General features: G+C 41.1%; 9 protein-coding genes across 12 annotated transcripts; 5 read left to right on the forward strand and 4 right to left on the reverse strand.

Moving 5' to 3' along the window:
- Window positions 1–20,677: 20,677 nt before the first annotated feature.
- Window positions 20,678–26,899, forward strand: LOC106652316 (serine/threonine-protein phosphatase 2A 56 kDa regulatory subunit delta isoform-like). Its single transcript, XM_014371201.2, has 6 exons — window positions 20,678–20,781; window positions 22,383–22,582; window positions 23,354–24,082; window positions 24,230–24,448; window positions 24,521–24,745; window positions 25,139–26,899. The coding sequence occupies exons 2-6, from the start codon at window positions 22,514–22,516 to the stop codon at window positions 25,286–25,288; spliced, it is 1,392 nt and encodes a 463-aa protein (XP_014226687.1). The 5' UTR covers window positions 20,678–20,781; window positions 22,383–22,513; the 3' UTR covers window positions 25,289–26,899.
- Window positions 26,900–27,966: 1,067 nt separating this feature from the next.
- LOC106652245 (40S ribosomal protein S15-like) lies at window positions 27,967–28,979 on the reverse strand. Its single transcript, XM_014371079.1, has 3 exons — window positions 28,888–28,979; window positions 28,592–28,677; window positions 27,967–28,348 (listed from the first exon to the last, which is right to left on the reverse strand). The coding sequence occupies exons 1-3, from the start codon at window positions 28,894–28,896 to the stop codon at window positions 28,000–28,002; spliced, it is 444 nt and encodes a 147-aa protein (XP_014226565.1). The 5' UTR covers window positions 28,897–28,979; the 3' UTR covers window positions 27,967–27,999.
- Window positions 28,980–28,983: 4 nt separating this feature from the next.
- On the forward strand, window positions 28,984–30,185 carry LOC106652176 (dynein light chain 1, axonemal-like). Its single transcript, XM_014370971.1, has 4 exons — window positions 28,984–29,019; window positions 29,448–29,599; window positions 29,670–30,062; window positions 30,128–30,185. The coding sequence occupies exons 1-4, from the start codon at window positions 28,984–28,986 to the stop codon at window positions 30,183–30,185; spliced, it is 639 nt and encodes a 212-aa protein (XP_014226457.1).
- A 58-nt stretch (window positions 30,186–30,243) lies between these two features.
- On the reverse strand, window positions 30,244–31,836 carry LOC106652357 (zinc finger protein ZPR1). The gene is made up of 4 exons (XM_014371284.2): window positions 31,674–31,836; window positions 31,340–31,592; window positions 30,848–31,267; window positions 30,244–30,779 (listed from the first exon to the last, which is right to left on the reverse strand). Exons 1-4 carry the CDS (start codon window positions 31,779–31,781, stop codon window positions 30,244–30,246), a joined length of 1,317 nt encoding a protein of 438 aa, XP_014226770.1. The 5' UTR covers window positions 31,782–31,836.
- A 135-nt stretch (window positions 31,837–31,971) lies between these two features.
- Window positions 31,972–34,441, forward strand: LOC106652356 (ankyrin-1-like). The gene is made up of 4 exons (XM_014371283.2): window positions 31,972–32,170; window positions 32,321–33,483; window positions 33,562–34,102; window positions 34,174–34,441. Exons 2-4 carry the CDS (start codon window positions 32,331–32,333, stop codon window positions 34,187–34,189), a joined length of 1,710 nt encoding a protein of 569 aa, XP_014226769.1. The 5' UTR covers window positions 31,972–32,170; window positions 32,321–32,330; the 3' UTR covers window positions 34,190–34,441.
- On the reverse strand, window positions 34,302–36,058 carry LOC106652358 (eukaryotic translation initiation factor 3 subunit I-like). The gene is made up of 5 exons (XM_014371285.2): window positions 35,970–36,058; window positions 35,458–35,704; window positions 35,102–35,382; window positions 34,775–35,002; window positions 34,302–34,705 (listed from the first exon to the last, which is right to left on the reverse strand). Exons 1-5 carry the CDS (start codon window positions 35,970–35,972, stop codon window positions 34,457–34,459), a joined length of 1,008 nt encoding a protein of 335 aa, XP_014226771.1. The 5' UTR covers window positions 35,973–36,058; the 3' UTR covers window positions 34,302–34,456.
- Window positions 36,059–36,190: 132 nt separating this feature from the next.
- LOC106652326 (ral GTPase-activating protein subunit alpha-1) lies at window positions 36,191–48,901 on the reverse strand. 4 transcript variants are annotated; one of them, XM_023460996.1, is made up of 21 exons: window positions 47,909–48,901; window positions 47,224–47,334; window positions 46,967–46,984; window positions 46,685–46,856; window positions 45,954–46,616; window positions 45,612–45,882; window positions 44,924–45,535; window positions 44,625–44,832; window positions 44,327–44,476; window positions 43,237–43,527; window positions 42,584–42,873; window positions 42,084–42,368; window positions 41,698–41,991; window positions 41,335–41,415; window positions 40,157–40,979; window positions 39,933–40,078; window positions 38,932–39,854; window positions 38,716–38,852; window positions 38,520–38,645; window positions 38,272–38,292; window positions 36,191–38,076 (listed from the first exon to the last, which is right to left on the reverse strand). In XM_023460996.1, exons 1-21 carry the CDS (start codon window positions 48,012–48,014, stop codon window positions 37,916–37,918), a joined length of 5,889 nt encoding a protein of 1,962 aa, XP_023316764.1. In that variant the 5' UTR covers window positions 48,015–48,901; the 3' UTR covers window positions 36,191–37,915. The 4 variants fall into 4 exon arrangements, with proteins under 4 accessions (XP_023316764.1, XP_023316765.1, XP_014226707.1 ...); XM_023460997.1 differs by lacking the exon at window positions 46,967–46,984; XM_014371221.2 differs by lacking the exon at window positions 41,335–41,415 and having other exon boundaries at window positions 47,909–48,900.
- Window positions 48,902–55,196: 6,295 nt separating this feature from the next.
- LOC111694141 (ankyrin-1-like) lies at window positions 55,197–56,912 on the forward strand. Its single transcript, XM_023461044.1, has one exon. It carries the CDS (start codon window positions 55,197–55,199, stop codon window positions 56,910–56,912), a length of 1,716 nt encoding a protein of 571 aa, XP_023316812.1.
- Window positions 56,913–57,359: 447 nt separating this feature from the next.
- On the forward strand, window positions 57,360–59,154 carry LOC106652177 (serine/threonine-protein phosphatase 6 regulatory ankyrin repeat subunit B-like). Its single transcript, XM_023461045.1, has 2 exons — window positions 57,360–57,416; window positions 57,829–59,154. Exons 1-2 carry the CDS (start codon window positions 57,360–57,362, stop codon window positions 59,152–59,154), a joined length of 1,383 nt encoding a protein of 460 aa, XP_023316813.1.
- Window positions 59,155–60,948: the final 1,794 nt, after the last annotated feature.

The raw sequence follows: 60,948 nt of genomic DNA on the forward strand, positions 1-60,948 counted from the left end.
AAAGCTGATATTATGACGAAACCTCTCCCCACTCAAACTCATGAATATCTTAGAGATAAGATTTTGAATAAAGTAGCAACATAAATTTGTTATGCAAAATAGAATATACATAAAATTTATTTTGATTAACGCAATCTTGCATTGCTTGTGTTTGTTTGTTTCTATGTTTCAGGTGCAGCTAAGTAATTGAGTTCTGCGGAAAAGGGGAGGGAGTGTTAGAGAGCCTTTTCGCAGGCACAATCAGTGGCATCACCCGTCTCCCTCGCACGCACGTGTGCCGTGCGCCCGTGTGCTGAGAGGATCCACCACAACGCTGAGGCAACGAGAGAGGGAAGGTCGCGCGCGCGTATAAATACGGGCCGCGCAGAAGCCGAGACTCATTATTATTCAGTCCAAGCCTCTGAGCAGTAACCTGAAACGAGGTCTCTACCTGAGACACTCGAGGTAAATTTTAACCTTTTTTTCTTATGGGATTATAACCCGCAGCAGTTTGCCACACGCAGCCACTACAGAGCCTCGACTCGTCCCTGACGGTAAGAGCAGACTAGTAGCTGAGCTCAGTAAATAATTTCATTGACTCGTTGGCTGCGGTGATCAAACTCGTCATAGATCAGGCAAGTCCCAACGATCGTACTGCACGACGTTGGGTACGCACACCGGTCTTCCGAGACCCGGTGCAAGGCCGACGATCAAATTGACCGGGAATTCCCAAGTCCGCGTGTGCCGATCGTAATCACGACCGGCCACGGTAATCCACGTGCGCCGATCGTGATTACGATCGACCGTGGGAGTGTGGTGCTAGCGCGAGCCGGCGAGTCTCATACGTAACCTAATCTCGCCCTAATCGCCAGCCCTTATAGCACCAGATTCGGGAACCAGTGGAAATTCTTCGAGAGCGAGCCCGCGTCACCAAAAGGGACATCTGGAGAACGGAGAGGAATACCACGGAGCGACAAGCACAAAAATGCAAGTGTCTTTGTTTTAATGTTTTACTCCGTCCGTTTTTCTCGCCGCGTGTGAAAAGTGCCACCTACGAAAAATTCAAAGAGCCCCGTGCGTGGGACATAGCATAGACGCGGTATTAACCTCCCCTCTGCCAGCCTGTGGCAATCATAAACGAGCACACAACCGCGTTTTTCATTTATCTACGGGCCCAGCAGCGCGGATACCTGCGTAAACATCGTGAAGTGTATTACGCACCGACGATAGTGCGTAGGTAGCCGCTAGATACTCGAGCCATTCCAAGGGTGCGCGACTCCGGATCGCGACGGCTAGCAAAATTGACTATTTCCATATAATAAATCAGAATAATTAATAAATTATAGTAAAATTTAAAGCAAAATCAGTGTATCAATGTACACGTACCCATCCCCAAATTCATAGAATATACCTCGCCGCGGTACGCGCAGAAACAATTTCATAAACTAGATACAATAGTAGGTAAAACCTACTACGCGACTCGCTGCGAGGTAAAGCAAAAAAGAGAGTAAACTTGCAATGCATATAGATTTATCGACGATTATAACCAAATGTTCGGAAACATCTTATTATTAATATACGGTAATTTTTACACTAGTCACACGCAAGAACTTTCTATAAATTAATAAGCGCATGTCTTTAAAAAGATTTTCTTGTAAAAGAAATTGATATGATAATTGAAAATGTGGTCTTCATTTTCATAAATTTCTGGCATCCTCTTATAAAATATATGATTGAAAAATTTATTTTAAATGTCGAAAAAAGACCATTTACCATTTGAAACACTTGCATAAACTTTTTTCTGTATGAATAGAAAATTTTCATCACATGGCAAGTGCAAATGTGTCATTTTCGATCAAGACGGCCGGGCAGGTAGAGTCATAAGTAAAATAGTTACAGACGAGGTATTGAGCAGATCTACTCCATTGTAATTTAATCATCCAGAAAACAACAAAAGTTGATTACATTTCAGATCGATTAAGACGAATTTCAAACAACTCTGGCAAGTCTGTGCGGCACTCTTAGAAATCAAAAGTTCAAACATGAGTTTACTCTCAAAAAAAGATGCGTTACAAAATGAAAGGGAAAATATATGAAAAATTAAAATATCTACTAAATTTTTTACTTCTGTCTATCAATTTAACCTTCAAATGACCTTTAAAATGAACCAACCTTGAAAAACCGACCCCAGATTTGGATTCAGCCACCTCAAAAACATAAAGTCCACTAGGTCCGGTCAGTTCACTCAAACATTTTTTTGTGTGTAATCAACCCATTAATAAAATGTATGTACCCCGAAATAAAATGTATAAATAATTTTTAAGATGTTAACAAAAAATATTTTTTATCTAGAAGAATATTGATTTAAGAAAAAAAATTATAAAACAAGAATGTCTAAGAATTTATCTAGGAACATGCCAGAATTTTTTCGGAATTTTCAGAAGCAATTTTGGGAAACCTGATTTCTTGTATTTTTCAGAAATCAGAAATTTGTCTTGAGAAATTCTGAAAAATCGGAGGGGGTTTCTTGAACAATTCTAAGACTTTTTTGTCCAATAAACTTTTTTCCTAAGCTCAATAGTTCATGAGTTAAAAAATAAAGGAATTTGAAAGTCGATTTTTTTATTCAAGCTGCCATTTCGTTTAGAAAAAAATATTGTTTGACAAAAGTCACCATGGTTTTTCAAAGTAGAGACCGCAAGGTTACATTTTACATTTATTTTACCCCCATATAATAATGATAAGGGGTTGAAAATTGAAATGAAAACAAAATTTTTCCTCAAAAGCACGTTTTTCTATAAATTTGCAAATTTTTTTATGAATTGTAAATTTACGCAATTTTAAACACCATCATTGTAAGGAACACCCTCAAAATAAAATCGTTACGCCTTGTTTGGTAAATGTCGATAAGAATAAAACGATGATAAAGGCGGTGCCAAAGTCAAGTTTCATTAAAAAAGTAGGCGGTGGGCGAGAGTGTACAATCACACACTTCTCGTCACCTAGTCGACGTTTTGCCGACCACTTTGTTGTCGGCCTCTTCAGAACTGATGTGTTCGTAACTACCGATATTACATATAGGCAGTTACCGTGATGTCAATAACAATAATAAGCAACTGATGGTAAACAATATAAAACTGAGGCGTCGAGTGTGTATAAAATAGTTAGAAATCACTTAATATATTTTAAAATGTCTTATGTTCGTTCATGCGAATTTTTAGCTTCCTTCTTGTTTGACCCACGTAGCTTTTGGTGCAGCTCGTACATTTCAAATGGTATACCACTCCTGTTTTTTCATTTTTGTCAATCTTGTCTTTTCCTAGTGTAATGAGCGAAGTGAATGATTCGCTTTTGGTCGGAATGACCTTGATGTTGTATTTCCTAAGCATGTTGGCACATTTGTCGTAGAAGTGGTCAATGTGTGGTAGTCTTAAAATTGCTTTGCATATCGGATTGGGTCTCGTTGTGTGTGAGTGTAGTTTGAAATGCTTGAGGGTCCACATTCTTTTGAATACGTGTCGATTGATGAAGGCTGATGGATAATGGTTGTCTCTCAAGAGATTTCGTACTTTTTCAATGTTTTTGGCGGGGAACTGCTGATCTGATAACTTTGTTGCTCTGTCAACTAAGTTGTAAATGATGTCGATTTTTTGTTGAGCAGAGTGTCGTGAGTGGTACGAGAGTAATGACGTGGTATTAAATGATTTTTGTTACCAATCCAAAAGCAGCCTGAAATTGTCGTTTATCAAGGACATGTCAAGGAAGTTGAGCTTTTTGTCTTGTTCGACTTTGTGTGTAAACTTCAATTTTCCGTTATATGAGTTGAACACGTCCACCGTCAGCTCGATGTCTTTTTTGTTGATGCATAAGATGGTGTCATCAACTTATCTGTAGTAAAACAGTGGTATGCATCCGCGCTGTTTTAGTACGCTTCAACAGTGAGAAACGAGCGGGACTCGTCCTGCTACAGACGTGTTGAATATACCTGTAGTCAATTAAATTCATTCGTGCCGCAAAACAGACCAAAGCAGAGCGAGTGTTGATTCAAAGTGTGCGCGGTGTTGCGCTGTAACGATTAGTGTGTGTGTGACCCCCGCTGCAGTGCAGGCACAGCCGCGGTGGTAACTTTTTTGTCGGTCAGTGACAGTTTTCCGTTCCCACGCTCGCTTCAATCGGTGTGTGCTGCGAGATTGTGTGAGTGTGCCGCGCTTCAGCACTCGGCGCCGAAAATATCATCGCTCATGCTCGAAAACTCACCGCTACCAGTCGCGGCCCAGGTAGCAGCCATGTCAGACGGGCTGCTGAACCTGCAGGCGCTCAGCTAAAATAAGGGGCCACTTGAAAAGACCCTCATGTCCACCTGGCTCAGCTCCGGAAATATGACGTCGGTGCCAACCGAGGAGGAAATTGCCGACGAAATAACCCGGAAGATCTTGGCGGTGCCGCTTTTTCAAGGAAAGGCCAAAGAGGCGAAGGAAATCAAGTTTCCACCAGTGGCTAATTTTCACAGTGGTTCTTACGAGTTCAAACTGGAGAGAATAGAGAAGCTCATCCACGGCCTCTCCGAATGCCTAAAAATTAGAGGAAACGTCCACTACTAGGTGCACCTCTATACGGGCTGTCTGGAGCGTGCCATTGTGGCCCTCCTAGGAGCGTCGGAGCACCTAAGACCGCCTTCTGCTTCCTACAGCCGCATGTCGGTCCCTGAGTCCCAGGTCCCACACACTGAAGCGCAGCAGGAAACCACCAGGAATCTCCGGGATCCTCAAGCGTAGCGCAGGATCGATTCCTCCCGCGCAGGCCGAGGTCGAAAAAAACAACAACAATAACGATCAAAGCGGACGGAACGTGGAGAGCGACTTCATTGAAGTGAAGAGTCGTGGCATTCTTCGTCGCGAGAAGAAAACCCACGGGCAACCAACAACGCGACCCGGCCAAAACCAACAGGCAACAAAACCTCGATGACACAAGACACGCCCGGACGCGCGCCGCTCCGCAGCTGCAGATGGAACTCTCGTTCATTAAACGAGGCGAACTTCACCACCATGATGGCCGACGCAGAGGTCACCCAGGGACCGACGGAGGAAATGGCGGCAGAGCTCATGTCGGCCATCACTGGCGCTTGCGATGCATCCATGGCCAGAGCGGCCGATCGCGGTCGACATAAGCCGGTGTACTAGTGGATGGACGGGATCTTCAACCTCCGGCGGGCTTGCCTGCGGGCACGCAGACTTGCGCAGCGGGCCCGTGGACGGTCAAACGAGGACGTTCGTCGGGCTGAGTTCGCCGTCGCGAGACACCAACTGCGTACGTCCTGGCTCGTATACCATCTCTGACCCTCCTAGCAGACGAGCGCTCGCGGATCTACCAACGCCGCCCAGAGGACGCCAAAAAAGAAGAACGCCTCGAGATGTTGAGGAAATGGCAGGATCAATGGGACCGGTCGACAAAAGGCCGCTGGACCCACAGGCTCATTCCGAACATCAAAGAGTGGGTCGAGAGGAAACATGAAGAAGTGAATTACCATCTCACACAACTCCTGTCCGGGCATGGCTATTTCAGGCGCCATAGCCAGCGCTACGACAACACCACCAAAGCACAGTGCCCGACCTGTCCCCACATGGTGGAAGACGCAGAGCATGTGTTCTTCCACTGCCAGCGGTTCGACGAGGAAAGGAGAAGACGAAATGTCCTCTGCCAAGAAGAAATGAAGCCCGAGAACATCATCGGATTCATGCTCACGAGCGAACCCAACTGGCACGTCGTGGCATCCTTCGCCCACGCAGTCGTGACAAGACTGAAACACGAGGAAATGGCCAGCAGAAAATGACCAGACGATGCGGTAGGAAGCAGACGGTGCGCTAACCAGCCCTCAGAAAGAGCAAACTTTTAAATCTTCCCTCCCCGCGAAGTAATGCCTAACGGCGGTCCCGCGGGGAAAAAACCATAACAAGGGAACAAGAAAGGAGAAGATAGATCGTACATAAATTATGTAGAAAGCAAGAAAAACTATTACATTGTCAAAAATAATGTAAAAACTTTTTTATTGTAACTATTTAAAATTTTTCTAATAAAACCGATCCATCTTAGAAAAAAAAACGCTTAAACAGTGCTTTTCTAGAACTTCCATCACTAAGTCTGCTGCTAATGAGGAAATGCAGCTTCCCATCGGGGTCCCGTAGGTTTGTCGGTAAAAGGTGTTGTTGAATAGGAAGGTCATCACTTCACGGATCTTGTTAAACGATAAGCAAGACTTAGAGAGGTCAGAGTAGCGTCTGTCTAGACTTTCGAGTACAAGTTCTAGTGGCACGTTCGTGAATAGCGATACGATGTCTAATCAGACGAGCACATAATTCGTTGGTATTAAGATGTTGGCGATTTTACTCTTGAAGTCAAAGCTGCTGTCGACGTGGGAAGCTGGTGGTTCGACAACAGGTTACAGTTCTTCGTAAAAAATCTTAGCGAGCACATACGTTAGGCTACCCACCAAAGGTATAATAGGACGTAGCGAGACGTCCTTCTTATAAATCTTCGGTAGGCCATATGCCCTCGCTAAAGATGTGTCTCTTAGTGATAGCTGGAAAATACTAAGGTTTCTGTCATACTCTTCAGTGACTTCTTTTAAGAGTAATTTCATCCTCGTTTGTAAGCTCTCAAATGCGTCGAGGTCGATTTTTTCGTAGTTCTCATCATCGCTCAACAGTGTCGTCATTTTTTCTATATAATCATCCACCTTCATGCAGACTGTAGCGTTACCTTTGTCAGCTTTCGTAAAAGATAAATGTTGGTTGTTCTTGAGAAGAAATGTTGCCTGTTGCATTTTTATGTGTCTCATAGTCGAATTTGCTACAACGGTTGTTAACCGTGCGTTTGAAGTTTTCCAGGACTGTGCAGCGTATGTCGTTCGCCACATTTTTTTCATTTTCTTTTAACTTCAAAGCGCTAATACACGGCTCGAGGTTTTTGATGGTTTCAACGGTGTTTCTCGTACGTCACTGTGTTGGTACGTTGAATTTCGGGCCACGTGACAAAATATCTGTTACCTCTTCTGGGATCTCCGTTTTTGTTAGATTAATCAACCAGTTAGTTTTGTCTGTATTGGATTGCATAGTCGTAGGTTTAGAACGCCTACTTTTTTAATAAAACTTGACTTTGGTACCACCTTTATCACCGTTTTATTCTTATCGACATTTACCAAAAAAGGCGAAACGATTTTATTATGAGTTCCACGGGCCCTCGGCTGAAATCGGGCAGAACTTTAAGTGACAGTTCTAACAATATAACTTTATTCAAACGCATAAAAGCAACATATAGTATTAAGACACTGAGATGTCTCAAAAATTGGCAAAAGTGGAGATCTGACTTGGCCAAGACCAATGCGAAAAAGTGGTTTTTGAGTGCGTGTAGACTTCACCGTCTGGTACCACCACATTTAAATAACAGCAGTGAAAGATTTCCCAATACCGAACACACGGAAAAATGTCCGTCAGTTCTTAGGAAAAATAAATTTTCACCACAAATTCATACCACATAGTGCAATTATCCTCGACCCACTACACAATGTTTTGAGAAAAGAGGTACGATTTGATTGGTCAAAAGAATGTCAAGCGGCCTTTGAAGAAGTAAAAACATGGATGTGTACGGAACCAATATTAAAGATTTTCGACCCGGAAAAACCGATTGAGATTTTAAAACAGGAAAATGAAAATGAAATTAATAGACCAGTGGCTTATTTTTCAAAGAAACTAAACGAATACCAAAAGAAAAAAAAGCCATTTATTTGGAATGTTTGGCCATTAAGGAGGCTATTAAATATTGGCAGCATTGGCTTATGGGAAAACGATTTGTGGTATATTCGGACCATAAACCTCTTCAGAAGATGAATTTGAAAGCGAGGACGGATGAAGAAATGGGAGACTTGATGTATTATCTATCGCAATATGATTTCAAAATAAGATATAACCCTGGAAAATACAATCAAGAAGCAGACTGCTTGAGCAGAAATCCGGTTTTGAAACCAGGAGAAGATGTGGAGGATTGTTTGAAGTAGTGGATACGCTTTCGCTAAAGGATATTCAAGAAGATTAATTAAAAAATAATGATATAAAAAAAATGAACAGAAATTTATCAAGAAAAATAACGTTTACTATGAAAGATCGAAGAAAAATGAAAAGATTGTATTTTCGGAAGAATTGGGGAAGAAAATTATTGACGAAGTGCACAAGACTTATTGCCACATAGGGAATACACAAATGCAAAATAAGATAACAAAAGTATACGCAGGAAAGAATTTAAGTGCAAATATAAAAGTATATTGTAAAAACTGTGTTATTTGTATAGAAAACAAATCAAGAAGGAAAGGAAAATATGGGATGATGTCATATTTGGGACCAGCAAAGTTTCCGTTTGACATAGTATCGATTGATACCATGGGAGGCTTTGGAGGAACTCGCTCAACAAAAAAATATTTACATCTTTTAGTAGACCATTTTACACGATATGCATGTGTCCGAACTTCAAAAACTCAAACGGCAAAGGATTTTAAAGAATTAGTAAGTAAAGTTCTAGAGAAATATAAAATAGGAACAATATTAACAGATCAATATCCCGGTATAAATTCAAATGAATTTAAAGAATACGTAAAAAGTCAGAATATAAATATGGTTTTTACGGCTGTGGATTCTCCATTTTCAAATGGTTTAAATGAACGCTTAAACCAAACGTTGGTTAATAAAATACGATGTAAGATAAATGAAAAGGAAAAAAACATGGCATGGACCAAAATAGCACTGGATTGTGTGGAAAAATTTAATGATACAGAACATACAATCACAAAATATACCCCAAGATATTTATTGGAAGGAAGAGAAGACGATATTTTACCACCTGAATTAAAAACTAAAGGGAAAGAAGAAGATCTGAGAGAAAATAGAAAACAAGCACTAAAAAAAATACTATAGATTCTCATAATTATAATAAAAGAAGATTTGATGCAGATAAAAAAGAAGTGAAACTGGAGGTAGGAGATTCGGTGTACGTGGAGAATGGATATAAACTTAATAGGAAAAAATTAGATGAGTTGAGAATTGGTCCGTACAAAGTAATAAAGAAGATATCAGGTTCAATTTATGAAGTGGATACGGGTCATGAGAAGTCGGAATCTAATTATTTCCATATAACAAAATTGATGCCAGTAGGAGAATAAAATTAATAAGTATGTTTAAACAATTCAGGAATTGTTTTCTGTTGGAGGGGAGATGCAAGGAAAAGAGTCGACACCGATATTTGAGTGTGTATGGGTCGATCATTTTCTTAATTGTTAATAGTGTATAGGAAGGCGAATATAGCCTGCGGTGAGAGAAATTGCAAGAGAGATACTAGTAGTCGAATAGAGGGCTTAAATGTTGTTTCTCTTGTATATTACAGGTATGGTTATAAATATAGTATATTTATAAGGTAGATTAAGGAACAGTTAGTGAAAGCATACCAGAAGAGAAACATCGTGTAGAGACATTAAATGTTCTTTCTTATATTATTACTGGTATTGATTGTACATAAGTAGTTGTAAGTTTGAAAAAAAGAAAAATAATTATAATTTCTTATATTATGTAACACGGTGGCGTGTTACGCGACACTCGGCCAGAGCAGAGTCCGGTGGGTGTTCATCCCTTTTCCCATCCTTTACCTTTACGTCCGTCGCGACATGATAATTTCGCGAGTCGATGCGAACGCAAGGCGACTTCGAGAGAGAGTATTTCGGGCAGGAAGAGCACGACACAAGAATGAGGGTCATGTGACCGAGAACGCCTGTGTTCGCGAGACTATCACCGGCGATGATGAGAACCAGCGCCTTGGGCCTTTGTGGCAGGTTTGTGAGCAGCGCGAGACACTCTGTCTCTGGGAGCCCTATAGCGTGAACGTGTGTGAAACCGTCGAGCTGCGATACTGCGCCGTGAAAATATATACTAGGCGAGAGTGTGTGAGAGCTGCGTTGCTACCCAAGAGTCTGTCTTCCGCTGCCAAGGTCCTGCTACCGCTTTTCATAGGTCCAGGTCGCCCGGTATATTTGGCCATCCACAGCTCGAGTCCACAACGAGTAAGTCGTATTTCAAGCAATTGCCTGCCAAGTTGCGTTCTCTCTCTCTTCGCGAATTCCCATATAATAGATATCCTCGCCCACCGAGTAGAGTCATCATTAAGCCGACGCGACCAAATACGAGTCATAAGATTAAGCATTATACTCCGTGTAATATCTTTATTTAATTGTAATTCATTTGGCAACTGATAAGGCGTCACATCCGTGACTGGCGCCGAATAAATCACCTTATTATTGTTCTTTTTACATTAAATAACACGCTTGATTATTTGTACCACCCTGACTCCATTTCAGCATCTACAAGAATCGAACGGGCCAAATCTTGCCCGGATTGGCAACCGTTACAATTATTAGAGAAAACCATTTATGTTTCTATCATTTAACCCCTTGAAATCCCACACACTAACATATATTTATATAAAATCTTTATATTACTGCATGTCTTAAGTTAACATTTATGACATGCTTTTCGACGGCATAAGTCGCACTTTTCGGCACCGCTTCGTTCCTATCACACTCGCTGCGCTCGAGCGCTAACCTCACTTCGCAGTACCAGAAAGTTTGACTCATGACTCAGAAAATGGGACATAAATGTGAACTTAGATCAGTGCTATAAAATTGAGTTCGATACTCGGGCCATAGGAGACACTTTACGGCACGGCGTAGTTTATAGCCCGAGCGTTGGGCCAAACGAATAATAAACTACAGCTTGTCCCAAGTTTATACCAAGTTTTACAAATACCTAATTTTTTCACCTTGGCGAGGTATACTGAAGCTACACCTCATCCTCTCGGAGGACAAGGTGTGGTTCGTACACATAAGGATTGTACACGATTAATTTTGTACACGAGATGAAGTGTACGAAAATTGTACACAATTTTTTTGAATATAATTTTTTTGTACACAATTTTTTTTGTACACAATTTTTTTGTACACAANGACTTTCTATTTTTCCTAACAATATCTTGAAAATTGACGGAGATATTAGTCGAAATGAGCCTCAACAAGGTCAAAAAAGCGGCCTTCAAGCACCACCGATACTTGCCAATTTCACCTCAAAATAGTCACATTATACGGAGATANACATTATTTTGCAATATCTCGCTAACTACTTGACCAAATCGGATGGGATTAAGCTTAAAAGATTCGTATTGATGCGTACTTTCTATATTTTCCAAAACAGCTCGATATCATGACGAATTGACCGAGATATGAGTAAATATCTTGTTTCATAACCTCTAAATAAAGGCGCTTGTACTCTCATATCTTACTCACTACTTGATGAAATCAGACAAAACTCAGCTTAAAAGATTCATACTGACTTTCTATTTTTCCTAACAATATCTTGAAAATTGACGGAGATATAAGTCGAAATGAGCCTCAACAAGGTCAAAAAGCGGCCTTCAAGAGCCACCGATACTTGCCAATTTCACCTCAAAATAGTCATTATTTACGGAGATATGAGGGAAAATAACTTTTCATGTACATTATTTGCAATATCTCGCTAACTACTTGACCAAATCGGATGGAATTAAGCTTAAAAGATTCGTATTGATGCGTACTTTCTATATTTTCCACAAACAGCTCGATATCATGACGAATTGACCGAGATATGAGTGAATATCTTGTTTCATAACCTCAAAATAAAGGTGCTTGACCTCTCATATCTTACTCACTACTTGATGAAATCAGACAAAACTCAGCTTAAGAGATCCATACTGACTTTCTATTTTTCCTAACATTATCTTGAAAATTGACGGAGATATAAGTCGAAATGAGCCTCAACAAGGTCAAAAAAGCGGCCTTCAAGCACCACCGATACTTGCCAATTTCACCTCAAAATAGTCATTATTTACGGAGATATGAGGGAAAATGACTTTTCATGACAAGGTGTGGTTCGTACACATAAGGATTGTACACGATTAATTTTGTACACGAGATGAAGTGTACGAAAATTGTACACAATTTTTTTGAATATAATTTTTTTGTACACAATTTTTTTTGTACACAATTTTTTTGTACACAATTTTTTTCGTACACACTTTTTTTGTACACGCACACTTTGTTTTAAACTATTTTCACTATTTTTTTCATTTATTTTAAACTAGGGCAAATAAATAAAAATGCAGTCCCTCGTTCGTTTAATAACGTTGACTTTTTCTCGATTACACACAAAAATTTTTTAGTGCTAGTTACATTAGCCATCGAGATATATGTGCTAAATGATACAACATTGACTGTCTTAATAGGAAAAAGTATTTTCTTTTTTCATATGTTCAAACGCATACTGTTGAAAGATAGTAGCAACGCCAGCCAACAATCGAATACTTGCCCTGCACTCACGTGAATTTTCTTTACGAGTCTCGAATCATGATACAAGGCCTCATCATATTGATATTAAGGCTTGCATTCACCGTCGAATGGTTTTTCTAGTGAATTATCGAAATCTGATGATTTTTGAGCCACTGAAGGTATAGAAAAATGAAAATATCGACTATCCCCGATTGACTCAAGACGGCGAATAAGTATTCGAGCATCTCATGGTTCATGATTCGAGAGATGGAACGAGGTCTATGGCTGCGATCGCTGTTCTATTACTTTCTTTGAGAGTGCTCCAAAGCCGAAAGTCTATTCCACTGACTGTTACTACTATGTTAGCTTATTCCACTGACCAGATTTCCCGGAAAATGTGTTTGAAAATTTCAAGCCGGGGAACGGGTGAAAATTTCAAACACGTTTCCCAGGAATAGTGGTCGGTGGAATTAGCTAAAATTTTTACCAGCTATTCAGAGCAACAAAATGAAGTTTTCCATGGAGCCGTTTTTCGATATTCAATTTAGAAAAAAAGATAAAAATTAAACAAATTATTCGACTTTGTCGGTAAAAAATGTGGGGTACAGACCACCTTAACGACAAAAAGGTAAAGAAAAATTAAAAATTGTTCCTCGTGTGTCGACTGGATCTAGCGCACACGACCTCGCGTCTGCCATCGGCATGGCTCAAGCGATGTAATGTCGCACGGTGACAAGCGCACTTTAGTTTTCAATTTTCTGAAGCTCGGTGAAACGATCGAACCGCCCAGCGACCGGCGCGCTCTCGTCCCTCGAGGTTTTGAAGGTCGCCAATACGATCCAGTAGGTCGGTAACCGGCGCGCTCGATCATGTCTACGACCTTTAAAAGCTCCAGAGACGAGAGCGCGCCGCTTACCGACCCGCTCGATCGTATCTACGAGCTTTGGGCTCGTCGAGACGAAAAGTTTTCACTGCACTGAGGGAGCTTTTCTCGTGGACGAGCATGGGATTTAAATCAAAAGCGACTTATGAAGGAATTATACCGTCACGAATGTAGCTTCTAATTTTAAATATTTTTTAAAATAAAAATACCAAGAATTACATTACAATTCGAGAATGTATTTAAAATTTGTTTAAAAAAAGTTCTGCCAAAAATGAATAATTAATTGAAAATAAATTTTTTAATTATTTTTATAAATTAATTATTCATTTTTTGTCAGCAGTTTTTTTGAAACAAATTTTAAATACATTCTCGAATTGTAATGTAATTCTTGGTACTTTTGTTTACATAAAATATATGAGATTAGAAGCTACATTCATGATTTTATTATAACTTCATAAGCCGCTTTTGTTTTCAACAAAACGTTATTTATCTCCACTCGTGCAACACCTATAACCTATCAAGCATCAAGATGTCGGTAGACTTTGGATTTTCTCAGCGGGAATTGATCTTGGTCAAGGAAAATCTGGCGATATCCATGAGAATTGCTATTCAACAATTTGAAGCAAGGTATTATGATGTCGATCGCGCTGACGGGGCCGACTTTAATTTGATTTGCAACTACGCGGCAAAATGGCTTCAGGAGGGGCCGACCCATGCGGAAAAGAATCGATATACAGGTAAGAGAGAGAGAGGGAGAGAGAAGAAATAGAGTTGATAAGCCGCGCGTCGACATAATTTAGTTTTTTTTCCGTACCGTAACTTAGAGCTTGCGTCTGAGAGAGAAAGTGAGAGATAGAAAGTGAGAGAGAGAAAGTGAGAAAGAGAGAGAAAGAGTGTGAGAAAAAGAGAGAAAAAAATTTTTAATTTTGTTGAAATTTGTTTGTTACAGGAAAGAATATAAGAAGGTTGTTTTGGGTAGAGAAGCTTAAGAATGAAAACGAAGAATTAAACTATTTAATAAATGAAAAGCTGCTTAAAAATGATTATGTTAAAAACTATGTTTATAATAAGTATGATGCCTAAAAAATGTTAAATGTTAAATGTTAAATGTTTAATGTTAAATGTTTTATAATAAATTAGTTTCAACTTAATGCTATATTAACCATACACTATTTTCTACTAAAATATACTACTTACTACTATTCATAAACTACTATATACATACTATACTACATACTAATACTATTTCAAAATATTATAAACGAGATTCGAGAACGCGCCCAGCCCGAAATCTAATGATGTCCATGGCAACTGAAGTTGCTATTCAAATGAATTGTAAAATTGCCAGAAATCCAGTCGATCAAAAAGCCTCGCTGCTAAAACTCGTGAAAGTGCGCGACAAGCCGTAGGCACGCGTTAGCTGGTATATATTATACGGGGCAGCTATAATGTGTGTGGCCGCATGTCGTCGTCGTCGTCCGCGCACGCATCGACGCTGTATATGCAGCGGCGGGAGCGCGTGTATCGGATGCGCCAAGCGCAGCAACGCCCGTGCCTCGGGCTCGTTATTTCTAGGGCAGGGGGTCTATCGCGGTAAGCTCACGTATAGCTGACGCGCGGCGAGCATCCGGGAGATGTTACGATGTTACATTATATTATTGAGGGTTAGCTCATACATCTCACGGGTGCTCTCCGCGCGTCAGCTATATGTGAGCTTACCGCGATAGACCCCCCAGCGCGTCTCCGAATTGCGAGATGAATGGAAAGTCGGACGGCGCTGATGGTGCTACATATAATACACGACGAGCAGGTCGACGTGCGGTGCGCTTACACGCGTTAAAAAACTTTTTTCTTATTTTCAGGAAATTTATCAGTTCGGAAGTACGCTTTCGTGCAGCCGATTCACACGAGCCTCAGTGGTGGCGCGCTTCGCTTTTTTCTCATTTGGTAAAGCTCGTCCCTCGCAATTAGCGCCGATTACAGCATTCCCAAGTTTCAAGCATAAGTATTAAATCGATAAAATCCTGCGATCCTTCATATTAACGCTTGGCCCGAGTTATTTTTGTGTATAGCCGCGCGCACTCGCGTGGCGGCGATGTCGGCGAGCGATAATATACACAAACGTGCACGTACACTATAAGGATAAGAGCCGACAGAGAGAGAGAGAGAGAGAAAAGCCGAAGTCAAGTTGGGAAAACGTCCAAAAAACTTTTCATCGCACAAAGACGACGCACTTCTGGCACGTGTGAATATACAAAAATGTGGTTTTTTTTCGGTAGAGGGGGTCTCGATAACGTATATACGAAGCACGAAAAGAGATTTGAGCAAAAGAAAGAAAGGAGTAAATTACGCAGTGGCTCTCGAATCGTATCCGAACGTCGCGCAATTAGGTACACGATGACGCGTAGAATACGCGGTGCAGCACAACGATTTCTGCGCGTTTCGTGGAATTAACGGAACTCGCGCGAAATTCGCGCTCGACAAAGAGCTGCTGCACCGCACGCCCGTGTGTGCCAATGTAAACGTTGACGCGCGTTCACGGATTGGCAGCAGCATAATAATCATCATGATTCGTATAGTACGTTGTCTCGAGTCGAGGCACGTGGTGCACAGTTTTTTTTTTCATTATTAAGCGATGATAGATAAAAAAAAATAACGATAGAGAGAAGAGAAAAATCGTCACCCTCGCGCGTCGCAGCGATTCGTCGATTCGACGCGCGAATCCATTGACATTGCAGGCGATTACGCGTGCCGCACAGCTGATTAACGCGAGGCAAGCACGTAATCAAGCGCGTCCGATTGTTCCGCAGCTCGAGCTCGTTGGCGGCATGGCCTCGAAGGGCACACACACACACACGCAATACAGCGACTGCAGTTGACGGTCGCGAGTCACGACTCGACAATCGGATTGAAAAAAATTCGAGCAATCGGGATGAGAGACAGTTTTATTAGTAGTACTCTCTGCCATGTACACGCTCGACGTATCAAGGACCGGACTCTGCGTTGTTTTTGGTCGACGCGTTAAAGGGCACACAACAGTTTGGCACTCGATTCTTGATGGGCGCGAAAAAAAGATAAAACAAAGAATACCGTTTTGTCTCGGATCACTTATCACGGCGATACTTTTTCCTCGAAGAAAATTAGGATGAGCTCAGCTTCTACGGTAATGTCTGTAGAGAGGAAGTTGTGCGAGCCGAGGCAACCGCGGCGACTCGAGCAAAAGCAAAAGCCATTCTGTACGTATGTGCGTAGTTATGGATAGGGGAGAGCGGGGCAACTGTGGCATGTGGGGCAACTGTGGCATCTTGTTTTTTTTCAATGACAATTTTTTTAATTAAGTCATTTTCATTGAAAAAAAACAAGATGCCACAGTTGCCCCACATGCCACAGTTGCCCCGCTCTCCCCTACATATAAGGATGGCTGCGCACGAGGTATACACACACTCGCACTTTATATAGGTATTATATATGTAGGTAGAGCCATTGCAGGCGCACATACGTAGACGGCGGCGCGGGGCAGGATCGAGGCAGTGGCCGATAGTAAACGAGGCCCGTTAATAAGATCTCATAAGTGTGCTATTAATCCTGAGGCGCGCGCGTCAGTGTCGCTATAAATTTTCACAGCCACTGCGATGCTTCATAAATGCGGTCTATATCCTCGTCTGCTCCGTTATTTCGTCCTTTCCCTCCGCCGTTGTTATTCCGAAGTTGCTATTCAAATAAATTGTAAAATTGCCAGAAATCCCTGGTCTGCATCAATTCCCGCAAGTAGATAAATCGAAAAATAGCAATTTGGCTAATACGAGTACGAGTGAATATAGCGGCTGTATCCGCTCGTTAGAAACTTCACGTAGATGCCGGTTGTAGAACTACTTGGTTTCATTCCGAGTGATTAACCGTGAAAGTAAATGACTAATTGTTTCATCGCAATAAGCCCGACGATAATAAAGGACAAGAAATTCAAGCCCGCCAAGTCCAAGTGCCGTATCGTGTTCAGTTTTCCGCTGCTGCACTGCAAGCTCTTCGGCGAGAGGTACTCTTTCTTTATGGTGTTAGAGTATGAGAAAACGAGCCGTGTAATGCGAACAGTCAAATTCGGTTGATTGCATTGATTTCGTCTGCGTGACAGTTAAATAGTCAAATCGATAACGAAAGTAGTTATATTTTTCAAAGGTTAATTAGTTCGTACATTAACCAATTAATTTCTCTTCGGAAGCAGACAAAAAGTAGCATCATCATCCATTGGTTAAAACGACGTGGCCGGTGACACTGCAGCAACATCAGTCGTCGAGCTCCGACGTGATAAGCTACAAAAAGTTGTTGCTGTCAAGCGCCATGGCAGCTCACTCAAGACTCGGCTGAAGGTGGAAAATTTCAGCAACTCGCCGCCCACTGATTTGGTCTGTCACACGTCGACGCCACCGTCTCGATCACGGCCAAGCATTTCAACGGGCGATTAGCCGAAAACCACCACTCTCTGCTGCTGCACTTTTTTGTCAAGACTCTGTTGTCGGCGTACCAGCGTAACTTCGCCGCTTCCGTCTAGTCCATCTCCTCGTTATCCTCGTTGTCCAACCAGCGATCGAGATACTTCCCTGTACTCTTTCTTTGCGGTACTCTTTCTGAGGTACATTAACTAATTACTTTCTCCTCGGAAGCAGACAAAAAGCAGCAGCATCATCATCAACAGGTTAAAACGACGTTGTCGGTGATACCGCAGCAACATCAGTCGTCGAGCTTCGACGTAATAAGCTACGAAAAGTCGTTGCAATCANTTCCCTTTTGAGTAATCCTTGACCCTCTCATGTACGATACTCACGGCAATAATATTGTCGTGCACTTCTGACACCAAATGATACGTGGGAAGGGGGCAAATAAATAATAACACAAGAATTACGTGGTAGATTGGGGGGAGAGCACGAGAGAGACATAAAGAAATGATAGCTACTGTCATACGAATGGAGTGGGACTGACTCGAGTGCGATGCGGCAGGTGCTTTCGCACCTTGGCGCTGCAAATAGTTACGTGAACAGCCGCTGCACTTTCGGTGCAGTGCGGCATGCCCACGTAACAATATAAACGCGAAGCCAATCGATCTGGACTTGTAAAATACATATATACAGACATACGACCACCTGGGGGTATGCACACACTCCTCAATTTATATACAATAGAGACGATGCTCATGGATATAAGTGCTACATCAGGAAGACAGTATAGTGGCGCGCGCGCCTCTACCGGTACAGCCGCGTCGTAGCGCTTTTCGGAGTCGTGTGTGTGCTAGCTAGGCTAGGCTAGGCTAGCTGCTGCGGCTTCGGCTACTATTATATATATACGAGCATCGCCAGGCACTGCTGCTGCGTATAGCTGCCTCGAGAGCCGAGCTCGAGCCGAGTTATAAAATACACGGTATATATACGCGCTCGCACACGCATACAAACGCACAGCCAGGTAAATGCACGAAGAGCCGCGCGCAGGCGCGTCCAGTGCGCGCGTGTGTATGTGTACGTGTACGTCGTCGACTCCGATTCGCACACGCACATGAGCTCATTCGTGTATGTATGCACTTACGTACACAAGCTCGGGCCAGAGTCTTGCAAAAAAGCATACACGCATAGGAGGGCTATGAAACATTGGCTGGTCGCGTTTCGTAGTCGTGGTGTACATGCGCGAGAAACCGGCCGCAGAAGCCCGAGCTCTCTCAGTCAGCAACAGCAGCAGCAGTAGCAGTCCGAGACTAGTCAGTGTGTAACTACATACTCGAGTGTATCTCGCGTATACTTGTGCACGACCAATGCAAGACTCCGATTCGCGATTGTGCGTGTGTAACGTGCTCCTATAACTTGTGTACGTGTGTGTTTGTGCATACATCCACGCATCGCACATTTTATCTTCTCGCGCGATAGCGAGAAAAAATATCGAGCGATCGCGTAATATAATAGAGTAAGGTGTGCGACGACGACGACGACGACGACGACAACGTCAATACACAGCACGCGCACTTCTCTCTCGCTCGCTGTCGAGTGCAATCGAGACACGGTGCATACAGTGCATGTGTATGTGTGTCTGTGTGTCTGCTGTTACTGCATCATAATATAGGCGCGAAGCAGAAGAAAACGTAATATCGAGACAGATTCACCAGTGTACGAGTGAGAACAAGCGAGACGATCGAGAAATGCCATAGTACTACTACTACTACCGCCTTCGCGCACTCTGCTAATGGGATCATCCTTCGGCGCAGGGCCGGATTATATGGCGCTGAATCGAGCGTAATCTCGTCTGTCTCTCTCTCTCTCTCTCTCTCTCTGTACGTGGGTATGCATATAAATGCTAGACGCACACGTACATCGCACAGGCGTGTGAGCGCACATTATAAAAGTGTATAAATCATCGTGTATTTAGTGTACGGAGTGCAGCGCGCCTGCGACAGACCGTCCGATTAGACTTGTCATTTCGAAATAAAATAGACAAGCGGCAGTACACGGCAGCAGGAACAGCAGAGTGTCGTCGTCCCCCCGCACACGCGCGCACCCGACGCGTGACGTGCCATTTAATCCAGCCTGACTGCCTGTGCCTGGTTTTGGCTCGTAACTAAGCCGCTGCTGTGCGAATTGTGCTCGAAAACTTACGTAAAAAGAAAATTCGTACAATAAAGCCGCTTCTGTTGGTCGGTGTGTATGTATTTGCATTAGTGTGTCTATGCTGCAATACACGAGACTGAAGTGGCAAGGCTCACTTGTCTATGTGTGTGTGCGAATGTGTGAGGGAAAACTAGTGCAAGAGCTATTATAAATCGTGCCTCGCTGTCGTCGACGTCGAGTGTCATAGTGTATATTCCGCTGTGCAGTCGCCCGTTCGATATCTCACTCTCATCAACGTCGTCGTCACCTTCGTCATCGCCGATATATACTACTACTAGCGCACCAATAGCAGCGGCAGCGGTGGTGGCTCTAGACACAAATTATTCGCGTAAACACGTCGCGTGTGCATCGTCGTAAATAATACACGCGGTTGTACCAAGAAACAAGAAAGATCAAGTACAAGGTGAAAAAGTCGCGCGGCGGCGACTGCGGCACCGGCGACGATAACAATCCTCCTCCACCGCCACCGCCGCCGACGAGCAGCGGTAGTGGCGGCGTCGGTAATAGTGGCAGCAGCGGCGGCATCGGCAGCAATTCCGCTGCGAGCATCACCGCGGCAGCCGCCACCGCTGCTACTGGCATGGTGCACGTCACGGACATGGGACCGCCGCTAGGCGCCGGCATACCCAAGAGCCCGAGCTTTCATCAGGGCTTGGCTTACGCCGCCGAGAACGCCAACAACGACACCGGTCAGGACGACGGTGGCGGTGGCGGAGGCGGAGGAGGAGGTGGTGGAGGAGGAGGAGGCGGTGCTGGCAGTGGCGGCGGCGGCAACAACGACAACAACGTCGTCAACAACGACAACAACGTCGTCAACGGTTATGGAAAATTTTACGAGTCGACGTCGGCTTCGGCGTTGCAGTATCAGCCCTTGCAACCGTTGCTCGTCGGTATGTATCTAGCTGATACACGTATATGGCACAAGCGTTGGTAAAGACTCATATGAAATACACATAGACTCGGCCCTCCCCCGGGAAAAGCGCCTTTTTTGCTACATACATAAGGGGGCAAAGGGCGCGGAGGAGAGAGAAGGTGTGCTGAGAGAAATCTAGGCGTGCGCGCGCGCTTGCTCACGGGGTTACCGTGTGGGTGGCTGCTCTCTGCTGCTGCTGATGCTGCGCTTGATGATAATACCGTCGCCGCTGCTGTACACACTCATATATATCATTCTCGGTATCGCAGCTAGAGAGAAAGAAAGAGGAAGCCGACGTTATAAATACTCTTGTGGCTCATATATAAATGATAATTTAGGATAAGTCCGCGCGCAAAATAGCGAGAAATTCTGCCAAGTGCATCGTCTCGCGCTCGCCAAGAGAGAGAAATAGAGACAGATATTCTTTCGTCATTCCGTATAGTCTTGCTCGGATACCTCTATATATAATATGCATTACCGTATACGCACTCGCACGAGCGGCGCAAGCTCGCCGTGTTGTGTTGTTTTCACTTCCGACACAACGCGATGCATTGTATGCCGCTTGTGTCGTGGGTGTGATTTCACGTCCCGATCCAAAGGCGCGTACGACGCACCGCGTTCATATGCATTGAAAAAAAAAAGACAGAGTCGAAGCTCGAACTCGCATACCCAAGAGAGCTATCGATCGAACGATCGATCGTTATTTCGGAGTCCCCGGCAAGAATCGCGGTGCCATTATTGTTGTTATTATTACTATTATTATTGCCTTCTATCCGTCGCGAAGGTTGCGAAAGTTGCGTTATTATGCGATTTATACACTCGCCGTATGAAATTCGTGACATGCTTCAAATTCCACGCGCAGCTTTGACGAACAACAAACTTTCTTGTTTTCCGATGCAAGAGTAGTAGTAATAGTAGTAGCAGTAGCAGCAGCAGCAGCCTTTGAAGATGAAAAACGAGTAAAGAAAGAGGGAGAGAGAGAGAGAGAGAGAGAGAGAGAGAAAAAAAAATACAAACATGCATATCACATAGACGCACGTACACAAAGTAATAATCGAGTTTTATCCGCTGAATCTAATCTCGCGTCGAAAGTAGAACGAGCATATTCAAGCTGATCGTGTGCTTGCGATCGGACATTAAACGTTATTAATATATATGTAATGGAAACATTTCTTCCGTTCGCCTGTTTGTTTTGAACTTTTAATAGCCGACACGAGGACGTCCTCGCGAACAACAGTGAGAAAGAAATAAAATTCCTGAAACTCTTGACATCTATTTCTGTATTGTAGTTTCGTTCATAAGTTAACTGACACTTGCCCAGTCCCATGAAATATCGATGCGACTTTGACGTGTACGTAAGTGTCCGTGTGTGTCTGTGTACTCTGTAGATACAAGCACAAAGGCTTGTAATGACGTCATTACCATATGGCTAAAGCTCCACCGTTTAACTCATGATAAATTCATCGTTTCACCTCAACTCTATATATACTCTTCACGTGCATAATATCGAAACTACATACTTCGAAAGCTGCAATTATACTTGACTTATATTCATCCTTCTTTTTTCCCCACGCACAGAGGTTCCACCGGAGGATCGCGAGGAGCTTTTCAAGCTAAAGCTCAAGCAATGCTGCGTACTGTTCGACTTCGAGCTCGATCCGCTCTCGGACCTGCAATGGAAGGAGATCAAGAGGAACGCCCTCCAGGAGATGGTCGACTACGTGTCGAAAAATCGCGGGGTCATCACCGAGGCGATCTATCCAGAGGCCGTCAATATGGTGGGTATATACTTATAAGCGATAGAGATCGATTATGTGCTCGATAAAAAAGTAGCTTTCGTATGCGATTAAAATTATACATATTTATTTACGAACCTTCATGCTTATTTGCATCAATCTATATTATGAAAAGAAAAATCGCACTAGTTTCACTTTTACATCCGTACGTGTATAAAAAACTGCAGTATTTTATAAAATCAATACAGCTCCGTTTAATTGGACACATGCACACCGTTACGAGCTTGGTAATGCCATTACTTATGAAAGGGAAGAACCAGCCTAAATGATACTCTAAAAAACATTGAAATCAAATTGTTCAATACCATTTTTTTAAACTCCTATTGGACATTGTCTTAACAGCAATTTTGATATTCACAAGGCCACTTGGGAGCTTTTCAGGAAAATATCTAGTAGAATTTCACATAACAAGATTGGCATTTCCTTAATTGAGTTCATTGATAGGTCGCGTGAGAAACGGCGAAAAACAATTAAAGGGTGCGTTAGTCTGTGCATCGACTAAGTGAAATGAAAACGCTTCCCTTTGCCTCGCGTCGTAGCATAAAATCGGGGGAAAAAGCTCATTGGATTCGAACACGAAAAAGCTCTAAAGCTCTTAACCAAGGTCGGAGATCGACGTAAAGCCGGTATAAAAAATATAAAAATGGCCTAAAGGCGCCGCGCACCTTGAAAGGGTGAAAATTCTTTAATTCCAACACTGTAACAACGCTTTTTCATCAGTCGTTCATTGTTCTGTTTTCTCTCCGTTCGCAGTTCGCCGTAAATCTGTTTCGCACACTGCCGCCTTCACAGAATCCAAACGGTGCGGAGTTCGATCCGGAGGAGGATGAGCCTACGCTCGAGGTAGCCTGGCCACATCTCCAGTTCGTGTACGAGTTCTTCCTGCGCCTACTGGAGTCGCCGGACTTCCAGCCGTCGGTGGCCAAGCGCTACATCGATCACAAGTTCATCCTGCAGCTGCTAGAGCTCTTCGACTCCGAGGATCCTAGGGAGCGCGACTTTCTCAAGACAACCCTGCACAGGATTTACGGCAAATTCCTGGGGCTGCGGGCCTACATACGCAAGCAGATCAACAACGTGTTCTATCGGTTCATTTACGAGACCGAGCACCACAACGGCATCGCCGAGCTCCTCGAGATCCTCGGCAGTATTATCAACGGCTTCGCGCTGCCCCTCAAAGAGGAGCACAAGACCTTCCTGCTCAAGGTGCTGCTGCCGCTGCACAAGGCCAAATCGCTCTCGGTTTATCATCCCCAGTTGGCCTACTGCGTGGTGCAGTTCCTCGAGAAGGACGCCTCGCTCACCGAGCCCGTCATCAAGAATCTGCTCAAGTTCTGGCCCAAGACCCACTCGCCCAAGGAGGTCATGTTCCTCAACGAGCTCGAGGAAATACTCGACGTCATCGAGCCGGCGGAGTTTCAAAAGGTCATGGACCCTCTCTTCAGACAGTTGGCCAAGTGCGTCTCCTCGCCACACTTTCAAGTGAGTACATACACGTACATCTTCTTTTTTCTTTTGTACGCTTTACGCATACGCCACTTCATTGCTATATATTATACTCGAGTGCTTGTGGAACTCTTCTTCTCTCGCCTTTTACTTTACCGCTTTTTGTCTTGTTTATTTTCGCAGGTGGCCGAACGAGCTCTTTATTATTGGAATAACGAGTACATTATGTCTCTCATATCGGATAACTACGCCACAATTCTACCGATAATGTATCCAGCCCTGTACAGAAATTCGCGCAATCATTGGAACAAAACGATACACGGTCTAATTTACAATGCTCTCAAGTTATTCATGGAGATGAATCAGAAGGTGTTTGACGAGTGCACAAAACAGTACGAGCAGGTAAGCAATTGCAATTTTTATTCGCTCTTGCGGTAAAAAAGAAATCGACCGAATAACTGCTTTGAATTTCAGGACCAGCTGAAAGAACGGCAAATGCTGCAAAATCGAGACGAGGCTTGGACGAAGGTGGAAGCCTTGGCCATGAGGCATCCATCTTACTCCAACAAAAGCGGGGTACCGAACAATAATCCCTTCATAAATCCGCTTAACAATTCGGCGACAACCGAAGACGATTGCGACAATGCTCTTACGGCCGAAAAAATCGAAGCTAAGGCCAATGAAGTAAGTGCACAAAATGTAAGTGCACTTGAGAGTCTAAACATACTAGCAGATAATCTCCCGCAGTTAAAATATCGCATGCCAGATAAAAACAGAGAAACCAATGCTTGACTCATGTGAATACCTTGTCATCTTAATGTAAATGTAGAACGCTAGATATTTTTAAATAAATCTGTTTTTTCTATAGTTGTAAGATTAATTGTTTTTTCAAGATCAAATGCACATTATTTAATTGTGCGTATGTGATATACTGTGACTAATAATTGAAGCGATTAAAAGGTCGCTGAAATGTCGTAAAATAACCATAGCACACAAACGCCCGATTACACTTGCACACTGCTCTTTCCGCTCATTTTCCAAAGTAATTTTCATTTTTCGACCCAATCGAATCATTGAAAATCTGTTCTGCAGGTAAAGAAGGTGTCGAGCGTAAACAAAGTTAAGCAGCTGTTACGAAGGAAAAGCGAGTTGCCGCAAGATTCGTATACGATTCGTGCACTCTCGGATCACAAACGAGCGGATGAGTACCTAGTTACACCGCCTGATCCAAACAACTGCTAGTCTCTGCCTCGCTCTCTTCCAGATTATTTTCTAATGCGCAACTACAAGGTCGAGAGTTAGTGAAAAAGTAATTCATAATATACTCAACTCGAGCCCGCCAGTGTGCGTACTGCAGTATATATTATATATTTATATGTATTATATATAGGTATTTGTGTCTGAATTAAAAATTAATATAAGGAAAAAAACAAGAATGAAAAGAAAAATATGTGAAAGGGAATGCGAAAGAGAGAGAAATGAAGAGACTCGTGACGGGCATCGTGCGCGTATAACTGTTAAAGTATATAGCTTATAATTCATGATGGAATTTAGAAAATTCATGAATTTAACGTAAATGAGTGAGAGAATTGCGGTGTGTGACTGTAATAATAATTATACACGAACAAAATAATTTTTATTCAATTTTTTTTTGTTGATTCAAGTGTTTGGTCAGTTCTACGAATGATTTAAGAGACAAAATATACATAAATAAACTAACAATAATCTTTGTATAACACCTGAAACGAAACGATTTTTGTATTAGGACAACGCGCCCTCAGATAAATACAATTTTTGTATGATAAAAAAAATTAAGAGAATGTGCTTCGCTTTCTTATCTGTTTCAAAGCGAAAATAATATAGTACAGCCAAGTGAGAAACAACCAAGCGTTGTCCACATAGCAAATTTTAATAATATATCAACGTGACACGCGTGTTATGACTATACATATGAGAACAGTGAAACGCCAGTCGTTTATTTTGCCTTGCACGATGACGCTGATATTTCATTTGGCATGTTATTTGCTCTTGTGTTAATGTCGTTCCAAAATTAAATTATATAATAATATATATGTGCATATAAACATGTAAACAATATAGCAGGCAGTTAACTTTATAAACGTTATTGTATATCCGTTGTGCCTCTATTGAAAACAAAAAAGCTTGTCATATGCAAGAATTTCAGTTATTTCGTATAAAAACCATTGTACCTCATCGTGACAGTTGCCGATTGGTCCGTCGATTATTCGATGGATTTTCGATGAAGATTCAAGGCATGAATTAATGAATATTCGAAACTGTCATATCTTTATTGTGAAAAAGGGTAAATTGAATGCATAAAATAAAACATATTTAGTATTGCATAAATTTTGCGCTGCTGGCAGACTGCTGTGTTATTATTGCTGATACTTAAACCTTGTTAAACATAAAATAATAAACTTTTAGCGGAAATGAAAATTTTCAATGATGGAATTGAAATATTCGAAATTGGTATGATGAAACTATTTGTAAAAAATAAATATATCTGCTAAAAGTTGATTATTTGTAAAGAAAAGTGCTAAAATAACGTTCAGTATGATGATTTAAATGTTACTATTATAAGCAACAAAATTTGCAAATAAACAGTGTACAGCATTGAATGCATAACTTTCATCAAAGGAGGAATGCAACTGCAATATCTTGTTTACCTAACATACTTTCATCTGCAACTAACTTTTTTTGAAAACTGGCGAAGACACTTTTTAATGTAAATTAATTTAAATTATTGAGCAGTGATTTATAAAAATTTGCCTTTTTTGATAAAAACATACATTCGAGTTCAATGACTCATTGAGACTTTAAATGTACTGAGTGCAACATCGCATGTAAACACCTCTCGATCAATGCTCTTATACTCTCTCTTCGACTGAAAATAAGAGAGCACATTGGATTATCATGAAAAAAGTTCATAGTAGATACAAACATCTATGTATACACAACACATTAAGGACAAATTGTGGGAAGATTGTATACGATCTTAAATGTATTTACTATGCAGCATACAATTTCTTCCAATTTACTCTCTGATTGTATTTTTGTAAATTGTTCTATCAGTGAATTTTGTCATCTGCGATGATTTTTTATATAATGCAAAAAATAAGAATTATTTTGCGTATACAATATAAATATAGAGTGTAATCTCCGCGTACTCTGCCAAAAGAATGTAAACGATATACGATGAAGATGGGTTATTCGATCATAACGCGATTAGCGTTTATTTATACGCCAATGTGTAAATACTGTATAAAATGTTTTTCGTGAATATCAAGCGACATTTTTTCTTACTTATTTACGGCATAGTATATACAGTCTTATTTTGCTCTTATATAGTATACTAGGTATATAATTATATATAAAAAATATATATATCCCTTTGTTAACAAAGCAATTGTAGTTTTACGATTTAAAAGTATGATTCAATTATTATATTTGAAAAAAAAATCTGTGCAAGGAGAAAACGTTATTATATCCCACATTAATATACTTAATCGCGCTCTAGAAACAGACACATTCATTTTTCATTGGTATGTAAATTATAAATAATCGAAATGTTTAACTGTAATCATTTCATCATTAAAGATAAAGACGAAAATTAATTACAAAAAAAATGTTTTGAATATATTTTATAAAACTTTTCCTACTATTTTTCTCTACTTCTTACAGCATCACATTTATTTTCCAATATTGTATGTGCTTATGAAAACTTAGTCATTTCAATGTTTAAAAGAATAAGAATCAACTTTTATAACCAGGGTCAAAAGCAAAAATTAATAATAAACATGCAATGAAAAATAGTTGTTCCATATTTTCCAAATATCGGTCATAAGATTAACTTTAATAGCTTTTTTGTGATGGTATTTTTGTTTAGAAAAAAAACGAAATTTGAGTTATAAATATGAATTTTTTTTATTCATTTACTTCAATGGTATAAAACGAGAAGAGTGAGTAGCACCAATACCGGGTCTACCATGCTTGACAGGTTTGTACGTAATCGAGAATTCTCCCAAATAGTGACCAATCATTTCGGGTTTGATTTCAACTTGGTTGAAAGTTTTTCCATTATACACTCCAATAATGGAACCAACCATTTCTGGGACAATGATCATGTTTCTCAAATGAGTTTTTACAATCTCTGGTTTTTCATTTGGTGGGGCTTCTTGTTTGGCTTTACGCAATTTTTTGATTAAAGCCATAGGCTTGCGCTTCAGGCCCTGAGATAAACGCCTTCTGGCACGGCAATGCACCAAACTCATGAATTGCTCACTGTAATAAAAACACCATGAGTTAAAAAATTATCATAGTAGGTAAATTGTATATAAATTATCATCCATAAAAAAATTCAACAGCTAATATTACTCAAAGTCATTTTAAATACCATTATTGAGTTAAAACTATGTACTGATTGTTGATTATATTAAGGCATCATGAATACAAATAAGAACTGAAGGAAAACACTGTTTGAACGCATACATTAAAATTAATCATTGCACTAATATTCACACTTACTTTGACGAATCAAGCAATTGATCCAGGTCGACACCTCGGAAGGTGAACTTCCTGAAGGTCCTTTTCTTTTTGAGGGTTTCATCTACCTGAAAATTAAATAAGCAATTAATTCTAGGAATCTTTTTGACTTGTTTAACCTAACAAATTTTCGTTTTCTTTTTAATCTACATTTCATAAATCTGATGGATATTAATCAGATTTTATTGCTTAAATGTATAAGAAGTAGCAATCGTTTAATATTAGCCTGAGATTGTAGGAAATAGTTTGTTTATTCATTAAAAAAAGGTAAAACTTACTTCGGCCATGTTTATCGTGTGGATGTACTTTTTAAGAAAGGACGGCGCACATGTTTCTCACACACCAGTCCACAATCCGGGTAAAAGCCGGTTATGATGACTTCTGCGACGGGTCGAATTATAGAGCGGGAAGTACAAAAAAAAGAATGATTCGAATAATAGGAATGATGAAATTATTTTATGAATAAATTTTTGATGCTTCGTTTGTAAGAGTATAAATGTTTCCAAATAATAAGCGTTTTAAAATACGTAATTCAAGGAAATTTTTATAAATATAATCAACTTTTAATTAGTTAAAAAAGTACTCCAACAGTTAAAGATCACTATGTAAATCATAAAGTTTAGAATTATTTTGTTATCAGGTTGTTATAGGGTTTCCCAATTGTTATTATTGAAATTATCGACAAACCAAATAATAAACATAGGGTTAATCAACTTTTTTTTATCGAATAATTTGAGTAGCTGCTGCTTTACAAATAATAAAAATGGTAATTTTTGATTTTTATTAACATTTTTCTGAATCAAAAAGTTGTGATTTTATTTTTATTTTTGTAATTTAGGCCTATAAGCCGACAACGTGTAAAGAAGCCATTGAACGATGGAAAGAAAAAAATAACAAAGCTCCAAAGGACGCCAAAGAAGTGTTACTGTGTTTTCAGTGGCCTCCCATTGTGAAAATGGATAATAGTTTATCTGTTTTAGAGAAAGTCGAGTTAGTCACCTATTCACAATTATTTATTATAATCGCGAGTCTCTTGAGTAAATTTTAAAAATCTTCTTAGAAAATTATCGTTATCGACGAATCAAATCGATCGCATAACCGGAATCAATTCCTTGAAAAATTTAAAGATTCTCTCTCTGGGAAGAAATAACATTAAAACGTTTTCTGGCTTGGAAGCCATCGGTGAACATTTGCAAGAATTGTGGATATCTTACAATCAGATCGAAAAAATTCGAGGCATCTCCGGTTTGAAGGCACTCAGAGTACTTTACATGGCGCATAATTTGGTGAAGGATTGGGTTGAATTCAATAAGCTTGCAGATTTACCAAAGCTCGAAGAGTTTTTGTTCAGAGGAAATCCTCTCATTGAAAACCTCGAAGAAGAAGTTTGGCGTGAAAAATGCATCAAAGTATTACCTAATTTAAAAATTCTGGATGCCGTTCCTGTTGTAACGTGAGTTTCTGTGGGGATGTTATTTTAATCAACAAAATTGATACATGTAATTTGTTCATTTTTAGGAAAATAGAGGAAGAAGAAGACGAGGAAGAACTGATGAAGAAATTCATGCAGGAATAATATTTGTCACTCAGAAATTTACAATTCATAAAAACAACTTTATTTTTTCAATAAAATTTTAATAATTATCAACTTTCATATCATTAATGCCTAGTTCATCGTTTTGTTCAAATGATCTTTCATATTTTGTAATTGTTAATCGATCATCAGTACCAGAATCAGCCAAGCTTTGTATATAACTGTTTCCAGCTGGATCATCAAGAATTAGAGTAACTTTCATTTCTCCTTCTAAGATTTTATTCAATTGTGAAATAAAGTTGTCCATTCTCTTGGTAGTTTCTGTATCAGCACTATCTCCAGTCAAAACAGTAGAAGTTGATAGTTGATCTCTAACTGCTGAAATAACACCCTCCACAGTTGTAAAGCGACCTCCTAATGTTGTAGGGCTAACTTCTAAGTCTAGTTCAGGAATGCGCATATAACATGTTTCAGACTTCAATAAATCTCTGCTAAAATCTTCTTTTCCTTCTATTTCTATTTTGATCATCACTCCTTGAGGTTCTATTCCACTTCCACTTTTCACTTCATTAGTTTTATGTCCACATGCATCACATACTGTTGCCATTATGACAACTTCTTTAAAGTAAGGAATTTCTGAAATAATAATCAAAGGTAAGTAAATTTATCTTGTCTAAAATTGTAAATAAAAGATATCTACTTACTGGTCATTTTCATATTAGTTTGACAAGGGGCATTGCACTCTGGACAGTTGGTAGGAAATGTCATGACTTCTCCTTCTATATCCTCCAATGTATATTCTTCCTCATTAATAGGCTGCAGTAATTTATCTTCATTTTCAATGTAAATACCTAAAATATGATTTTGATCCATGGTTCTCTTAAAATAAGAAATATCAGCTTGCTTATCTTTTTGCGGAGCAAGTGGATTCTGGACATTTGTATTGCCAGATATATCTTCAAAATATATAGTGTATGGTTCTTTAACATCTTTTAAAGCTTTCAATTTTTCAATAAATTTATCAATTTGCTCTGCAGCTTGGGGATTTTCTGACCTCCGTCTTTCTTGATCTTGGTCAAGACCAGCAATACTGCGATCAATCAGTCCTTCAATAGTTGTTATTCCTAAACAAAAAGCAATAATTAGTCATTTTGTTCAAAAACATTGATTTTAACAAAAAAGTATTCTCGACGCACCTCCTTTTTGTGATTGTGATGGAATTTCAAACTCCAAATGAGGTATACTTACACTTGTGTAATCAGATTTGACCACTTGTCTATTCAAATCATCTTTGGATTGTACTCTCAAAGTAATTCTTATTCCTTTATCTTCAATCTTTCCTGAATTTTGAATTTCATTGTTTTGGAAACCACAATGCGAACAGTCAAATGACATTAAGACAACATCCTTATAGTGAGGAATTTTAGTCAGAAACAGTCTCGTTTCACCCTGTAAATAAAATATTTAAAAACTTGAGTAAATATCATTGTCATCTAGTTAAAAACAAACATAACACCTAAAAGAACTAACATTTTCTCCACAGTTCATGCATAAACTTTCGATGACAGTGGCCTCGTAGGGCATTCCAGTGTCAACATCTTCGTTGATATTGGTATTTTCCTTTGCGACGGTACCCATAATGAAAAATACGAAAAGGCGAGTGATGTAAAGATCAAAATAAGTTCGAACTGCAGACTACAAAATCGAATTGCAACTCGTGGTGGAAATTGGAATGCTAGAATAGGATGTATCAAGAAGACCGATGGCAGCGCTGCGTCGTTTCAATGCAGGCGAGCGACGAACTACTGCGCCGCGCGGGATCTCGTGTGGTTCCACAAATTCGTTGCTCTTTAAAATAAGTGAATTCAGACTGTACAGTCTCATAGCCGATTCTGCTGCCTTGCCGTTGAATCAGGATCGTTCAAGTTGGATTTCGGGATAGGAAGCTATGTGCATTAGTGTCACAGTCTGCTGAACTGTATATCGAGCTAAAATTTACTATTCAGCGCTGAGAAATATCTATACAGGTACATCGATCAATTTCATCGCTTAACGTATAAATACGGCCGGACGATCTAAAATCGTAAAGTGTAAACAAACGCAGTTTGGTGCTTTGATCTCAATTGTACCCGTGGAAAAGCAGTCAAACAGTTTAACTGTTGTTCTTTCTCTATTAGAATTTTCAAGATGTCCAGCGTAAGCAAAAAAGACAAGTGCAAAAGACTCGACCAACAAAAGGGAACCATTCAGCTGTATGAACGCTTGAATTATTTGTGCCGTCATAATCCGTATGATTTCGAACAAGTGCAAAAACGCCTCGGCCAAACATTGACGCCCCAGGAAATCAACGAAATCATATATTGGTCCGTGAAGAAAAATCGTATTCATATAATTGAATTCCTCGTTGAGACATACGAAGTCAAACTTATGCCTATTGACAAGACCGGACAAACAGCAATTCACATGGCTGAAAGAAAGGATTTCAGTGAAGCTGTAGAAAAATTAATGCTCAAGACTTGCCTCGATGAAAATCGCTGCGATAGTAATGGACTTTCATATTTACAAATAGCCTGCTTAAAGGGAATGTACGATATAGTTAAGAAGTTCATCGATATGGGCGTCGATGCGAATCTCTCACTCGACCACGCCATGATTAAAGGCATAGTTGATTGTTCTAACAAATATCATGGAAAAGGAAAAGTGCAGGATCTTGACGGTGATATTGACCCAGAAATACCCGAGATAAAGTCTATAAAAATTTTCGAATTACTATTGAAGTGTGGTGCTGATCCGAACGTTGATCCTGATGATGGTCGAAACGCTCTGCATAAACTGATAACTATGACTTACAATAGAGAACCATCACCTATAATATTTCATGGATCAGGCGGTCCTTATGCCGGTCGTTATTATATTGCTACCCGAAACATTGGAAAACGTGTGCACTATATGAGCTCCGGAGAAAGACATCTGAAGTACATGATGAAATTACTTTTAGAGAACGGAGTCAACGTCAACGCCAAAGATAAGTACGGCTTTTCGGCTCTCAACATAGCCGTGTCTCTCCTGCAATACGACGCCGTCTATTTGCTCGTGAAGAACGGTGCCGACGTGCAAAGCGTCACTTTTCAGGAATTGGGCTACTTCAATTACGAATCGCATTACGAATTGAATTTAGATTTGATCGAAAGTCTCATGGCAATCCTCGAACTTTTGGAAAGTAAAGGATTCGTCTTGACTGCGGAAGACCACAAGGGCGTGTTGAGATTTTTAATGGGGACAAAAATGATAAAGGACAGGGAGCTAACTCCGAACGCATGTGTGTTACTGCTAAAATCGAGTAAGCCCATTCGTTTCATACTATAAAAACTCGTTATTCGCAAACAAATAAAAAATTAACGTTATTTAATGTTTTCAGATTTATTAGAGTCACACGGCTCCGAAGATAGATATGAGTTCACTTTAAAATTGTTTCTTAAAACTGTTCAAAAGTTCAATATATTCTTGAACGAAGAAAAAAAAAATTTCTTATATAAATACTTGAATTCATCTCCGGAAAATTTGAAGTCTGAATTATTAATTTTTGAATTTGAACGTGGGCAAGAAGAATTCGATCTTGCAAAAAAGACGATGATTAGTGATAAAAGGTCGCTCTATGATCTTTGCGTTGTAAATGCTAAGAAAAGATTACATTACTTGAAAAATGCTTCATACAAAGAATTTTTGGACGAACAAAATTTTAATTATCGCTTTGGTGATACTGGCAAAATTATTAAAGGACTCATTGTTGAAAGTCATAGAAGATCTATTTTTGAACGCATAGTCATGAAATATTTTCAAGTATTGACATTAAAAAAATTACCAGATTTATGCTGTGAATTTATAATTGATTTTTTAAGTGTAGATGATTTAGCATCAGTGTATGAGGCAGTTACAAATTCGAAAATAAAATATTCAAGGTATCTCACTATATTTTTATATTTGACAATAAAAATAATGCTACAAATACTAATTAATTATTTGATTTTAGGGCACTACACTGGTAAGAATTCAACGGTTTTCGGAATTTAAATAACTTATTGACCTAAAAGAATAATAAAGTAAGAATCTTGGAACGTTTAGTCAGCTTCAATGAAAGATAATTTTAAGTCACTAAAATAAAACATTGTTACAAATATAATTCAAGAAGTTACATGTTTATATACAATTAGGTGGTATGTAAAAAACTGTTTTACTCTTATGATTAAAAATCAGACAAAAGTCAAGAAATTTTAATAAAAATGTATTTTTAATGTGAATAATTTTCAAATGATTTAATATTCAAATTGATAGTCAAAGTATGATTGGTCTAAATTGTTAATACGAATATAACCGTCCTCTCCACCGGTAGCAAGTGTGCGTCCGTTCGGGTGGAAAGCTAGAGAATTAATTGGACCAAAATGACCCTTCAATCGTGCAAATTCTTCTTCAAAGACCATGTGATAGAAACGAGCATCAAACTTTCCTTGCTTGGCAGATGTTGTGGTTACATCCATTGCATCTTGACCACCTCCAACAACGACCTATAAAATCACAAAAAATGAGAAAAAATGCAACTATTGTTGAAATTTAATGTTTAAAACAAAACTTACATAATCATGAGTTGGAGAAATAGTGGCAGAGTTAACTGGACGCTCTGTTTTGTAAGTTTTTAAACCAACCAAGGACTCACTATCAAACAGCTTGGCTGTGTGGTCTTTAGATGCAGTAATGAACATGGTTCCATCTTTATTAAATTGCATATCATTAATGGAAGACCGGTTTGATCTATCACTTCCAGGTGCTGAATGTCCTTCAGCGTCAGTTAATTTTTTTCCAGTCTATACAGAGATTGAAAATAAAATATAAATAAGTTATTTTAGTAATGATAGACTGCGGCAGCAGTTTCATACAATATTCAAAAATAAAAATTAACTCACCCTGCTATCCCAGATAGCTAAAGTACCATTTTCGTGACCAGTTATGATAGTTTCATCCAAAGCACCCCAAAGTACAGAAGATACTCTAGACTCAGCCATCATTGTTCTGCAGATGTTATCTTCTGGTTGAAGAACAGGTTCTGGAGCTCTTACATCAATAATGAACATTTCGCAATTATGTCCAAGAGCTTTGTCAGTGGTGTAAACAGCTAAGTTTCCACAAAAACTGAAACTGCAAGTTCTTACCGAACTCTTTGTGTTAAGTTTTGAAATCTCTTTGCCTAAATAAAATATTGAGTTTAATATTAATTATTCAATTAAACTAATGAGATTAATCCGTAAGAGTAAAAACTTACCGTATTGACAATCCCAGAATCTCAAGGAATTGTCACCACTGCCTGATAAGAGACGAGTTGAGTCCCAGTTTACGTCAATGCACCAAATAGAACCATTGTGTCCATTAAAAGTACCTAGCCTTTCTCCATTTATAGAATACCAGACATTAGGCTTTTTATCTTTTGAAGCAGAGAAGATCAAATCACCTTCCCTGTTGAATTTAATCATCGTGATGGCACGTTCGTGCCCATGAAGCATAAGGGGTTTCTGTAGAACAAAATTGGAATCATTCTACAAATTCGTGATGACATTTTTTGTGTATAATCTTGTGTTAACAAGAGAAATCCAGCAAATAATTCTACAAATTTTCAATTTATGGTTATAAATAGTTCAAAATTTAAAGGTTGACATATGACTGAGAACATGTGATTTCAAGTTATAATTGAACTGTTTTGAATGATTCAGTAAACGCGGTAATCATCGATCTTTATGAACAAATGAATAAAATCGACAATGCTCTTCTGTCACTTACCATTTTGACAATTTATTTATTCAAATACAGACAAAACAAAACAAGAATATGTATGGCTGTAATTATGCCACCAATCGCATGGGCACGGCGAGCGTCGGCTCGGCAGTTTCGCGTTCACGTATGCCGCGCTTAGTTTCGAAAGTGTCCACGAGAGGAGTAACTGTTTCATTGGCGAATTTTTTGAAATAATTTGTAAATTGTATAAAACGAACAAGATTGGCGAATTTTTTAAATGTATTTATTAAAAAAAGTTACAAGTCACGTATGGACGTGGAAACAACAATATTTATAACATTTTGTGTCCACTTCGCGAAATTTAATTAATTTTCACAAGACGGAACTCATGAAAATTATTCTGTGCATGTTTATAACTTTATAATATATTTTCATGTATAACATACTAACTCGTAATACGTAATAAGGTACATTATTAAGAAAAATAGTCGAGCGAATATATTTATATATCTATATATATAATTTTCAATAGTAATATTATTAGTATGTTAAATAAATAATACAGATTTTAATAGCAAATAAGAAATAACAATTGCAAGAAAATTTGATTTTTTTAAGTACATTACATTTTCCACAATCATATCTAACCCATCTCATTATGTTAAATATAATTTTACATTTTTGACAATTTGAGACAAATTTATTTTTAGTTTTATACATAAAATTTGAATAACATTTTCGATGGTCCAGACACTACTTTTCTTCTATTTATATACAATTCATATATATTTTTCAATTTTTTTTTATAAATAAGTGAAAAAATAATGCTTTGGCCATAGACTACAATTGATACACATACTCATGTACAGTATCTCCCATACAAGATTCCACAAATCTTTTCATCTATCATTCCCAAATTCTAAGGTTTGATTTTTGATTTAATGATTTATTTGTTTTAATTAATAGCTTGCTATTTGTATAACTTTAACAATTGTTATATCGATGATAATACTTTGATTCTTTGATCTCTATAACTCCTATTTCAATTTTTATACAGTAAATTTACTTACTCAATAAGTATTTGATAAATATTCTATTTTATAGTCTTGAATATGTTAAGGCGTTTTAATGACTTTATAGGGTATTAACGATTTCATTATTGCATATTCAAACAATGAATTATAATGGAATGTTCATATGCATTATAGCTGTCATTGAAAAATGCTTATTCAATAGCGATTGTGCGGAATGTAATCTGTAAAAACAGATTTTTAAAAATAAAATATAAAAATATGAATGATGTCAATCAAATTTGTATTAATTGATTCTGATTGTAAATACTGTATTTATGCTGAAGTTTAAGATGAATGAAACTTTAAATACGTAACATGAAGCTTTTATAATTGATAATTTATGAACATTAATGATGGTCGATATTACGAGTCGATGAAAATCTTTAAATGATGGGTCCTAAAATTATCATTAGTCTTTTCCTGAACATTTTTACACACAATCTTACAAAACTAAGCTAAGGACGGAAAAACATAAAACTTGTAAGTCAACTGTAAATTAACTCCATTTACAATGAACCAATTTGCAGCATATGTTTCAAATACAGTTATAATTTTTATCATACCCTTTCATCACTACTACTACTACTACTACTACTACTACTACTACTACTATGTGTCATTATAAAAATGCTCAAAGTATAACTGCTCTCTGTCATAGAGAATAACTTTTAAAAGCAGTTTTTTGTATGCCAAAATTTCACATATTTTGTCAAATGGATACTAATTCTTATAGTATAATATTGATCTTAACAATATATAAAAATCGTAAAATCTACACGGTACGAAACCATTTAATATACATATTACATAATTACTTTTAATATAGCCTTTAGTCGAAGTTAACACAATGTTAAGACGAAAGCCATCTATTAAAAGTATCGCATTTCTTTGAACAGTAGTCTTAATGATTGTGATGTCCTACTTATAACGAGGACTATCGGGTGGCGTCGGTTGGACATTATTTTTGTTTCTAGGTCCCGATTTGAAGGACATTTTCTTGGCTGGTCGTGGTGAAATTCCATGAAGAGTTGAACTGTCGGTGGTATCACTGCTAAACCATACGCGACCTCCATCAGACACTAAAATCGGTGATGAAAAAACCAAAAATTAGTATAAAAATTGAACGTCTTGGGATAAATTTCGTAAGCAATACCTTCGAAAGACACCACAAACACGTGGATTAAAACCAAACGACGCGTGTTTGTGAGAGTAAGTAAAGCTTCTAATTAGCGCTAGTACTATTATCTAGGGTATACGTAGAATGGAAGTATTACCTCTCAACAGACTTTGCAAGACTGTCCAAACAAGAAAAAGAGTAAAATGTCGATAAGCGCGTTAGTAGTTTTGAATAAACAATGATACGAGTGAAAGATAGTAATGTTAATCGTGTTATTCTTTTTAAATGGTAAGAAACAAGTCGATTGTGCGGATATTGCTTCGTTCATTTTTTTTATTCAATGACGATGTGGCGTGAGATGAATGATATCGATTTTTTTCAATTCGTACTCAATACTGTGCATACCTCTGTTTGCTCGATTGTCATTGTTAGCTGCAGAAGTACCGCGAAGGTTTGGACGGCTCTGATGCGAATCAATGAGCGCTGCGGCGAGATTTGTCGAGGCAGCTGATTGTATGCTCGTTGTTGATCCTTGAATTAATAGATTTTATTTTTACGACTTTTCATTTGCATAATCAAATTGTAAATAGTAAATTCTCACCTGATATGGAAGAAGCTCCACCGAAGAGACTAGGTGGTTGAACAGGTGAATAAACATTAGCAGCGAACTCTTCGAACGTCGTAGCTTCCTTGTGATTTCTCGTTATGGTGTCGATTGATCTCGCCCGTTCCTCGTAACTGCATTCCAATTAAAAACATCATTATGATACATTCGATCGCTTTCAGGAAAAAAATAGCAATATATTTCGATACGCACTAGTGTTGATAGAGCGTCAGTGTCGTCCTCTTTGCTCTGCTGGCGGCGAGGGCCGTAGTCCGTACGAGGCCAGGCAGTACCGAATCCTCGACGATGCACTCGTCGAACAGAAGTCCGAAGTACGGTATTTCCGGCTTTCTCGACACCTGCACGCGATAGAGCTTATTCGGCAGGGGATAGATGACGATGAGCACGTCGCAGAATTCGGTGGGAATGATGTCGCGACGATAGTCCCGCCAGTGCTCCGACCAGACGATGTGGATCTCGTCGTTGCCCAGATGCCGGGTCTTTTGCAGCAGGCTCTCGGGGCTGTCCGACGGCATCCGCGTGGCCACGTGGAAGATGACCTCGGCGAACGAGGTGGCGAAGTAGGGCGCGGTGACGCCGGACGCCTTGCCCGGCACCAGACCACCCAGGAAACCCGTGTGCGACTCCAGCTCGACCTCCCAGGCGAGCCGAGCGATGAAGCTCTCGTACTCCTTGCTGGCCGACACGTTGCTGAGCACGGACATTTTGTCCTCTTGGCCGGGAGCCACATAAATGACAGCCATCTTGTGCGTCTCTCGCGATCTCTGCCCGTCCAAGTTTCGCAGTTCTCTGAGCAGCTTCTCGTTCTTGGCGAGCAGATGCAGTTTTCGCCTCTGCTCCCAGCCGGCGAGGCCCAAGTGCGAGAACAGCAAACGACAGTGATGGAACGGCGTGGGCGGCGGTCGACAGCTCGGCGGTTGCAACGGCGCGGCCTTTATGCTCGCGTGATCGCTCCACGTCGTCGTGTGCTCTCGTTCGATGTTGCGCTGAGACAAGATGGTGGCGATCGTTTCGGACTCGAGGGACTGACCCTGAGGCGGTGGTGCGGCGGAGTTGAGGGTCGATTCCGGATTCGTGAGCACTTCTGGACTCGTGTGGCCAATGTATTGCAAAAGCTGTAGATGAAAATAATGAGATGAGATTGATAATCATCTGGATTGATTCATGGTACATTATTAAGATGTACGACTTACATCGTCCAAATTGTCCATGTCGGTTGCGCCATTTTCAAACGTTGGCAAAACGTTGGGATCGTGGTGACGCATCGTGTGTCTCGGTGGACAACTTTGTACTGGCATTACGCTGCACATATCGTCTTTATACGAAGTCAATGCAGGCCCTGCAAAAACAAACAAAAATGTCATTATAGTTTCTCTATCGTTCCAAAATTACTCGATCGTTCGACGAGACAACTCACTGAATTTGATTTGCGGAGCCGTAACGTCGTTCGTCGGTTGGCTGTACAGTATCGAGCTATCCCAGGATGCCTTGCCGGCCAAGTCCCTGAGCAATACTCGAACCATCGAGGGTGCCGTGGTGAGGCCGGCGGTGACGCCACCACCGGGCACGTCGAGAGTGTCGAGCTCGACCAGCGACATGATGATGGAGTTGGACAGCATGAGCAGCTGAATGTTCGGCGCGTTGAATATGGACGAGGAGAGCTCGTCGCCCTCGATGTTGGGCACGTCGTCGAGCTCGACGACGAGCGAGGACAGTCTCGCGGCGCCGATGCCCATGGGAAAGTGGCCCAGATGATTGACCAGGTGCATCATGATCATCTTGGCGGCGAGCTGGACCGACTGGGCGTTGCCGCTGCCGCCGCGCCACGCGGCCTTGGACGCGGCGCTGTCCAGCAGATTGTCGAGGGCGATGCTGGGATCGAAGTCCTCGCCCTGCTTGTCCTGCTGAGCGGCCCTGGAGGCCTCCGCGGGGTCCTTGCTAAATCTACCCTGTACGATGTTGTCGAGAACCGTGAAGAGCGTGAGTAGCAGGGGCTTGCCCTTGTACGAGCGCAGCAGCAGACTCGGCCCGAGATGCATCGCCCACTCGCCCAGGCAGAACAGCATCGAGATCGTCAGGGTGCTCTTCTTCTCCTGCACGATCGTGCGCTCCAGGGTCTCGGACAGGCACTGGATTATCTTGGCGGGCACGTCGGCGTACTGCTCCAGCAGCACGTCGGCCTTGTCGCAGAGCAAGAGCAGACAGTCGCAGGCCACCTGCGCCACCGTCGCGTGAGACGTCTGTATGGACAAAAATTCACGAAAATAAGCTCGCTCGAGGTAACTTAAGCTCGTCTTGTGAGTCAGTAGTGGCATCATGCTCAACGATAATCGATATTAAAAATAAGAAGCGACTATGCAAAGAAAAGCCTTAGTCAACAAAAGCCAATACACATGTGTTAAAACGTTGTCCGGGAAAAAAGCTGGGTGAACGATTTTTTTGTTGTTTTTTTTTCTTGCGTCGATCGTTGAAAAACTTACGATAGAGAGAAACTTCGCACCGTACGTAGAGGTAATAGAGAGACAGAGAAACGAGAAATGGACGAGACACAAACATTCAGGAATACGATTAAACTTTTGACGCATTCGTAAATACCTGATTGGCCAGGAGAAAATGGAATTTGTCCTTGCGTCGGATGGATTGCCATATTCTTTGCTCCCTCGTACCAACGGAACACTAATGTGTGCTTTTTTTTTAACTACTATACGTTAAAGCGCTATCCAACACCTCTTTGCTCTACTTGCTATATAGATACACAAAATACTTTGCGACGAATAAGGTGAAAAAAACCATAAAAACAAAACAAACGAAAAAAAAACAGCTACACAGCCAAAAAATAAACCCGCACATCTCTTACTTACATCGCTGCAACTACTTTGATCTATGTACACAATGATAATCGAAGTTCCAAAAAAAAAAAAAAAATAAATAAAATGAAATTGCGAGACGTGTGCGTACCTTGAGCGACAGGAGCAGCACGTTGAAGGCCTCGGGCACCGTCCTGTGCAGGGATCTATGGCACAATTCCTTGTAGACGAACATGGCTATGCTCGACAGGGCCACGCATCTCGCCACGCCGGTGGGCTCTCTGCGGCAGCATCTCATCAGTATGGCGATGATGTGGTCCTTGGCGTAGGGACAGGTCGTCGTCACGATGTCGGCCTCGTTCGGCTGCAGCACCCTCGTCGTGGCGTTCGTCGTCGGCAGCGACAGCAGCGAGCCCAGTATCGACACGGCTTCCGCCCTCGGCGACTGTATTACACAGTACAAGACATCGTACAGTCATTAACAATTATTACAAATAATTTACGATCGCAACATAATATGCATGTATGTGTACGCACGTTGATGTCCTGACTGCTGAGAATGATATTGGCGGCCTGAATGTAGTCCAGTATCAGGAGACTCGAGCCGGGCAGATGCAGGCTGAACAGCCGGGGCCCCGTGTATTTGACGATGGTGTGCAGGATCTTGGGATCGTTGCTCGATATGCCGTGATGCACGGCCCGATAGAACAGCGTCAGGTGCTGCTTCGGCAGCCTGATGTCTTGGGGCTGCATCGTCAGCAGACAGATCAGACGATAGGCCGCCAATTTTCCGGTCTCGAACTGCTGCGGCAACTGTATCGCCTGTGTGCGTGCGTGTGTGTAAAAATTAAAAACGCATTAGCCAAGGACAATGGCTTTAATCTTTCGAATTCTCTCGAGACGCCCTTCGCCATATATAGATCGCGTATCGTAATCGTGGGAGCGCGTCGCTGCTTTTCCCACGCCACCGACAACACGCGTACAGTGTAAGCGAAAACATAATTACAATAATAATAATAATGGCCTTTTACACGAACCTTGAAGCACCAAGGTGCGATGATCGTCAGCGGCGGTATCAAATCCGGCGTGGGTGGCGTCGCCTGGTTGTCGCCCGATACGCCCTGATTCAGCCTGATCTTCACCAGGGTCAGGGTCAGCTGGACGAGGTACTCCATGACCTGGCCGTGCAGCACGGGGTCCTGGATGTTGTTGACGTCGCCCAGGGCCGAGAGCATGCGACGCCAGAGGACCACGGCGACGTCGGGCAGCCAGCCACGGACGCCGCCGCCGGCCATCACCGAGCGCTTCTCCGACTGGTCGTTCGTGTCTGCGAAACGAGGCCGAGGATTTTAGCGCAACGAAAAATCCAGCGGATGAGCTTCTATTTTATATCGAGTGCGCGTGTGTTTGTCGATCATTTTCAGAGATGATGATTTTTTTGATGGATTTTGTTAATTTACATTTATTTATTATTAATAACAGGTGGCAAATGGAACTTAAACAAAATCAATTGTAGAGACGAAAATAAAAAAAAATAATAATAGGAGAACGGTGGTAAAACGATGATGCAAAATACAAACCAAAAAAATTAAAATACCACAACCTGTATAACGACCCTTTGTAAATATATATGGAGAAAGAGTGTGCAGGAAAAACGATTCTCTGCGTTGGAGAACTTGCAAAAACCTACCGATACTGCTGCCGTCGATATTGTCGATTTGTATAGGACTGTCCTTGTTGCTGTCGACGCCGCTGCTCGGCGTGGGCGACGGACATCGCGGACTCGGTGGCTCGCTGTCCGTCGTCACGACGCTCTCCAAGGATTTGGCGCGTCGGGACATGGCCATGGCCGCTCGCCTCGTCTTCGCCGATCTGTTGTTGCTGCCCTGGATACCGTTTTGATGCTGATGATGATGATTCGTCGTCGTCGTCGTCGTGGCCGCCAATCGTGCCATGTCACGCTCGATCGACAGTGGCAGGGCTACGCATGTTCGGTAGCGGTAGGCAATAGGGGAGGTTGACAAAAAAAAACAGGCGATTATGAGGATTTAACAAGCTGTGTTAGTTTTTGGAAGATTATTTTCTCGCTGCTTTGTCGTCGAGCCAACGACGCGATTTCGGACTGCACCGATAGAGACCGATTGCGTAACCTCGTTGACTCGAAGATAATTTATAATGCACGCAAGAAAATGACTTTTGCTCGAGGTCGCACTCGAATCGTTAAAACGACGAAAAAAAATCAACTCGTCGTATTATACGGTATATTCGCTGATAAAAAAGCACACTCGCTTAAAATAAAAATGAAAAGGCAGACAATATGCCTAACACTCAAAGCACACTTCTAGATTAAAAATTCACTAAACAGAAAACTTGCGATATGATGTATAAAATATATTCAAAGCAAGTGTATGTAATCGTTGCACACTGCGCGCTCGCGAACTCTGCGGTGGTCGCGGTCAACGAGCAAGCGATACTAGTTCTCTTTTGACCGTCTGCGCGATCGCTGATCTCTCCGAGCTTTTATACATACATATGTATTTTTAACGTCGCGCAGACGAGAGTCAACGCGCGCTGCGACACGCAGAGTTCAAAGAAAATAGCCAAGTAGTATTATGACTATAAAAAAAATAAAATAAAACAAAAACGACAGCGCGAGACAGCTGCAGTGTGTGTCTGTGTGTGCGTGAAACGCGTGTGTATGCAAGTTATAAATATACATAAATGCGCCAAAGCATGATAAGGAGTTTTTCGCGCTTGGCTGCTCTCGGGATGCAACTTACCGGGTACGACGACGACGGTATTATTGCTGTACTGGGAAGACCGCTGCCTGGTGTGCGTCATTTTCGCGCGTATCTTGCCGTTGTAGATCGAGTTGTCGCTGGCGCTGCGCGACAACGGCCGGACCTTGCGCGACTCCCGAAAGCCGTGATCTGCGTACGGAGAGAATCGATATAGAGAAAATCAATTTTTAATTAGTTTGTAACATATAGTATACGAGGCGCGTCGTCGGTCGCTTGAGTCGGCGCCAAAAACGCTCTCTATATAAGCCCCGAGTGAGAGAATCAACAGGTCATTTACCCGTGACTTCTTTCGAGGACTGAGCAGTTTCTTGATCCGTGCTGCCTCGGCGTAACTGGGGCTGAACGCTGCCGGTCGATGCCGCCCGGCCGCCGACGCCTCGCCGCTTCTTCGATTTCTGCTCGCTCAGACGGTCCAACGGCAGGTCATTGAGATCGAGATTATAGACGTGTCTGGCCAATACTCGGGTCAGCGTGTCTAACGTTTTCTTTAATATAAAAATAAAAAAAAACAAGTGTGTCGAGATGAATTTATATCGAGTGATAGCGCGAATTCGTGCGTATAATTTAATATCTTACAGCCCATTCTCGAATCAGCTCCTCCCAGTGCGTGAGCGAGGTCAGAACCTGCAGGAATTGATCCCACAGTTGAGTGGATATGATGACGTTGAGATTGGCCTTGATCCAGGTAACGATGAGCGTTTGAAATATGGCGGGCGCCAGCTTGCTGCCGATCGTGTCGTACTGCTGCCTGCTGCGCCGCGAGTTTCTCTCGCCCAGCACCTGGGAGGTGATCTGCAGCAGAACTCGCAGCAGCTGCTCCCAGGTCTGGGGCTCGAGGCGCGTGTGCATCACCACGTACCGATAGACGTTGAGCACGCGCTTGCAGCTGTCGGTCTGCTCCTCGAGCAGCGCGGCCGACGCCGGCCCGCTCACGGTCGTCTCGAGGAAGAACACGTTCGAGGCCTGGGTGATGAACACGAGCAGTACATTCTGCAGTCCGGCCCGCACGAACAGGCCGTCCTTCTGTATGGCCCCGATGTACGAGTCGTTTCTCAGTCTTGACAGTCTCTGATTCGAGTCTTGCTGCGGACTCTTCGGGTCCGAGTCCGATCTGTCGCGTTTCTGCAGTTCCTCGTACTCGCGGTCTCGGTGACCGTCCAGAGGTTCCAGCATGAACGGCGGTACATCCTGCGAATCGACACGTTAACATTAATGTTTTTTTTTTTTTTCATTTTTTTACATTCGCGAGTGACAGATAACTCACATTCATTTGTATCCAGTCTTTGTAAGCACCTATGGCCTTGCGAATGGCCGTGGCGTGCGTGAAATCCAACAGGAACGCCTGTCTGTACATCTCGTGTATGAAGTTGACGTTTTCGCGATTCCCGTAGAGCACGTCGCGCACCAGTGCCATGGCAGCCAGGGTGCTGTCCTCGTGGAAGGCGTTCTCGTGCGTGCTCTGGTCGGCCGACGCGAGACTGGAATCCAGCGAGCTGTGCGTCATCGATACGCGACGCAGCTCGTCGCTGTCATCGCTACAAAGACAATATTGTTTGTTACCACAAAGTACGGTCTTTCTTTTCTAAAATGATTCGGAGCTGCATACCTTTGCGTCAAGTGTGAAAAAATCCCATCTTTTTTGGCGATGTGAGTAAAATTCGCTATCCACTTAATGAGTACTACTTTACACTGCACTAAATCGCTTTGACTTAAATTCGACTGCTTTCGCATCGACGGTATTTCCAAATTTGGCTTGTACAATGAGAAATTATCATCGAACTCCGGACAAATGTATCTCAAATACGTCGCTTTGAAGCGTTCCAGGATAAATTGAAATGATTTGTACTGTCGATTGTGCTTATCTCGCCATTCGATTTTCACCACTTGCGTCACCATGTACTCCAGCAAGGATTCGAAAAATTTAACGCACTCATTTTCGAGAGGCTTTTCACCGCTCTGTGGTGGAAGTATAGGCACTATTTCTGGTGCATTTGTTGAGTCGTCGTTGATGACGGGCATGCCGAAATTCAAGTTAGAATCGTAAAATTCTCGGCTGCTTTTGTCGTCACCATAACTGGCAGATTTTGTGTGTTTTTTTCCAGCAGAATTGTTTGACGTGCTGCTGGAAGACGAAACAGACTCAGCTCGACGCTCGAATCTGAGAGGTGAGGCTGAACATGGCGGAAAGCCTGGCACAAGGCATGTGAATAACTGATGAATGTGTTCTGGTGCATTTTCTCCAAGTGCTTGATACCACAATATAAAATATCTTGAACAAACATACATTAGTTATACGATTGTTAGTCCATTATTGATACTTGATTCTCTCATACCAACCTTATTGCCTGTCTTCGAAGCTTATAACTATTTTTAGGATGCAAAAGCCTTTGCAAAATTGTCCCTAAACTGTGAACTTGCCATCTTCTGTTCAATAACTCAGGCAGAAGAGTTAATACTTTTTCAAGTAATTGCAGCGCTTGCTCTAGCTCTTCCCGGTGTGCTTTATGAACTGCAAAAATATTTCATTTCAATATTGCAACTTTCAAACGTTTTTTATCATGAATGAATGTTTCAGAGTTAAAAAAACATTAATAAACAATTCATCAAGTTTACACTTACCTAAGTGGAATGATAGTTCTGTCAGCAGTGCAAAATAAGAGGGCAGAGAAATTTTGATTAGTGAATTAATATAAAAGGTTTTGGATTTTATTAATCTACAGTTTGAAGGTCGTGAACTAATATTGCAATGCCTTCGATGATTAGATTTTAAAGTAAATTTCAGTACTTTCTCTATGAGTTAATTTTGTTATTATGTTAATCTTTGATTAATAAATCATTTAAGAACTTATTACTTTGAAAATTGTTCAATAAATTACCTCGTTGACGTAAATTTGTTTCTGCTGAAGAAAATACGTCAAATAAGATAAAATAAACATGACTGAAATTTGCTTCAAAGAACCCTTTGGCATCTTCTGTGTCCAGATTATCTGTAATACAAAAATAAATTGATTAATATAATCAATTCAAAGATTGGTAACAAATTTTGCATATTATTGTTTAGCAGTAATTTAAATTAATTTTCAATTGGCTCAATGTTATATATTTGTTGATTAGATATAACAAATATTTATCACACATCACTGGTAACCTACTTTATTCATATAAATTAACTCAGACCACAAATTTTGTATCATTTCAAACTTGTAAATAATGTGATACCATTCAAAAAGCAATAACAACTTATCAGAAAACAACTATTCAGCTAGTAAAATTATAATCTAAATATAGAAAATTGGTCAAACAATTATTGATATGGTTCGACAGGTGTTTCAAGCATTTACTCTCAAACTGAACTGACTGATAAGAAACCGTAAACTTATTTCATAGCACTATTCCTTGCAGCATACATTTTAGCAAGGTTTTTATGTCTTGTTTTCAATCACTTTTATTTAAATTTTCAAACAATGCGTCACTGTTGCGATTAGAACGCGACACGCGACGATAATGCTACAGAGAGACAGAGAATGTGAAAAAGAGTCGCAGCAGCCGCGAAAAACCTACCGAGCACTATTTTGAGATGTTTAAATCTGGTCGCGCTGTCCTTCCTCGGGTCCTGGATTTTGAGGGTGGACTTCTTGAGGTCGACGTGTAGCTTCTTGCTGAACATGATGGCGATGATTCAGTTGCGCGGCTGGCAAGAGCACTACGTCAACCTCGATATTTTCCTCGGCGTCCTCGTCGTCGTCCGGACGAGGATGATGATTGTTCAAGTCGTCGACCCGGTCCTGATGTTGACGTCGGGGCCGATGAGGTGGCGGGCCCACCACGGAGGCGGCCCCCCGTCGTCGGCTCCGTCTCTGATGCAGATAACTGCGGCTGCTGCTGCCGTTGCTACTGCTGGCAGCTCGACTCCTGGCACTCGACTCGGAGGATGAAGACGTCGACGACGACGGCGACGCTCCACCTGCTTCTACCTGCTGTTGTGGTTGTTGTTGTTGCTGCTGCTGCGGCTGGTCAGGTTGTTGATTCTGTTGTTGTTGTTGCTGCTGCTGCTGTTCAGAATCAACCAGGGACTCGTCGCTCTCGCTATCTTCGTCCTCGTCGTCGTCGCTCGTCGGTCCGTCGTTCCTCATCGATGTTGCTGCAGCTCGTTGACGCGTTGACTTCCAGCTTATGTCCGTTTGATTATCGCCCAACCTTGTATTTATTAGTACAAATTGCCTTGGAAAAATTAACTGCTGCTACGGCTGCTGCTGCTGCTGCTGCTGCTGTTGACTGCAAACACTGCACTCGCAAACACACACGCACACACTGGCTGCACTGGACACAACAATGAATTATGTATTAAAATGCAGTTACGGGGTGCCCCCCTCGTAACGTGTCGTCGTCGGTGCAATTGTTGACTATTTGCAGCTGAGTGCTGAGTGCAGTGCGCACACACAAGCACAGGCGCAGGCACGCACAAGTCGACGACGACGACTTTGGCAGACGTAGATTATATATATATTGGTAAGGTATGTGTCATATAGGTTTACCTATACAATGTGTGTATGTATACACAGAACGATCGCAACGCGCGCGCGACTCGCGACTACAACATCGCATGGGGACTATTCCGCAATGAGTGCGAGAGAGAAAGAGAGAGCCCGCGAGAGGGAAATGTGGCAGCAGCAGCGCAGGTATATCGCAAACTATACATGTGTGTATGCAAAATAGTCACTGTGTGTGTATGCGCATACACACATAGCGAGCGCCATATACAGTCACGTTATATACTTCAGTTCAGCCAGCAGCAGCAGCAGCACATTGCCATGCTCAAGTTATATGCAATGTTCGAAGTGAGAGGGAGATCATCATATGTGCATCCTCGGTATGTGTGCGTGTAATGTTTGCGTTGTGTACACATGCGCCCATACGGCCATCTTGAATTTAAATGCCCCGTGTGCGTGGGAAGTTGCAATAACATTATATCTCCCTCCTCCCGCCGAGTCGACTGCGAACTACTCCGAGCGTTATACATACACACTGAAGCTACTTTTGCTGCCGGAGCCGATTGTTCTCTATGCTAATATGTAATCTACTGCTCCTGTAACGTCTATTTTTGCCTGTGGTGCGAATTTTCCTGCACACTTCGATTTTCACACGTTTTATAACAGTGCGTGTAATGATTACGGCGCGAATAGCGTTTTTTTTTTTTTTTTTAATTATCGTTCTTCGAAAGACGCGTTAAGGTTCGATGGACTTAAGATAAATTACGAACAAATTTATTTATGCTGTGATTTCAAAAGTCAAGGTTTAAAAAAACTTGGTTGGTGTCGGCATATTCAAAAAACATAATAAATTTGTACGGGCACGCGTCATTTCTACATTACCCTACGCCGAGGGTAACGTAGGTTATGGGTTGCAGAGCACTGCAATATACCAAAGTTGCGCTGCCAACCTCGAAGAATCAAAGTTCCCCGCTTATACCAACGCTATTTTTTCATTTAAACCGAGAAGTTCCATAAGCTAACTTTTGTAACGAACATCGGGCGCGTTTATTTCGTTGCGGTTAACTTTTGAACGGTTAGAACGATGTCCGGAGAAACGAGCTCGAGCTGCAATTTCACCACGGAATTTCGCCGTACGTCCAGTGCCAGCAAGGAGTGGAAAATCAAGCAGTTCTGGAAGTTCCTCGACTCGGGCGAGGGCGATCTGCAACCCTACATGCCACCCAAACGTAAAATATCGTTCATTTTTAGAAGCACGCACTTTTCGAGGTTATCATTGCTCTCTTCACGAAAATCTCAAATCGTCACGTAATCAAGCGCATATTCTGCCGGACCCGGACGAGACGCCAATAATCGACGTGGAAAACAACGCCGACGAGGCTGCTGCTTGTTCCAACGAGGCAGCAGCTGAGGAGCCGCGAATGGTCGAAAACCCACCCGAGCCGGAATACGGCGAGGAGACGCGTCGCCTGATGCACAAATTTTCGAGCGAAAATCTCAAGTTCCCCGACGAAATGCTCAGCGAAAAGACCTTCGACTTTATCAATAACGAGCTGTCGGCCTTCGAAAGAAGAATGTGGAACTGCAGTTGCGACGAGCAGAGATGCGCCTGCAAGTAGCTCGCGATGAAACATTCGAACGGAAAATTTGGCCGAAAAAAAAGGTTGCTGCGCGGAGGAGCATTGTAATAATAAATAAAAAAATGTGGACACAGTTTTATTTCATTACTTAATAGGTCACTTGCATTAGTGAAGTGTATACAAAAGAGTGTGTGTGTATGTGTACGTGTATGTGTGTGCGCGTGTGTAATTTGCTGTGTGTGCGTGAGTAAATAAATGCGTATACTATCAGATGCCATTCATGCACCTCTCAAAGGAAGAGAGAGAGAGAGAGAGAGAAAAGGAAAAATTCCAAAAGTATCGTATAACCGGAGTTTCATCGAAACCCAAACATCAATCTGCGTCGGTAATTTCGGCTAAACGAGCATCGAATAATCGTTTTGAAGATCCACTAATCTTCCGATCGACGCACAGCAGCAGCAGCAGCAGCAGCAGCCCGAGCACGGAAAAAAGTGCGATGCAAACATACGGTAGCAGCAACAGCAGCAGCAGCACAAGTCGAGCAGTCCGAGGGATGAGACGTCGTCCCATAATACGGCGTGCACGCACAATCATCGTCGCGCGGTCGAAAAACGGAGTGATGAAGGTATCTAATTTCCAAATGTTATAAATACGGGGGCATCGGTCACAAGCAGCAGCAACAGCAGCAAAATAGGAGAACAACGGACTATTGAAAAGAGGGAGAGAGAGAGAGTGAAGCCAGCCAAAGAAAAGGAGGCCCTTTTGTGAGGTTCATAATGATGCCTGGTTGACGATGATTGCTCGATTATTTCTTTCTTCTTAGCTTTTTTTTGCTTGCTTTGGACTGCATCATACACAATGTCTTATTCATAGATATATATACGTGAGGTTACATGGACACACACCCTCGCTTCGACGCAGCACGAGATTTTTCCGAGAAACTGTCGTCCTGCGTACCCCAAAGTTCCCGAGTCAAGCCTCTCTGCCTGTCGATATGCGATTGTCTCGTCATTCAAGTCTCTTTATCACCGCGTAGCAACTCAACGAGAGAGAGAGAGAGAGATAGAGAGAAAAGTGCAAAAGTAAAAAAAAAAACAAAAGGAAAAAAGAAACAAGGGAGTCTCGAGCTCGTTACACTTGGCAGAGCCCTGCGCTGGCATGAGCGCGCGCGGTAGTACACGCGTACGTATTAAAGTCGCCTGAGCATAGCTTTTCATGGGAAAAAGAGAGCGAGGACGGTCGCATTTTCTTTCTCTCTCGCTCGCTAGCTCTCGTGTGCTGCTGCTCTGTGACGCGACAACAGGAGCAGCGCAAATATCGCGTTACCTGCCGCCGAGCCGCCGGGTTTGCTCGCTCGCTGCCGTGTACGCACACACAGACACAAACGACGACGACGACAGCGCGCAAGGTGCTCTCCTCGTAGTGCACGTACTTGCACTATACATCCCATATGAGAGACTAAAAGTCCCTCTCTCTCTCTCTCTCTCTCTCGATTTTGCGACATCTGCGCAACGTATCTTAACGCGAGGCGATATAAGACCTTCTAACGTTGGTACACACTCTATCGATTTCATTGTCTCTCGCACTTTTTTTGCTCCTCTCGACCGCGTACCATATATTGCTTTCTCTCTCTCTCTCTCTCTTTCTCGTCCCGGCGTAGCTGTGCTTGCGAGCGAGTGTATCGTTTATTTCTCTTCGATTTTTTTTTATTGGGAGCGTAAAACGGTAGCTATTATGCACGCTCGATCGATTGCTCTGCTTCGACTGACGCCACGTCGTCACGGTATACGTATAACGAGGAATAGCAAATTTTTTCGTCGACTGTATGGATGCGCGTATAATGCAATATCTAACTTTAACTGGGTATACTCGAATTTCGCTCTCAGGGCCCCGTCGCGCGGCTGGAGGTCCACGCTGCAGTTACTGTTGGCTCCGCTCTCGTCGGTGCCATCGTCGTTGTGCTCTCGTCAAAAGTTTCATTTGTCAAAATATCATATAGTACGTTGGATTTTCGTCGCGTCGATTCCAACTTATTCCTTCCCACTATGTTGCGTATAATATATCGAATGCGTTGCATTGCTCGACGACCCCCACGAACACGTTGCATCGATTTTTTTTTCAAATCAAAAAGTGTACATAGGTACCTAAAGATATGGGCAGAAGTAGAGGCGCGAGTCGACCATCACATATCACGAAGCGTTTTGGCCAGGCTTCCGGCCCGGATATCGCAAGCGTGTGCCATTATTGGCAAGGGTAATGCAAAAGCACGCATCCACCCCTTCGTACGCTTTTCTCTGCTTTCTTGTGCATTACATCGTACGCGTGCATCAATAATAATCATTCTGAAACGATTTCCGCCGCAATTTTTAAATACGAATCGAGTACTTATTATCCCCCTTAGCCGACAGTTTCAAGGTTGTGACGAGTATCGATCGTGATCGTTGGTGTTCTCGAAAAAAAGTGTCTTCTATTCATTGTGTCGCGGTGCCTGATCTCCGGAAAAAAGGGCCCAAAAAGTCAAAGGAGAAACTCTAAGCTGAGTTTAACTTATAGTCCGACTTCTTGGAAGACTAATTATTCCTCTGGCACTCACTTTCCTGCACCCGCAATAGACAACTGGCTGGCCCCAAAGATCGCACACGTTATGCACGCTTCATTACGTACGTCTCTCTCTCTCTCTCGCGCGCGCGCGCGCTCACTCCCTCGTCGAGTAATTCGAACATTTTGTTCTTGATCGGGTAGTACGACACAAAAAAATGCTTTTGTTTTTTCTCTTCGTCGAGCAACCGGAGAAAGGCAGGCGGCACACACACACACACACACACACACACACACAAACACGCAGCCACTATACTGCTGCAGCAGCAACAGCAGCATCCCTTTGTCTTAGTCTGGTGCACGAGCACCAAGCGACAGACAAGACACCATTCGATGTGCCGATGGGCCCGCATATTTATGTATACGCGTACACGCCATATAGGACACGCGAGAAGCGCGAATTTTTAGCGACGAGACCCCCCGTGCGAGAGAGAGAGAGAGAGAAAAAAGACAGACAACATTTCTGGAAAAAAACTCAACCACGGAAAAGGACTCTGAAGTTTCACTCCTGGTGTTTATATTGTTCTTTTTACATATTTTTTTATCTATCTGTCGGTACAATAAAATAGGCAACAAGTTACATCTGTGGATTCTTTCTCTTCAGCGAGCTGTTGAAATAAATAGTTTACACGTTTTTATTGAGGCATTTGTGAGATGTACGGTTGTATAAAAAATGAACTACGTTCTAACGGAGTTTAACAAATTATAAAATGATAATTTATAAATTCTTATCGATACTTGCATTATTTTTGAGTTTTTTGATGCCTAGTCAAATAATTCTTTTTAAGAACATGTGCTGAATGCGCTGAATGAACATCCATAAAATAATTATTTAAGTCATATTTTAATAAGAATAATAGAAGCATTGCTACGTACGAGCTTCTCCGTACAGAACAGTCACAGCAGAGACTCAAGAGCTCGAGGAGCAATTAGTAGGTTGACACTTGGAGTCTACATTTACATTTACAAATACGTCTGTTAGATTGGAAAAATATTATAGTGGTTCTAACTGATTTTGCGATTTTTTTTATTTTTGTAAAGAAATTTCACATCTTGCCGCTGTTCTTATACAACTTATTTTTTTTAAGAATACTATTTTCAAGTTTTGAAACGTTGTTTTTATATTAGTCCTAAATTGTCAAAGTTGAAAAAATAAATAAAAAATCCGCTCACTGCGTATCATTAAGAAATTAATTAGAACTATAAACGTGTATTAGAACTATGACCGCGTGTACTAAAATTAAATTGGGAAATCAATTTTAAACTTTTCCCGCGCGCCGTGAAAAAAAATTATATCCAGGCCTGAGTCTCGAATAAAAAGCTCGGCTTCATCTCGGCCGTTAGCTATAATGTCGCGGACTCTGGAACTCTTTTAGATTTTCCCCAGAGTTGCAGCAGTTACATTCTATTACCACCACAATTATAAATCCCGAGAACTTGATTAATTAAACGTAATTCTAATAGATATTGCCTATGCAAGCTAACGAAAGCTAGAATCGAGATGATACACTAGGTGAGTGATAATTCCGTCCGATGGAATGCCGGAATTTCCTATGTGTTTAAAATACATGTTCCATCATTCTGTTGGACCGGACAGAATTTACTCTCACCTAATTCGATGCACATTGTGCACCGCCTTGATCACGATCAGAGACGCATCCAATCCAAGTTAGGTGAAAGGAGCCTAATGATGAAGTCTATGCGTAGCGTCGCTGCATGCATCTCTATCTCTCTCGTACTCAGCCGGTTCTCTCATCCCACGCGTCCGAGTCGTTCAATTCGGTAACGATTAGAAAGTGAAAGTTCAGTTTTAGGTATACGGGTATGTGCCTACAATATATGTCTAGTCTGTGCCATTGTACTTATTGCCGCGTATGCTTTACACACGAGCGGCTGCTACCACGCTGCGTTTACGATTTCATTCATTCATTGCAGTCCACAGCTCGAGCTGGTCGTCCTACCTCTTATTGCTCCGGCCACGTGCTTTTAATTTTCTATATCGATCATAGCGCGTTCATAGTCAGTACGCGTTACGACGCCACCGTGTGAACAGCTATAGAAAGATCTCGACTGCAGCAATAGTGATTTTTGTGAAAAAAAAAAAAGAAAAGTAATAAGTGATTAAAATTCAAGAAGATTCCATTGAGTCATTTTTTTAAGTGCTGGTGAGTACGCGAAACGATGTCTACGTACGACGACGAATCCAAAGTAGGTTTGTATAACCGTGGAAAATTGAATGTGTTAAAAGGCTTACGAAGGAACGTCGATTGGGAGATTGAAACAGAGCGAGTTGAATTTCTCTTTCGATTTGACCTTTTGATCAACGATTGGAAGGGTCAATTTCCGAACCTGCGGGACTTTTTTCGTCCCGAAGAGATTGAGTGCATTCTCAAGGATTCCATAAAGTGCATAGAGGAACACGTGCATTATGGTGCAGGTGAAAGATTCATCAAGTTTGTGGTTAGGACAGGATACAAAGACGAACCCGACGTCGATGAATACCTCAAGCCACTGCTACATCGCACTACTGCACTGCATCTGGCGGCTAAAGACAACTGCAGTAGCTATATCGTACCTGAACTTTTTAAAATATACGACAGGTGCGATGTGAATTACATTGACCTAAATGGATGTACCCATTTTCACGTAGCCTGTAAGAATGGCTGTGACGACATTGTCGAGAAATTTCTCGAGTTTGGCCAGGATCCCAATTGTCTTGAACAAAAATCATTCGATACACCGCTAAACTTGGCTCTGAGTAATGGCTGCAGAAAAGTGGTCAAATTGTTGCTAACAAACGGCGCCGATCCGAATTCGGCTGATGAAAAAGGACGTACACCTCTGCACGCTCTATGCTCTAGAGGCGTTGATGATGACTTGGCAGAGATCTTCTTTCAAGTTTGTGATGCTATCGACAAGACGGTGCAGGTCGATGCCATAGACAATACGGGTGTTACACCACTACGATCTGCTTTAGTCTTGGGTACAAAACGAATTGCCGAGGTGCTACTGAGAAGAGGAGTCGACCCGAATTTATCCAACAAGGAGGGTTTGACTGCTCTGCACCATATTGCGTTACGCCAAATAGACGATGACTTGGCGGAAACATTTTTCAAAATTTGCGACGACATCCAGCAGACGGTGCAGATCGACGTTCAGAATGAGTTGGGTTGGACACCATTGCACTTAGCTGTGTGCAATAGCCACAGGAAATTAACCGAGTTACTACTGAGAAGAGGAGTTGACCCGAATTTATCCGACAAGGAGGGATTCACGGCTTTGCACCATATCGCGTTACGCGAAACAGACGATGACTTGGCGGGCACATTCTTCAAAATTTGCGACGACATCCAGCAGACGGTGCAGATCGAAGTTCAGAATAAGTTGGGTTGGACACCATTGCACTTAGCTGTGTGCAATAGCCACAGGAAATTAACCGAGTTACTACTGAGAAGAGGAGTCGACCCGAATTTATCCGACAAGGAGGGATTCACGGCTTTGCACCATATCGCGTTACGCGAAACAGACGATGACTTGGCGGGCACATTCTTCAAAATTTGTGACGACATTCAGCAGACGGTAAAGCTCGAAGTTCGAGATAAGAGGAGTGACACACCATTGCACTTGGCTCTGGACAATGGTCTCAGGAAATTGACTGAGTTACTACTAAGAAGAGGCGCCGACCCGAATTCGGCCGGCGAGAAGGGATTAACGGCTTTGCACTATATCGCGTTACGCGAAACAGACGATGACTTGCCGGAAATGTTCTTCCAAATTTGTGACGACATCCAGCAGACGGTGCAGATCGACGTTCAGAATAAATTGGGTCGGACACCATTGCACTTAGCTGTGCGCAATAGCCACAATAAATTAACCGAGTTACTACTGAGAAGATAGTCCAGGCCCCAGCTTCGCAATGGTCAAAAAAATTTTTTTAGTCGAGTTTTTTACATATTCCCATGTAAAATTTTCCGCTGAATCCGAATTTGCATGTTGCCAGGCCCAAAAACGTGCCCAAAATTGTTTAAACAAATTTTTTTAAACAAATGGTCAAAATTTATGTTTTTTGACCTGGCAGTACATTTTTTAAGTTAATTGGATCATTTTAAAGAGAAAAGGTCTCTTGACATTTTTCTCTAAAGTTGATAGATTTCGAGTTATTCAACATTTTATGTTGCAAAAAACTCGAAAATGTCCAACTTCGACATTGAAAAAATATGTGAAAAACGTAAAATTTTGATGTTGCCATAGCGTTTTCTTACACTTCAAACATCCCTTTATAAAGTCCCGAAGCGTTTTAGACGATAAAATTGATGAAAATTTCAAGCGCAAGTTGCGGGAGCAATGCGTATGGCTAACCATACCGTCAAACTCGCTGATTTAAAAGTTGATAACAAACAGGTTTTCAACAATTTTATCGTCTAAAACGCTTCGGGACTTTATAAAGGGATGTTTGAAGTGTAAGAAAACGCTATGGCAACATCAAAATTTTACGTTTTTCACATATTTTTTTAATGTCGAAGTTGGACATTTTCGAGTTTTTTGCAACATAAAATGTTGAATAACTCGAAATCTATCAACTTTAGAGAAAAATGTCAAGAGACCTTTTCTCTTTAAAATGATCCAATTAACTTAAAAAATGTACTGCCAGGTCAAAAAACATAAATTTTGACCATTTGTTTAAAAAAATTTGTTTAAACAATTTTGGGCACGTTTTTGGGCCTGGCAACATGTAAATTCGGATTCAACGGGCAATTTTACATGGGAATGTGTAAAAAACTCGACTAAAAAAATTTTTTTGACCATTGCGAAGCTGGGGCCTGGACTAAGAGGAGTTGACCCGAATTTATCAGACAAGAAGGGTTTGACTGCTCTGCACCATATCGCGTCAAGCACAATAGACGATGACTTTGCGGGAATATTCTTTAAGATTTGCGACGACATCAAGCAGACGGTAAAGCTCGAAGTTCGAGATGAGCAGGGCCTAACACCATTGAACGTAGCTTTGACCAAAGGTAAAAAAAAGTTGTCCGAATCGCTCATGAAAAAAGGTGCCGATTTGAATTCGACCAGCAACGGAGGGACGACTCCTCTGCAATTTATTTGCATGTATTGCGAAGAAGCTAGCTTCTTGATGAAGATGTTATTTGAGCTCAGCGACGGAAGAAATCATCCGCTGCAGATCGACGCCCGGGACGAACTCCACCAGACACCACTGCACTATGCGGTGGATCGTGGCCTTAAAGAAGTGACTGAACTGCTTTTGAGAAGAGGTGCCAATCCGAATTTGGCTACTAAAAGTGGACTCACACCTTTGCACATTATTTGCACGAGATACCAGCTGGAAGAATTGGTGGAGATATTCTTGAAGATCTGTGAAGACGTCCAGCAGACGGTGGAGATCGACGTTCAGGATAAGTTAGGTCGAACACCTTTGCAGTATGCAGTGACAAATCTTATGTTGAATGCTGTCGACTCACTCGTTGATCGTGGCGCTGATCTGTCTAGCTTCAATTTTCTTATTATCTATCCAGAGTGGCTTCGTGATGATAAATTTAAATTGACCCTAGCATGTGGTCTGATGGCAGTCTTCGAGCGTCTGGAGAATAGAGGTTACGAACCGGACTGCAGCGATGCCTTAACAATCATGAAATTTTTCCATAACTATGAATTATTTGAGAAGGCGGCAGATCTCGACGAATATTGGTATGATGACGAGAAGTTCGCGACAGAAGCAAAAAAAGTAATGATTTATTTGCGAATCGAAAGATTTTACTATTATGACGAGGCGGAGTTTGCCAGAGAAAAGAATGAGACAATGATGAGTCCGAGTCTGTCGATCTACGATCTGGTTCGTCTACGACCTGATGAGGTTGCGAAACTACTCACATACGAGGATTACTTCGAGTTGGCGCACCCAAAAAAAATTAATGAGTTTACCTCGCGTCTTGGTGTGGTTTGCCTTGTGCATCTGTGCGAGAAATTATCAAGAAGATTTTTCCAGGTCTGGGCAACAATATCTTTTTACGAGCTGATACATAAGCGGTTGCCGATTGAATGTTGTGGAATTATCATCGCTAATCTAACGAACCGAGATTTATATCACATTTGCCTGTCCGCTGCAGGCCAAAGCTCTTGATAGTGATACGTATATTTGCAGTATTTTTATATTTTTAGTACATTTCAATGTTGATGACTATTTATACTTTTAAAATAAATAAATTTAAAAAAAATGAAAAAAATTTTGTTTTTTCTATTGAAGATCTCTACACTCATAAAAATATAAATATTTAAAAAATGAACTGAAAACATTGAATAATGAAAAAATAAAAAATCTTAAAACATGGAAAAAAAAGCATGAAAAATAATGTTTTAAAAATTTTTTAAAAAATTCTAGTTTAAGCAAGTCAAAAATTTAATTGAAAAACAGCCATTCAAAGTAGAGAAAAGGGGGATATAGAGATAATAGACTGAACGTGAGATCATCGCCGGAGTTCGTTGAAGCAAGGCATCGACGAGTAGTACTGTGCAACGCGGGTTTGCAACTATTTTCTCGTGTGGTACGAGCTAGCCGGCTCTTCTTCAAGGCATTCTCCGTTACACTCTATTTTGAATGTCTGTTTTTCAATTAGATTTTTGACTTGCTTGAATTTGAATTTTTTTAACAATATTGTAAAACATTATTTTTCATGCTCTTCTTTTAAATTTTTCAAGATTTTTTTTCATTATTTGATGTTTTCAGTTTATTTTCTAAATATTTATATTTTCCATGCGTGTAGAGATCTTTCCACATTAAGTCCTATTTAATGTAGTATTTTCCGAAAGAATTCATAACAACTAAAATTACCCTTAATTTTGTGGTTTTAAAAACTTTTTAAGTGCTCTAGAACCGAAATTAAAGATGTTCAAAGGTTCTCTGAAAATTCAAGTATTGAATCCGCTTTGAACGGTTCACAAATTTAATCCTTCATTTTTCAATGAAAATTTGGTTCTAATTAACGTAAATAGGTTGTAGTACTATCAAATTGTTCGATAAATGTTGAGATAAATGTTTACGCATGTCTTTGCTATAAAATATCGAAAAACAATGCTAACATGCATTTTTCCCAATTTTTTAAAGAATATTATATGTGGGCACAATCGAAATTCGGTTCGGAAAGTCCGCATAAGCATTGGTTTCATAATAGGACCATCAGGAAGTGAAAATCTTCGCTAAACCCAAATTTAAGTTGTTTAATTTGGTTACATTTTTTTTATAATTTTCTCATGTTATTTAAATGGGAAAAAAGTTGGCGCGTGTGGCACTACCTAGAGTTAAATTATCAAGATCAGATAGTGATTTTCTTTCATTGTAACCCAAAAGAAAAAGGTGAGCTTTCAAGAGGCGAGAGCAAGGATCCGAGCAATTTGGGAAATAACAAACAGTCTAATAAAAATACTAATGTTAATTTTACGTATAATAATAATGTTAAAGATACTTTGATCGAAGTAATATTAGGAGAGAATAGGTGATTGCGGCGCACTTAAGCCATTTTCAAAATAAATTAATGATCTCCTTGTAAAAATCACATGTATGGTAGTTCAAATTAAACGTGAAGTTATAATCTTTCGATTAAAATTATTTTTTTTACCAAATAATTAATTATTTTCATCCAAATTGAAGTGAAACAATTAGTCACATTGCGCTGCAATTGGATGACCTGCGTCTTTTGTGGCGCATAGCTCGTCCGATTATGGCGCATTATAAGTTTAGTATGAAATGCAGAAACATATGTGCTTAGCAATTGCGGCGCATCACATTTATACTCAAATCATTCGAATACACAAGCTAATGATTTAGGTTACGTATACTACACATATAAAAACTTCATTTAATATGGATTTAAAAATTCATTTGTTGAAAATGTTTTTTTAGAAATTACAAAAACATTTA

Source organism: Trichogramma pretiosum, unplaced genomic scaffold, assembly GCF_000599845.2.
Source record: "Trichogramma pretiosum strain Unisexual culture from Peru unplaced genomic scaffold, Tpre_2.0 scaffold18, whole genome shotgun sequence".
Lineage (NCBI taxonomy): Eukaryota > Metazoa > Arthropoda > Insecta > Hymenoptera > Trichogrammatidae > Trichogramma > Trichogramma pretiosum.

What these genes read in the sequence shown, in the direction of transcription:
- LOC106652316 (XM_014371201.2), top strand. Translation starts at nt 22,514, where the DNA reads ATGGTCGACTACGTGTCGAAAAATCGCGGGGTCATCACCGAGGCGATC. An exon ending in ATCCAGAGGCCGTCAATATG is followed by an intron (nt 22,583 to 23,353) that starts GTGGGTATATAC and finishes CTCCGTTCGCAG; the next exon opens with TTCGCCGTAAATCTGTTTCG. An exon ending in TCTCCTCGCCACACTTTCAA is followed by an intron (nt 24,083 to 24,229) that starts GTGAGTACATAC and finishes TTATTTTCGCAG; the next exon opens with GTGGCCGAACGAGCTCTTTA.
- LOC106652245 (XM_014371079.1), bottom strand. An exon ending in CAATTGCTTGATTCGTCAAA is followed by an intron (nt 28,349 to 28,591) that starts GTAAGTGTGAAT and finishes TTTTTATTACAG; the next exon opens with TGAGCAATTCATGAGTTTGG.
- LOC106652176 (XM_014370971.1), top strand. Translation starts at nt 28,984, where the DNA reads ATGACTTCTGCGACGGGTCGAATTATAGAGCGGGAA. An exon ending in GTCGAATTATAGAGCGGGAA is followed by an intron (nt 29,020 to 29,447) that starts GTACAAAAAAAA and finishes TTTGTAATTTAG; the next exon opens with GCCTATAAGCCGACAACGTG. An exon ending in GATGCCGTTCCTGTTGTAAC is followed by an intron (nt 30,063 to 30,127) that starts GTGAGTTTCTGT and finishes GTTCATTTTTAG; the next exon opens with GAAAATAGAGGAAGAAGAAG.
- LOC106652357 (XM_014371284.2), bottom strand. Translation starts at nt 31,781, where the DNA reads ATGGGTACCGTCGCAAAGGAAAATACCAATATCAACGAAGATGTTGAC. An exon ending in ATCACAATCACAAAAAGGAG is followed by an intron (nt 31,268 to 31,339) that starts GTGCGTCGAGAA and finishes CTTTTTGTTTAG; the next exon opens with GAATAACAACTATTGAAGGA. An exon ending in AACTAATATGAAAATGACCA is followed by an intron (nt 30,780 to 30,847) that starts GTAAGTAGATAT and finishes TTATTATTTCAG; the next exon opens with AAATTCCTTACTTTAAAGAA.
- LOC106652356 (XM_014371283.2), top strand. Translation starts at nt 32,331, where the DNA reads ATGTCCAGCGTAAGCAAAAAAGACAAGTGCAAAAGACTCGACCAACAA. An exon ending in TGTGTTACTGCTAAAATCGA is followed by an intron (nt 33,484 to 33,561) that starts GTAAGCCCATTC and finishes TAATGTTTTCAG; the next exon opens with ATTTATTAGAGTCACACGGC.
- LOC106652358 (XM_014371285.2), bottom strand. An exon ending in TAGCTATCTGGGATAGCAGG is followed by an intron (nt 35,003 to 35,101) that starts GTGAGTTAATTT and finishes ATCTCTGTATAG; the next exon opens with ACTGGAAAAAAATTAACTGA. An exon ending in TTTCTCCAACTCATGATTAT is followed by an intron (nt 34,706 to 34,774) that starts GTAAGTTTTGTT and finishes GTGATTTTATAG; the next exon opens with GTCGTTGTTGGAGGTGGTCA.
- LOC106652326 (XM_023460996.1), bottom strand. Translation starts at nt 48,014, where the DNA reads ATGTTCAGCAAGAAGCTACACGTCGACCTCAAGAAGTCCACCCTCAAA. An exon ending in TCGCACCTTGGTGCTTCAAG is followed by an intron (nt 42,369 to 42,583) that starts GTTCGTGTAAAA and finishes GCACGCACACAG; the next exon opens with GCGATACAGTTGCCGCAGCA. An exon ending in CTTGCAAAGTCTGTTGAGAG is followed by an intron (nt 38,077 to 38,271) that starts GTAATACTTCCA and finishes CACCGATTTTAG; the next exon opens with TGTCTGATGGAGGTCGCGTA.
- LOC111694141 (XM_023461044.1), top strand. Translation starts at nt 55,197, where the DNA reads ATGTCTACGTACGACGACGAATCCAAAGTAGGTTTGTATAACCGTGGA.
- LOC106652177 (XM_023461045.1), top strand. Translation starts at nt 57,360, where the DNA reads ATGCGTATGGCTAACCATACCGTCAAACTCGCTGATTTAAAAGTTGAT. An exon ending in TAAAAGTTGATAACAAACAG is followed by an intron (nt 57,417 to 57,828) that starts GTTTTCAACAAT and finishes ACCATTGCGAAG; the next exon opens with CTGGGGCCTGGACTAAGAGG.